General features: G+C 34.2%; 6 protein-coding genes across 7 annotated transcripts in view; 1 reads left to right on the top strand and 5 right to left on the bottom strand.

The window, feature by feature from the left end:
* LOC145591528 (ubiquitin carboxyl-terminal hydrolase 26-like) overlaps positions 1 to 8669 on the top strand; it is a 19101-nt gene extending 10432 nt beyond the window's left edge. The window contains exons 9-15 of the mRNA XM_081648008.1: positions 67 to 274; positions 560 to 631; positions 834 to 1046; positions 2852 to 3115; positions 5390 to 5531; positions 6332 to 6498; positions 8256 to 8669. Of these exons, the coding sequence (XP_081504134.1) occupies positions 67 to 274; positions 560 to 631; positions 834 to 1046; positions 2852 to 3115; positions 5390 to 5531; positions 6332 to 6426 (994 nt within the window). The 3' untranslated portion in view covers positions 6427 to 6498; positions 8256 to 8669. The remainder of the gene's footprint in view (positions 1 to 66; positions 275 to 559; positions 632 to 833; positions 1047 to 2851; positions 3116 to 5389; positions 5532 to 6331; positions 6499 to 8255) is intronic.
* A 952-nt stretch (positions 8670 to 9621) lies between these two features.
* Positions 9622 to 11022, bottom strand: LOC145593134 (guanine nucleotide-binding protein subunit gamma 1-like). The gene is made up of 4 exons (XM_081649645.1): positions 10664 to 11022; positions 10338 to 10390; positions 10196 to 10240; positions 9622 to 10062 (listed from the first exon to the last, which is right to left on the bottom strand). The coding sequence occupies exons 1-4, from the start codon at positions 10853 to 10855 to the stop codon at positions 9981 to 9983; spliced, it is 372 nt and encodes a 123-aa protein (XP_081505771.1). The 5' UTR covers positions 10856 to 11022; the 3' UTR covers positions 9622 to 9980.
* Positions 11023 to 15048: 4026 nt separating this feature from the next.
* LOC145593133 (uncharacterized) lies at positions 15049 to 22153 on the bottom strand. The gene is made up of 5 exons (XM_081649643.1): positions 21688 to 22153; positions 19408 to 19659; positions 16867 to 16935; positions 15998 to 16190; positions 15049 to 15686 (listed from the first exon to the last, which is right to left on the bottom strand). Exons 1-5 carry the CDS (start codon positions 22123 to 22125, stop codon positions 15262 to 15264), a joined length of 1377 nt encoding a protein of 458 aa, XP_081505769.1. The 5' UTR covers positions 22126 to 22153; the 3' UTR covers positions 15049 to 15261.
* Positions 22154 to 43482: 21329 nt separating this feature from the next.
* Positions 43483 to 49059, bottom strand: LOC145591527 (protein FLOWERING LOCUS D-like). The gene is made up of 4 exons (XM_081648007.1): positions 47153 to 49059; positions 44827 to 45588; positions 44683 to 44731; positions 43483 to 44603 (listed from the first exon to the last, which is right to left on the bottom strand). The coding sequence occupies exons 1-4, from the start codon at positions 48945 to 48947 to the stop codon at positions 44270 to 44272; spliced, it is 2940 nt and encodes a 979-aa protein (XP_081504133.1). The 5' UTR covers positions 48948 to 49059; the 3' UTR covers positions 43483 to 44269.
* A 1439-nt stretch (positions 49060 to 50498) lies between these two features.
* On the bottom strand, positions 50499 to 58490 carry LOC145591526 (uncharacterized). 2 transcript variants are annotated; one of them, XM_081648005.1, is made up of 8 exons: positions 58178 to 58490; positions 56812 to 57045; positions 55508 to 55616; positions 54556 to 54601; positions 54090 to 54175; positions 52853 to 52911; positions 52041 to 52149; positions 50499 to 51069 (listed from the first exon to the last, which is right to left on the bottom strand). In XM_081648005.1, the coding sequence occupies exons 1-7, from the start codon at positions 58249 to 58251 to the stop codon at positions 52047 to 52049; spliced, it is 711 nt and encodes a 236-aa protein (XP_081504131.1). In that variant the 5' UTR covers positions 58252 to 58490; the 3' UTR covers positions 50499 to 51069; positions 52041 to 52046. The 2 variants fall into 2 exon arrangements, with proteins under 2 accessions (XP_081504131.1, XP_081504132.1); XM_081648006.1 differs by having other exon boundaries at positions 56812 to 57041; positions 58178 to 58489.
* Positions 58491 to 60244: 1754 nt separating this feature from the next.
* On the bottom strand, positions 60245 to 71839 carry LOC145593132 (potassium transporter 5-like). Its single transcript, XM_081649642.1, has 8 exons — positions 71702 to 71839; positions 68649 to 68874; positions 65947 to 66201; positions 63801 to 63851; positions 62111 to 62371; positions 61725 to 61892; positions 61267 to 61521; positions 60245 to 61197 (listed from the first exon to the last, which is right to left on the bottom strand). Exons 1-8 carry the CDS (start codon positions 71837 to 71839, stop codon positions 60245 to 60247), a joined length of 2307 nt encoding a protein of 768 aa, XP_081505768.1.
* Between the last annotated feature and the right edge of the window lie 250 nt (positions 71840 to 72089).

The raw sequence follows: 72089 nt of genomic DNA, 5'->3' as shown, positions 1-72089 counted from the left end.
GCCCTATACTATTACTATTAGTTTTAAGCATATCCACAGGTTGCTGATTCATTCGTCTTGCTGCAGAGAAATCAAGTTGAAGCAGCGCCAGAACCATGAGAAATTGGCTCTTGGAAAGGCTGTTCAACTTTCTTCAAATTGCAAGTACTACTTGTTACCATCTTTTTGGCTGTCAACATGGAGAAGCTATATTAATACAAGTGGCAAAAATAGTTCTTCAACGGCGAAGCCTGAGAGGCTGGATAGCGTTATCCGTTCACTTATATGTACCACAGTGAGTTCTACCATCCCGTGCTTTTGTGAACTCTTCCTGCTGTTAGTATGCCGTTCATTTTTGTAAGGTCGGTAGGGAGGTGACTAGGAAAAGTTATGCTAACTATATCAAACATATGCAAATTTAGTAGACAAGTAGTGCTCCAAAATAGAAAAATTATGAATACTCAGTGGCAGAACTCTGTCAATTTGTTCACTATAGAAGATGACAAACTCTTGTTTATCTTTTTTTTTTTTTGTGAATAATTACTTCAATGTGCTGATTGTTCTTCCACTTTATTTTCAGCATTCTCGATTGCTGGAGAGGCCTTTGGGCTTGACATGCAAACGTGGGGTGATATTGCAGAAGTTCTCTGCGGTGAGTTTTAACAAAACCATTAACCATATCTCTTACCTGCCATGTCATAATCATGCTGATGAGTGTCATGGATGTTAAACCAGATTCATACTCCTTGTGGTGTCACACACTACTACTGTACCATGTTTATCTTTACTTTCAATTTGCCTTTTGTTTAATTCTGCTCACTGATTTAAAGTTGGTTTATCCTTTCCAATTTCAGACAGAAGGCCTATTAATGGTGAGTGAAAGTGACTGGAGACATTTTTGTGAAGAATGGGATGGAAAAGAAGAGAGAGGCATACTGGCTGAGATTGAATTTAAGAACTCGGTCGAGGGACATTGCCAGGAGATGCCAATTACTGAGGAGCCTATGAACGAAGATCAAAGTGATGAGTTTGAGTCTAGGGAGCCTGTGATAAAGACTTCTCCTGAGGTATTTCCTGAGCTTTGCTATAATATTTGTAACACTGGTTTTGATTTTTTGGGTCTGTAACAGATGAGCAGAAACTGTTGCTGAGAGGTTTCCTCTTTTTTTTTTTTTTACGATCACATTTCCTATTTTTTATCTGATGAATGCAGAAGGTCGTGAGAGACATAATATTGATATTTTTTTTTTTGGAATAGTATATTCATTCATGAAGAAAGCCACCCCCCCCGGGCGTGTCTTCATGCCCCATGTGTTTGTGTCTTGATGTGTTCTTTTATCAAGGGTGTTTAGTGATCTACTTTATTTTCTTTGTGATTCTTTTTTTTTTTTTTTTTTTTTTTTTGTGATGAGGCTTGTGTAGTTTCTTTTTTTTATTGTCGAACTATTGATACCTTTTTCTAAGCCTTTGGGGAACAATCACAGAAATGAATTAGTATGAATATTATGTGTTTCGGTGGGAATATAAAGCTGGAAACAACTAGGTAGACAAATCTCTCCAAGAGCGAGAGAGCTGCATATAAATCCCTAATTAACAAAATTTGAAGATATTTTATTTTTATTTTTTAATCATAGACTCAGGAGAAGTTATTCTCTCCATTTCCTGAATTATTCTTGGAGAGAAGTCTTGATGATTGATTTAAATTTCTATCTATGAAACTTCCAAATTCTTGGACAATAGTGAATAACTCAATGATTGAGAAATCTTTGGAAGTAGAAAAAAAGAAAAAAAAAATACAAACAATTACTATTAATAAAAGAAAGCCCATTGAAATAATTGTGGCCCACTTTCTTGTGATGTGACCTATCGGCTCCCTTGGAAACTAAAAAACTAGGGGTCTACCGGGGGGGGGGGGGGGGGGGGTTAGTAACATGTGTTGGCTTCTTTGTATGAGGCATAATATGCATATCTGTTTTTCCTTGATTCTATTTTCAGATATCAAGTGAATGGTAGGTGTTGCATTTCTTGTTTTCTGTAGCTATTGTGCTCGAGATTTGCACAAGTTAAGCTTATACTGACTCAACTTTTAAATGAAATGAAAAGTTGGCTCAGCATGACATAGTGGGTTATAGGCTTATAGCTGAGGCAATAGATGGCAGGGGAGGTGTTTGTCTGTGCATGTTGGCCTACCCTTTATTACTTGCACATGTATGTATATTGATCTATTCTTCCTTGGCATTAGGGTTTGGTTGATTTTCAAACTTGTTTTATGTTACCCCCTGTTGCAACTTGCGAGTTGAGCTGCATGATTGTGTTTGCCATAGAGATTAAGAATTGTTATTTTTATATGAATACAGGAATAGACTGTGAGGAGAGGGAGGTTGAAAAGTAAGAGAAAGTGGGTAAAGAGAAATTGTTAGAGAAAATGATTGGAGAGAGTTAAAATGAATGAGATTTTGTGTGTAGAGAAAGATAACCACATGAGAAAGTGCTAAGTATTTTGGGGTGCCCAAAATAGGAAATCATGCAACTTTGTTAAGGGCTGGAATTTCTTTTACCAATATGTTTTTGGTTTATATATCTGTAACACTTTCATCTTTGAATCTCTATGTTTGTGGGAGAAGCTCATGACTAAATTTGTTTGTTTGTTTTTTTTTTTTTTTCTTCATCTTAATACCCACCTTTTTTCAAACTCTTTCAAATGTTTATCTTGTCATGCCCCTTTCTTTATATATCGTACGGTTCCTTATGACGGTTCATGTTGGCCGATCCCAAATTATTTTGGGACTAAGGCTTTGCTGTTGTTGTTTTATATTGATTGCTAGCTTGTTTCTTGTTTACTTCTTATTGCCATTTATTGTTTTATTCTAAGGTATGTGAAGAATGCATTGGAGAAAAGGAAAGCTGTGAGTTAATGCGGAGGCTTAATTATAGTAATGAGGACATTTGTGTTTGCTTTGTACGTGGTAAGGAACCTCCAAAATCTATTTTAGAAGCTTCTGGGAACAATTGTGAGGCAGATCGTCGGACCTCCAAGCGTTCTAGAAAGACATCATTTGGAAATTCCAAGAATTTAACAGTTTCAGGTTCTACAACAATTTATCAGTTAAAGATGATGATCTGGGAATCTTTCGGGGTAGGTTGCATCTCTTCAAAATTTCCTTTTGCAGCTTTATTAGCAAGATACTTTATATTTTGTTTTCAAGTCTTTATGGTTGATTTTGAAGGTGTTCAGCCAGAGCTCTCTGTCACAATTTGATAGTGGTTAAATTTCTGTTTTATGGTTGGTTTATTTTAAAAATTATTTTATAATTTTTAATTTACACTTATTTTAAAATAGGTAAAAAAAAGAAAAAAAAAATGAATAACCATGTTTAGGGGTGCTTATGATGCGAGTCGAGCTCGAGTTTAGCTAAGCTCGACTCGAACTCGAAAACACAAAACTGAAACTTGACTCGAACTTGAAACTCGCGAGCTCAAAAAAATGGAGCTCAAATCGAACTCGAAAACCTATTACTTAAACTCGACTCGAGCTCGAACTCGAATTGAACTTTGAAATTTTTTATTTTCGCAAAGTGAAGTATTATCCCATTAATTTAAAGCATTTGGTTTGTTTTTTTTAATTTTTTTATCCAACAATTAGTTTAATCCTTTAATCCAAAATCAACTATATATACATCGAATCTACCAAGAGAAGGATTATTAAGAAACTTTTGTTAAAAAATAAAAATAAAAATAAAAAATGAAATAAATGGAAATTTACCGGCGTTAAGGAGGAGACGGAGACGCAGTGATCGGGAGTTGCGGCGGTTTGATTGAATTATGCTTCTTTGTACTTTGTTTGATTGAATTACCAAGCTTGTAGGCCTTTTAATCTACTATTTGATTGAATTTTAGTAGAGAAAATAAAAGAGGAAGGAGAACATGGAAGGAACTAAGGAAGATGAAAATGATGACTAGAAGAGCCTAGAATATTCAATAGGAAATGATAAGGCGTTTATTTTTTTTGAGGAAAATGAAAGGAAAAGGCCTTTATTAGGTATTCCTTGAAATACAATTTTTTTTTTTTTTTAGGTTTGGCCCATTATTCCTAATTGTAAATATGAATATGAGTTTGGCCCAATATTATCAATTATTTTGAATAAGAAAATTAAGTTAGATTTTTTTTTTATATATTTATATATATAAATATAATAATCCATAGTGCATTATAAAAATTGAGTATCTCACGAGCTTTTCGATTCGAGTAAGGAGTTGCTCGGCTCAAATCGTTAACATTTCGAGTCGAGCCCGAGCTCGAGTCGATCTCACTTGAGTCGAGGTTTGACCGAGTCGAGCCTGAGTAGCTCGCGAGTTGTCTCACATCATAAGCACCCGTAACCATGTTAATGTCTTGTTGTCTGCATACTTGGGAATCTTTTGGGTTAGGTTGCATCCTTTCAAACGTCCCTTTTTTAGCTTTAGCAGAAATAACTTTGTATTTTGTATTTAAGTCTTTATGGCTGATATTTAAGGTGTTCAGTCAAAGCCCTATGTCACCATTTGATAGTGATTACATTTTACAGAAATACTGTTTTGCTTCTTTTTATTTTTATTATATTTATAGTTTTGTAAGAAACCTACGGATAACTATGTTGAAGTCTTGTTGTCGTCTGCTTACTGCTCAGAGGTTCAGCAGAAAATTTTAATATTGTTTTAGGATGTAAAAATTTCTTGTTAGGGCATGGACCACCTTATTATATGAAGGAAACACTTATGAAGTGCCCATTTCATTTTCTTCCGTTCACCCCTGTAGCAGAATATTTATGGAATCCTTCTTACGCTTCTTTTTTTCTTACAAAAAGGTTTGTGTGTTTTATTAATCTTCGGAGAGGAAAATGCTGAATTTGACGCAGCTTAGTTTCCAACTGTTCCTCAAAGAAGAGAATTAGTACAATTTCTTGCAAAAAGTTACTTTTAATGCTAAAATCTCAATTGTAAAGAGAAAACTTAAAGATGGAAGATCCTTGTCTGTCTCATCCCCATCGTTATTGCTTGAGAAAATGGAGATCTGATTATTATTTTACCAGTAGGATATTGTTAGAACATAGCAGTTATAGAAAATTAGTTCTGGAGAAGAAAACTTGAACTCCATGGATATCAAGATAGCAATTTCTTTAAAAAAAAATGGAGTGTAATTTTTCTAATTGTGAAGTACCCTTTATGTTCTGCTGACAATTAATGAAGCATTAGCTGTGGCATTAGCACAATGATTGGAAGGAAACTTTCAAATGCCCAGAAAATAAGTTAAAATTCAAATTAGGCTCTGGCAATTCTTTTTCCTTTTCTATAATGTCCCTTTGCTGTCTGTGTACTTGCTGTTTGATGGATAATCTTTACACGTGTTGATAAGAAGGCATGTTATATGCAGGTGGTTAAAGAAAACCAAATACTTCATAAAGGATCCAAGGTGATTGAAGATGAAGCTGATACTCTTGCTGATCTCAACATATTCCCTGCAGACGTGCTATGGGTGACTGATTCAGAAATCCATGAGTATCGTGATATAGCTGGTAATCGCAATATATCATCCTCATGATCAGTAATTGAATATACTATCAATTCGAATGTTCTACTGTGCAATTTTTATTGTTATTTCCTTAATTATGATGATTATGGGTTGGAATCACCGTTACCAGATTCACACCTAACCCCATGAATCTCAATTGGGTTTGCACAAACCAAGTCACGGTTCGCTGGCGTCCCAATTCGCAGTGGTTCGCGAATTGAGTCGTTGGTACCTCCGTCCCGAATCTGAAACCTTAATTAAAATTGATGCTTATTAGCGGTCCTGGTTGTAACTAACCAACATCCAAGGGTAGCTTCTTGATTTTTCCTCTTCCTACAGAAAAGTAACCAGAAATTCTAGTAAAGCGTCTCTTAATTGTTTCACATTTCGCAACTGATGTTTGCCCAATACTATTGTTATTGCGGATTGCTGGCAGACATTTTTATAAGCCGTGTTTTGGATGCTTGTGTTATTGCCTGCACACATCCCGGTCTCTGATGTCGTTTTTTGTTGTTTGCCTTTTGTCTTCTTTTGCTTAGCATTATCGCAATGATATGAGTCCGTTGCTTGTTGGCGCGCTCTGCTTGTAGCTTTGAATTTATTATTTTTGGTTCTAGAAACTGTATTGACATTTTAAAAAGTAATAACATGAGATGATGCCGTAAAGTAAAATCTTTTTTAAGATTTCAATCTGATCCTATATTTCTTGAGATTCCCAGTGTGGACTATGGTTTCTATTCATTTTAATTTGGTGCCGAACACTATTGGTAGTCTGTTATATGATCTAATTCTCTTAAATCTCAGATGAACTTTCAGAGCAGAAGTTTGATGTGCGAGAAGCTGAAGAAGGGTTTCGTGGAACACTGTTGACTTCTAATTCTGCTTCACAAGTGGTCTAAAGGACTGGATTCTAAATCTTTATATTGTTTATTTATAGTACTGGAAGCATGTCCTGCTTTGACTTTTTCAAGGTGAGGAATTTACTGCTCAATCATTTTTTTTTTTTTTTTGTGTGTGTGTGTGTGTGTCCACGTATGTTTGTGTTACTTTTAGGTGTTTCCTGGTATGTCAATGTCAATGCTTTAGGTGTTTCCTGGTATCAATTGTCCTTTGGTTCCTTATACAGCTATTTGTCTGCATTTCTTATGTATCTATGAAAAAAAAAAAGGGAGATAGAATTATGAGGAAATAGTGTTATTTGAAAGGGAAATGGCTTTACATTAGGGAATTTGTTTTTGGTGATTTATGTGTTTGCATTCGTAAAGTCTCCAAATACTTCAGACTGATAAGAGTTTACTGACTGATTGAGGATGGGGGAATTCTTTTTGATTAGTTTGCTGTCATTCTATTACTATATTTATGGAGAAGCATCGTGTAAACCCTTATCACCATATAATGTGTAATGCATTGAGTATAGGGTAAGGGCATATTAGGAAATGTCATTATCTTTCACTTAGAGGTAGCTTGAGCAACTAGGGAGGAAATTCAGTTAGAGGAGGGAATCAGTTGGAAAAATATGATTGATTGATTTTAATGATAATTATACCTCTCGAAAGCTTGAATATCATTTACAATTTCTGCATTTCTATTTCATCAGTCAAATTCCCACTCTTCTTCCTTTAGCATCCTGTCTATATTTTCAGATCATTACATGATGTTGACTTCAGTCGGATGTTATGTGGTATAGATCATTAGTGTTGTTAATTAAGATGATATTAAGATTGAAGTTTGCCTGCTCCACCTTCCCTCTTCTCTGTTCCCTTCTATTTTCTCTCCATCTCCCGTATCCTCAAAATAGAAGTTGTTACATCAGAATAATGCATTTTGAAATATTCTCCAAAGCATCTTTGGGTATATCTTGCTGCGATGCAAGAACCTATTTAAGCTACTGGGGAAGATGATTAATTGCCACCTAATGAGACTGGCATCTTTAACACATTGTAATAGGGCATTCATATGGAGGAACTTTTTTACTGGTTACCGAAATACTTGTTTTGTGTAGCACACTATAGAGTTAATATATATTTTGTTGGTGCTTGGTAAAGAGTCTTTCGTGCAGAAATTCCAAACCTCAGTCAGTATTCAATTGTAAAATAAAAAAAAAAAAGTATCTGCCTGGAGTGTTAGAAGTTGTAAATTTGACCCATTAAAGAAAGGTGATTCCACTGTATTTCAATATGCTGATAAAAGAGGGCTAAGTTATATAGAGTACATTTGCTTCTAAATCAAAGATATCCAGATACTCCGTTAGTGTATGTTTTACCTTGTGGTATATAATGTATAGCAAAGTATGCATATGTGCCGATGTGACAATTTTATTTAGAATTGCAATCTGATATTTACTTGTACTATCTGCTGATTTTAATTGGGCTTTGTTTTTTTTTTTTTTTTTTTTTTTTTTTTGACAAAGGCTTGGTTCTTTGTTGCTCAAAAGATTAGTAGGTAAACTGTGTTGCAAGGTGCAGAATCTGTGAAATTTTGAGGGAAGAATTTATCATGATCATATTTTTTTTTTTTTATGAATTTTTAAATTCAGTGATTCATCCATAAATTTGCTGAAAGTTGATAGGCCAAAATGTATTTTGTGAAAATGTAGAAACTATTAATATATAGCCTTTTTAACGATGAGGCTTTAGCTGTTAAATTTCATGTAAATTTTTTCCTAAAATTTCCACCTTTTTTTAGATGTCATTGCTTATGCTGAACCCTTGTTATTGTGGTGGTGCAGGGTGGCTGTCATTTTGGTATCTCTTGGCTTTGTTTTCGTTGTATATTGGGGGATTTTTCCCCACTTCCGATAGGGGATTGAGATGTGCCTGCTGTATCGTGATGTTTGAGAAGAGAGGGCGAGGGGATCAATTTTGATGTCAAAGAATCCCCTTTGATCTAGGTTTGCAATTACCGGTGTGGATTTCATTGTATTATATTGGTTTCTCCATTTATAGTTGAATGGAGCTGTATAATAGCTATATGAACACATATACTTGGATTTTTGCTATACCGGTTGATCAATGAAGAGGCCTTTTGTTGTCTTCTCAAAACACAACCCCTTTTCCGGGTTCATCTTATAACTCGCCCCTTCTTTTTACTGTTGTGTATGGGCATGTAAATATCTCCTGGGTTGGCCCTTATACCTGGATTTCATGCATGCTTAATTGTGCAACTTTAATTTCCTTGGAAAATCGCAAGAAATACGATGGTCGAAAGCAAAAAGGTACTAATTTTACCACGGGACTTTAGATTTCGGGTGGTATAGCTATAGTAAAGCCAAGATAAATATAAGTCGAATCTTTATGCAGGCTGATACTAATATTTTGTTAGCTAGGTCTTCCTCAAACTTGTCTTTTACGATATGATTGAATGCACTATATGAATGCTTTAAAATTTAGAGCTTGGGAAGCTTAATTTGGTATGTAGCTATAAAAACCCTTTTATTTATTTATATATTTATTTTTATTAATAATATACTACTATTTCTTAATGTTCTTCATATGATGGTGATTCTCTCACAAAAAAGAATCAAAACATGAAGAGGAGGGAGCATAATTTATAAAGTCTATTGTTAAATTCAAAATTAAGTCACTTTTCTTTTTGTCTATAAAAATGCAGAATGTCACTTGTGCTTTTTAGAGACATGATTTTTACAGCACAAAACTTATTCTATTATTAAATATCATGAGTTACTCTTCTTTGTAGAAAACTCCCCTTTATTTGACAAGGAAAAAAAACAATGAAAAGAAACAAAACTCGAATAAAACCATTTGGGACATCATCTTTATTAGCACATCGTATCCTTGTTTCATAACCTCTACTTTTCTCTCTACCAATAATAAGGAAAATAAATGAAATTTATGTACATTGTACGACTTAATAATTAGCTAATATTTCCATTGTTTATCATCTCAACAACCTTTTTTAATTATCTCTTGGCGTTTGTTTTTATTCTTTTAATTTCTACTATAAGGATCTTCAAAACAATTAGAATTGCAGGTGTTCTCTATTAGAGCTTATTAAACGGGCTCTATCTAGCCTCATTCTTACTTTCTTAGTGTTGAGACTGATTATAATCTCTCGTCGTTTCGACATTGAGGAAGAGATTATCAATTGAGGTTTATGCTTTATTAACATTTGAGTAGTTAAACAACTAACATGTTTGATATCTAACACCTTAACACAATTGTCCTTTAAACTAAAGACTTGGTCCATAAATACATGAGACCTCCTAACACATTTGGGTGCGCTGTACCTATTATTTCTAGGTGCACCCAAATGTATAATAAACATTAAACGTGCAAAATAAGATAGAGCCCAAACTCGTAATTTTAGAATATAATTATTCTATTAGGTGTTAGATAACAAACATGTCGACAAGATATGATTAGTCAAACAAAATACAGTAATAATTTTGTGACATGGAGACTGCATCTGTTTGTCGTTTGTTGTAATGTGTTGTTTAGATCCAACGCCTGTGACTTCTTGAACTGCTTGATCCTCCAAACCATCTCTCCCAGTTTACATCCACTGGCCCTTTTGTCCTGTAAACATCCCAATTTTTTTATTAATACAAGTGTTATTTTAATAATATTGTAAGTAATAATACTGTAAGTAAGAAATATTTAATACTTATAATTATGATTTAAATAACAAATATAAAAAATGGGTTCTTACATTGGAAGAAGAGGGTCTGGAACTGATTCAATTACTGATATTATCCTGTTTTTATAAATTACAGAAAATAATATATTAAGTAATCTAGAATGATATATTTAGGAAATTCAACCTAAAATGATTTTGAGGAATAATAACTTACTCATTGCAAACTGTAGAAGGTCCATCAATTGTATCAAGTTCATCTAATTCACTCTAAAACCACATATATGAAAAAAAAAAAAAAAAAAAAAAGAACATAATTATTGAATTGAGCTAGAATAAAATAATGTAGAAATCCCAAATAAAAAAAATCTACTTCCCCTGTTTCGATTTAATTGTCACATTATTAGTTCAAGTTACACTTTACTATTAATTCCGGATATTCCGGATAGAGGGAGTTACACGTAACTATTAATTCCGGACAGAGAGAGTACGTACTTTTACTGTATTAGAGATCAGTTAGACAAATATGGAAGAATAATGAACCTGGATATACTGGATTTGTTGCTCAAGATGAGAAATTGCAGCTTGTAAACGATGTCTGCCTATGAAATTTGAAGGGGTTTTTATTCTTCCATTGTTTCTGCTTGCAACTGTTGCAGAACTTGCAGAAATAGCAGCAGCAACAGTAGTAGTTTTCTCTGTAGTTACAGCTTGTTCTTCATTTTGTGAGTTCATTTTTAGAGAGAGAAAGAAAAAGGGAAAAAGAAATGAAGAAAAGTAAGCAACTTTAACTTCAAGAACTAACTCAAGAAGTATAAGATTATGATTAGCTTATATTATATGGGTGTTAAAAGTGTAAAATGATTATGTTTAGCTTACTGTGTTTTACCCTTTTATCCAAGGGATGTTTTGGGTAGTCTGCCTAATTTTCTTTTCTAATTGTGGAAAACTGTTTCCATCTTTTGTTAGTTGAGATATTAGTAGGCACACAATTAATAATTAGAGGATATGGGTGAAAGTTTGGTTTTCGATTTGAATTTGACTCGACTTCAATCCAATACATGTATAGTAGTTCATAGACTTTGTTTTTACTTATCCAATTTTAATTTGTTATTGGCTTTGTTTGACAATAGGTTGTTGGGCAAGTTCATTGATTTTATTAGATTGGATGTTTGTATTGGCCTTTTTATTGGCTGTTTGACTTTTTATCTGTTTAAAACATCTTTGGTGAAATTGGGTGTTGGAGTTTATTAGTAACCTAGTTACCCAAAGCCTAAATCTTACCCCAAACAGCTTTTTCATTTTGGCTTTTGAGCTAGTTCAAAAAGTCATTTTTACCTAACAGAATTTTTGGCTATTTGACCAAACGAAAAAGTTAAAAGTCAATAGCCAACAAAAAGGCTAATGAAAAACCGTTTATTAAACGAGGCTATTGAATTTGGATTGAATTGAATTTTTTAAAACTAGATAATTTATACCTTTCAGCCAAGTAGAGAAAGTCAAAAACAAATATGTATTCTGTAAGTTATAGCTTTTGATCACATTCTCCAAAAAAAAATCAATTCTAAAATTCAATCCACACTTACACATTTATAAAAACTAAAAAATTACTACCCTTTCAAAAAAAAAAAAAAAAAAAAAAAAAAAAAAAAAAAAAACCTAAAAAATAACTAATTTTTTCAGAGTGATTTTCATAGATAATGTAAGAAGAAAATAAATCCCATAAATACGCTGCATTTTAATAAAAATTTTCAGTGTATCGTCATCCATGTCATCTTTTGTAAACTTGATTTTTTTTTTTTTTAAAAAAAAAAAATAATAAGGCTGAAACCGCTAATTGAATTAGAAATTCATTACACTAATCCGCTAATTCAATTAGCGGTTTATTTTTTCACCCTTTTACTCGAGCAAGCCAATTAATACTACAATACATAAAACTACTAATTCAATTAGTGGTTTTACATTATATGAAACTGCTAATTAATACTACAATACATAAAACCACTAATTCAATTAACGGTTTTACATTATATGAAACTGCTAATTAATACTATAATACATAAAACCACTAATTCAGGGCTTGTTTGACATCATTTTTTGTTTTCAGTTTCCTGTTTTTTTGAAAACCAAAAACAGGAAACAAGGAAAAGGTGTTTTCACTTTTCTGTTGTCAGTTTTCAAAATTATCATGATTTTAATAAGTTTATATAATTTTTGATTCACTATGGGACATATATCATATACTTTTAAAAAACAAAAAACCAAAAAACAGAAAACCACAGCAATGCCAAACGAACCCTCAATTAGTGGTTTTGTTTTAAATTTGGCAAATAAAAAAAATTAATAATTATATTTGCCGACGTGGACGGTACATCGGGAATTTTATTAAAATGTAGCGTATTTATGGAATTTTGTTCTCTTCTCACATTATTCATTCATGGATATCGCTCAATTTTTTCAACAGCAATCCAAAATCATTAGAAGATTTATCTCATCTATTGTACATTCTTAAAACAAAAATTGTAAAAGAAACCTAAATACAGTATATATGAAAAATACATACATTAAAAAAATACAATATATACTCCCTCCGTTTCTAAATAATTGCATCACTTTCTTTTTTCGGCCGTTTTTAAATATTTGCTCTATTTTCTTATTTAGAAATTTTTTTATAATATTTAATTCATTTCTTTCACCTGGTGGACCCAACATAAATCATGTTTTATTAATTTTATATTCTCTCTCCTCCAATTCTCTCAATTACCTTTACTTTTTATAATTTTTTATTCTTTCTTTTACGATTTTACCCCATAACTTCCATATTTTATTACTTTTTTCAATTTCTCCTGAAACTTCGCACAAGAAAAAATGGAGGGAGTATAAAAGTCTTGTCAACTAAAAGAAAAAAAAAATAATTAAAGATAAGATTAAAAAAGACGAAAAAAGATGCGACATTTTTTATTCCTCTGTTTTGGTCAAAATCTCAACGTACTTGGTAGAAGAAGACTACTATTGTAGTACGATTCTTTAGTTTAAATTTGAAGCACTAAATTAGGGAAAAAGTTGGTGGGAAGAAGAAAAGTAAAATAACACGGTGACACATTATGGGCAGCAATTGTGTCGGAAAAAAGTGATTGAAAATTACTTTACATCATTGTTTGTTAGCCATTATTAAGGGTTTGGAAATAGAATCTCACACACATACTCCTTCGTCTATGATTCGTAATCTGGCCCTACATCATGGGCTATTGTGTAATTTTATCTTATAAAGTTCACACTGATTAGCACACGCTAATCGAGGTAAACGTAGCTAAATTACAAGGGTTTAAAGTAACGATAGATAATTTTGATGAGGTCTTGAGTTAGTAACTAAGATCGAGAATTTATGCACAAGTTTAAATTCCTATACCATATACAGTATGGAGCATGCAATTGTATTGTGTTCCATTTTTTTTTACTAATATTATTTTATAATTAATAAGGTATTAAACATCATTATTAATATGAAGTAATTATTAAAGGACCATCTCAACCAAAAGATTAAGTTGATGGTTGAGGCCCAATAATATGTTTTTATATTCTATCACTCCCCCTCACATGAAAGGCCTTTTGAGGCCAAAGAATATGTTTTTATACTTTATTACTCCCCCTCACATGAAAGGCCCTTTGGGCTTGAATGTGGATGCACCCAGACCCACCTATACCTGGTGCGAATTAATTCCACTTTGAAGGAGGGGTAGATGAAATTCGAACCCGTAACATCTATGTCACATTAACTCTGATACCATGTTAAACGATCATCTAAACCAAACGTTTAAATTGATGATTGAGGCCTATGAATATGTTTTATACTCTATCAGTAATCGACATAGCCTTAATGGAAACATAAATGTGATGTGAAGCTTGTACTCTAAGGGGTGGTTGGGTGGGTAGTAGTTAGTAATCCTTTCATTTACAAAATATGGATACTTCATTGTATATTCTCTAATTTATACGAAGTAAGAATTAATACTCAAATGCAATATCAATTTCAATATCATTTTATAATTTTTATTCATACATAAAGTTTCAGATGCGTTTTAAAGGTTGTGAAAAGTCAAATAAGACAATTTTTAATAAAAGAGGGACTAGTAGCATTAGTGATCATAATTTGCCGGTGTTATTAATCCCTCTATTTCTATTTAGTTGACGAAATTGACTAGACACAATTGTCAATACACAAATTTGACTATCAAATTGATATATTTAATTATTGTAATTTTTAAATGTATATATATTCATATAAAACTTACAACAACTTACATACTTTTGTTTCGAAATTTAGCCAAAATAAAATAAAATAATAAAAATAATAATAAAGATGTATGTTGTGTAACCAGTGCAGAAAGTTAGTTACAAAATCAGATTACAACAAGGCATAAGTTGTGACAAAGCAAAGGATTACTAAAGCAGGCGAGAAATTCCAACGAATTTCATGTAGGAAAGCGGCATGGATAACATTGCATTCAACCCATATCGCCAAGCACCTACCCCTTAATATACTTGCGGACTAGTCAAACAATCACGCATCTTTTTAATAACAAAACAAAATAACAGCATTCATTTAAGCCGCCTTCTAGTGGCTGAGCTGAGCAAGTGTGTAGTTTGCATGCGTTGATTTGACCCTTCAACAGTTTTGCAAGTAGCCATACTTGTTACCTTGTTGATCATAAACTCTATACCTGAAGAAAAGTACACCTGGAGGCTTTCCGGGTGGCATATGCAAGAGACGCACCCCTGCGAGCACAGGACACAGACGTGGACATGGCCACGTGCACACTATGCACTTGTCCTGATGTATGTACAGCAGAGGCGGTTCTAGTTCACAAGAATACACCATCTCAGAATCAGGCAGTCTTTACATGTATTATACTAATATACACATACCCTGGCAATAAAATGAAGTAATTTCTGTTACATATTTAACTGAAGATAGAGTAACAATCAGTCGCAATCCCAAAATAGGTAAAAAATGTGATCTTATAAATAATCAGTCTTATATGAAAAGCTATGCTGTCCCTTAAGGCCTTAATACTGTTCATATAATTCTAGCAAAATTTCTCCCTCCACAGACTAAAGTTGATTAATATCTTAACTTTCTCCTACATCTTCTGAATCACTCGGAGCTTTGCACTCCTACACCTTGAGTTTAATTTCTCTTCCTCAGGAGTTGCTGTTATAGGTCTCTTAGTGAGGATTACCCCAGAAGAGCCTTTAACTACTTGTTTAATCCAAACTTCCTTTTCGCCGGGGTAATAGTTGAACTCTTTTGGTTCAGCTCCAAATCCTCCCTCTTCTATAATAGTGTCATCTTTTCTTGGAATGTTATTGATGATGTTGAGGAAAGTCTGTTTTACAATCCTGTCCTCCAAACTGTGGAAAGATATGACTGCGAGCCTGCCACCAGGACTGAGGCAATCAAAGCAAGAGTAAAGAGAATTTTCTAAGGTTTTGAGTTCATCATTAACTGCAATCCTTAGTGCTTGGAAAACCCGTGCAGCAGTCTTTATCCAACCCTGCCTACCTCCTGTTGAATCACTTCGAATTATCAGTTTTTCATGCACATGCCCATGATTAATAGTCATATTTGGTTTGCAAAATCAATCATTAAACTTAAATTCACCGACCACTTTAATTTAGTTTAACGGTAATGACATTAGGCAAAGAAGAGATTAACACAAACCTGAGAATAAATGATATAACCCCTCTAATCCCAGAAAAATTACACTTGGTCTTTAAGGATGTATTTTTCATGAGGAATTATTGTAAAAGCCATTCCTTTTTACTAGTAATATATAATAGCCTTGCAATGGACGGTCAGCTCTTTCATAATCATACCTTTCACCCTAGATGTAGAACCGCGAATAAGATCCACCAAATCACCAGTTGTATGAAATCCGCCACCTAGACGAGCCTTGACAATCTTGTTCTGGAGAGAATACCAGTTACTTTCTTCTCCATACTCCTGAAGGATTTTCCCAACTTCAGTTGGTGGCCAAGAATTAAGTATATCCTCTGCTTTTAAACTACCCTGTTACATTCCTGTTCCATTCAGTTAATCACATAATTAATACCAAAATTTTAACAAGATTTACACAAGAGATAGGAGGCTATGTACTTCCTGCATTCCAGCAAAACATGGCAATTAATGACGATATGGATTTTATCTGTTTGCTTAATTTTAATCAGATCTAGCCCCTTATCCACCTTTGCTTCCCCCCTTAACAAACAACCCCCCTGCTCCCCCCCTAACAAACAACCGCCCCCCCCCCCCCCCCCCCCCTCTCCCCAACCCACACCCACACACAAACAAGCCAAGTATAAAATAAAGGTATTGAGCACACCATATGACAGGAAAATTCTAAACTTGCGGAGAACCAACCAAAATCTAAAACCGTATGTATTAGAATAAAACAAGAGACTACCCTAAATATTCCTCTCCACTAAACTTCAAAATAGATTAATGGCATACATTTTCACTTGTCCGTACCTCTGCAAATCTTGCTAATAAATAATGATGCTGGGTGGTGGTTTTTGTTTTATAGCTCTTATAAACTCATATGTATCAGATATATAGAAACTGAAACTGATTCTTATCTCAACTAGTAAAAAAAAATTTGGTAGTACAATCCCTTAAATAAAGACACAGCAATATAGCACTTACAACTAACAGAGAGAGAAAGGGTGATATGAAGTCTTGCTCATACCTTAGGATCCATTCGCATGTCAAGTGGCCCATTGTTAAGCATGCTGAATCCTCTTCTAGGATCATCAACCTGCAAATTGCAAATTTGTGGTGGTTACTACAAGCTTATGAGGATGGTAATCTCAATGAGGACAAATAAATATACAAACATATATTGCAACAAGACAAAAATGGATTGAATGCCTCAAGATAACACGAAATTTCAGACTAAATGTTGAAGCTTCAATTTTGTTATCTGAGTAATAAACATTGAATTCCAAATATGATTCTCTCCTGCTAAAGATAAATGAGTTAATGCAATTCATCAATCACAATTTCTTTAAAGATAAATGAGTTGATGCAATTCATCAATCACAATTTCAGACAATAGTTTTTTTTATTAACAAATTAGACCAGCAGATAGTAGATAAAAAAGAAAAATAAGAATATTATATTTTACGAGTACACAGTAACATAAGGCAATTATGATATAGTTTTTAAAAAAATGAGTATATTAATTTCAAGGAGGTAAATCTATTAATAAAATGCTCCTTTATTCAGCAATTAAAAAAATTGTAGATTCATTTCAATTCGCTCTTTATCGAAAAATATTGAATAGTACATTGACCAGTTCAATCCACTAATTGGAATCGGGTCACTCATTTTGCCCAAATCTACTCTCTACCAAACAGATACATGACCATAATTCAATCAGCTAACATAGAAGGGTGGGAAGAACTATGCAAAAGAGCAGCAGGTTGAGATGATGGAGATGTGAAGATAAACCAACATTTTATAAAGCAGAAGGATATGGGAAATCTGTAAAAGAAAATATAAGGACTCAGAAAACTAGAGGTACTTCATTGAGTTAATTCTAGGCTACGACTCTCAAGCTCCAATCCTATTAAAGTTAGATTGCAGTGGACAGGTCATGCAGCCCCATAGAAGATAAAAGTTACTGTTAGGTGTGGAAGTGTTTGTGCAAGGGATGACAATTTAGTTTGAACCAATTTGAGTCCGACTTCATCAGAAGAAAAAAGTCCGAGAGAACCCAGTTAGATTTTGATTTGTAATGAAAATGAATCCGTGAATCATAATTACCGAGAGTTTTTTTTTATTTATATTTCCAAACCTTATTGCTGTTCAATTATGTTACTTACTCTTCATTTCACCTCAAATACTCGTGTCGGACCCTCGACACTTGTACATGGGTAAGACACTTCATTCTAGTTTTAATTCATACAAGATTTTCACAAAATAACTGATCTAGACACTAGGACACGTACCCGTATGGGTACTCAAGTCCGAGTAACATAGGTTCATTTGCACTCTTCTATTCAAAATTTAAATCTCTTATAATTTCTCTCTCACACTCTTATCTCTTCTTCAATAAACAGTTAAGAGATTTAAATCCATAAGCCAAAACCTTCTCATCAATTTGCAAATTTAAATCATGAAGCCAAGAAATTAACTTAGTAATATAAATTATAATGGAGATAAAATCAATTCTACTGTCCCTCCTCTTTTCCTCTCAATGAAACGATGATTGCTTATACTTGTTTTAGATATGAAAAGTAATAGATTAGCTTATAAATGCTTCTATGTTTACACAACCAGTATAAATTTGTTTCTTCAAAAAAATATATAAATTGATTGTGTAAAATGAAGTCTACTTTTTGTATTTAATTGTTACCTAGGTGTATACAATTGAAAATCACAAGAATATGGATTTAGAAGTTATGAAGTATTAACTGCATCAAGAAAGATACTCCCTCCGTTTTTAAATACTTGTTCCATTTCTTTTGAGCACGTATGCCGATGCTAATCTTTGATCAATGATATCTTTAATTATCAATAAGTATAAATTCTAACAATTTAAAAATAATAATCTATTCATTGAGATGATTCCAACAAGTACCCACAAGACTATATTTTTTCTTAGGTATAAATCACAAACATTAGTCAAAGTAGGACAAATGAAAAGTGCAAAAAATAGAAATGGAGCAAGTATTTAAAAACGGAGAGAGTATTTTTTATAGTCTCAAGATCCAATATTCATGCTGCCATTTCTAGACAAGATTTTGATTGCAGTTGATTTCTAAATTATACATTTAGGAATAAGAATATGCATTTTTTCAACTATGGGTATGTAAAAAATGGCTTTACTTGTTTGGGTTATATTTCGTCTTTATTAGGTCAGATCTAAGTCAGGGTCAGAGGCAGTGAAGTCTGATTGACTAGGAGGCGGATTGGGAGCTTTTGGAGTCGGACTCGGATTTAAGGTCCGATTGTTTATTGGGCCAGAGTAAGATCCTATGTGGTCTGACCCATTGTCATTCTTAGTTTGCACCAAGCGAGAGTTGAAATGAAGAGATAAAGAATTGCATGATAGACAGGACAAAGAAAATGGGTATATGGAGTTTATAGTCTGGTATTAGGAAATGAGAAGGCTACCAGCTAAAAGAAGATCAATTTGAAAATCATAGAAGAATATATGTATCTATAGAATACTAAAAATTTCAATTGTACTACTGCAGTCTACAGAGTGTGTTTACAAGCTTACCTGCATGGAAGACATCCCTAAGTCCATCAAAATCCCATCAACTCCAGAGAGTAAAAGCTTTTCATCAACCTGGCCAATTGCTTGTTTGATTTCTTTGAAGTTCCTCAAAAGCATATGAGCTTTCAGATTGGTATTTGAACAAGCAGGCGTGCTGTTCAGCATATTATTGATTCGAGATTGAGCCTTCTCATGGGCCACAGGATCAACATCTAATCCAATATATGTTTGCAGTTTAGGATGAGCTTGAATTATCTGCGGGTTGTATTTAAAATTATCAGCATCAGAAATAATGAACTTTTATTAGTACTCTCCATGTCAACTGAGGGTTTATGATTAAATTAGTATTCATGATATAAAGGGGGAAACATATGGATACTCGTATCTAACATGAGACATGTAAACCATACAAGATATATACTACTCTACCCGGAAGAAAACCCTCCAATCAATGACATAAAGTTACGCAATAGCATTACCACTATAGATAACTTCAATTCTTCAATGCAGAAAAAACATAGACTTAAAGAAGTAATAAAGCATCAGCAAAAAACTTCTAAAAGGGCTGGACCGCTGGAATATCATGATAGGTTCTAATCCCAAAAGCTCACCAAAATGTATTACATTATATTGGTCAGACTCATTTTGGGACTAAGGCTTTGTTGTTGCATATTGGTCAGACTAACCATAAATGACTCTCAAAATGTATTACATCTGAGGTGAAATAGGTAGCCATGTGTTAGAATCCAATCTCCAATAGTCCAATGTTTTAAAGCTTCTAGGACCTCTCATTATGTTTTCCAATTTGCTTTTCTTGAACTTGAAGTGATGAGCTTGATTAGCCAGAACCTCAATTAAGCCTCAAATAAAAATAAAATTAAAATTATAAAAAACCGAATAGTTCTCTCTCTCTCTCTCCAATCCATGAAGTTTCTTGAGCAAATATTATGTTTTTTTCCGGAGGAATTTTACATGGCACCTTACACAACAAAATGTAATATCTAGTTTCTATTTAAGAATATATATGCTAGATATATAAGGTTGGTAGAAAGGGTGAAACTTATCTGATTGCCATACGATAATTGGAGCACATGATCTTTGTTTATATGGTGTACAATCATATAAATAATCAAATTTCAATAATCCTAAGAGTGCTAAGATAATTTGTTGGCTGGTTGAGGTCTATCAACAAGAAGTTGAGGAATCATGCATAGGTCGATTTGATAATTAATCTGAGGTGCATGGTGTCACGGAACATGGTCTAAGTGTTTTGACACTGGATTGTATGGAGTGGCATGCTCTTGCCTCTTTGGTGGCAAAGGCACAAGCCTTGTGTCGGGAAGGGTCTTTAAAGCACAAGCAAACTTTTGATCTAGAAAGGACTTGCTTATTGGCAACAAGACAAGGAACAGAGCACATGTATGTGGGTAGCAAACACAAACAATGTTGACGAGAATGTACTTGTGCTAAGTGTCTTTTGACCCAAGGGAGCTTTAATCAAGTGAGCGGCACAATATTTAGCTTAACAACACAACTATTAAAGCAAGGCAATTATGTGTATAAAGCTTTATTCTCATTCATTGTCATCACTTCCTAGAGTGCTTTATTTTGTGTTATAATGGATAAAGGAGACAAGAAGCCTACTAACATAACCCAAAGTGAGGTTCCATCTTAAAATCAATTGGCAATTACGTATTTTCATTTATAAATATTCTTATATTTGACTTAGGGTTTTTCATTTTGTTGCTCCTTCTATGAACACAATGGTAACTGCAACAGACAACAAACAATTCGATAGTGGCCCTTTTTTTTTGTTAAATAACAGCACTATTTACGACGGTTCTCCACCATTCCACAATTTCGTACATACACCTAAATGCACCTAGAACTGAAACACATTATTACTCATTTGCCAACCTTCCTTCAGGCTGCTCAATTGACTTCAGAATACCATTAGTGACTACCAAAGATTCAAATGCCAAATGACAAGATTAAAACTAGTACTCGAGAGCAGTACCATAACCCTAATCCTTCCATAAGGCAGGTAAGGAGCCGGAGCAATCAACATACAACACTAATAGTTTCAATAACAAATTCGCACACAGAACCAACACCATCAACATTTTAATCAAATAAGTTGAATTTATCCAATAAAACATACACTAATCAAATAAACAGAACCAACAACATCAATTTAAAACCAAACAATTTCAATATCCTAAATTTCTAACACCAAATTGCAATTAAATTAAATAAAATTCAGAAGGGAGAAAGAAAACTAACAGCGCAAGAATGACCAGCAGCACCAAGGGTACAATCGACGAAAGACCGAAGGCGAAACGAAGACGAAGAAGAATCAAACACATCCATAACCTCACCTAGCATAACAGGAATATGACTATCTTCATCCCCATATTTCTTAATATACTCCTCATCAAATTCCTTCTCAGACCTCGTCCTCCTCTTCACGACTGCCAAAGCCGCTTTCGACTTCGATTTCGATGAGCTTGAAGCAACAACAATGGCGGAAGAAGAAGACGGCGAAGAAGTTGCCGTCTTCTTCTTGTTCTCAATCTCTCTCCTCTTTTCCTGCTTCTTCTTGGAGGAAGAAGGAGCATGGAAAGTGGCGAAGGAGAGGGAAGTGGGAATGGAGGAGAGAGATTGAGAAGATGATTTGAGGGAGAAGAGTTTTAGGGATGCTGAGACTGCTGTTCTTGCCATTGTTAGGCACTGTTTTTTCACTCCAAGATTTCAGAAGAATCAGAACATAATAATAATAATAATAATACAAGTATATATTCGGGTCTGAATGAACTCGGGTTTATCCAAAATTTATATGGGCCGAACAAGATTCAGAATGGTCCAATCTAGTACTCTAATAATAATAATAATGTCGGGGGCGGCTTAACGGAAGCGGGACAACTATGGGTGCGTTGCAAGGTTATTGACTATGTTTTTCTTCCTTTCTCTTTTTATTCGTTGGGGGAATTAGAGAAGGATGGTATTGCGTTACTGAAGCGGTTCAGACGTTCGCTAAAACTCAGGATATTGGTGCTTGTGCAGCTGCTCACATTTTTAGTAGGATCGGGTTCGTTATAGCTTGAGGGGTGGGGACCCAGATTATATCTCGGCTCCCCACCAATTTCTTGTAAATTGATTGACTTTGTAGACGTTTTGATATTTTTAATAATAATAATGTAGATTTCAGAGATTTCTTGTTTGTTGTAACAGGTTCGGTTAAAGCTCTCTGTTTCTTGAAATCGAAACCTATAGGGTACTCTATAACTTGATGAGAGATTTCACTTAAGTTACCGTCATGATGATGAACAAAATTTGCCCATTTTCCCTTTTCCATTGGGAATATAAGGTTATTGGAGGACAAAGGTTTTAGTCATGGGTGAAGTGGAAGAGAGAGATACATATTGATAAAAATAAAATAAAAAAAAATTGATGACCAAAGTGGATGGTAGATTCATCAAAAGTTACTTTATGCTACATTAGGCTATGTAGGAGTTTTTGGGGATTTTTTTTTTTATATTGAATTATGTTGATTTAAACTATTACTTATTTACTTTATATTGGATGGTAAATAAAAAAATCGTTATTAGTATGAAAAAGTGATGACACCTCATCAAAAAGTGTAAAATATTTTCAAATATACAACCTTAAAATAGAAATAGGTCTTTAATTTTTATTTGCCAAAAAAGAAATACGAGTCTTTAATAAAAGGACGGAGGGGTATGAGTCAAGGGTGTAGTTGTATACTTGTATATATTTTTTTTTTTGGTGTTCCACTTGTAGACACCCAAATGTGTCTCCCCAAAACCAAATGTGTCTCCCCAAAACCAAACCCAGTGATGAATACTTTTCACGTCATTTGATTATCGAACGAAATGAAAGTGTGAAAAGTCTAGTGATGTGGATGTTTTTATTAAAATATCTCTCTTGTTGTTTTTTGAAAATATTTCTTCTTATACTCTATTTATGAAAATAGCCAGTCCAATTTAGGTTGGTCCATGATAAGGGTCCAATAATAGTGTAGTTGGATTGGGTTCGAAAAGAGCTTTCCAATGATATATTATAAGCCCAATTCCGATGAATAATGAGGAAGTTATGGATTAAATTAAATTTGGCCCGAAATGAATTTTATATGCGCCCCAATGATCTAGAGGAGGGCCTACTAATTATCATTCCTAAAGTTATTATGATTGATTTTAATCTTCTAGAATAATCTAGAAGGTTTTTTTAAATTCTAATGAGATTAGGATTGATAATTATATTTTAAGAGTTTTATTTGGAATAAAATAGGTGTTTTATGATAAATCCGATTTTAATTTGATAAACGCGAAATTTGCTGCTTAATCATATTAAGAAAAGGATTCCGTACAAAGCGCGTTTTATCTTTTAATTAGCGCCAAACATCTGTCGCATGGCGCTTATCCTGTCAAGTTCTAGACACACCTAGCCAAGTTCGAAGTTGCCTTTGCCCTACACGTGAAAGGTTGATAATTTCTGAGGGTTTGGTCCCAAATCCTATTTCAATTATTTAATTTAATTGTTTGTTTATTATTTTCCTTGAAGTTACTAACGCGTGTATTTTGTTATTAAAAAGAGATACGAGGCATCGAAATAAGTAATTTAATTACTTTATTGATCTTTTGATATAAAAATCATGCTTAGATTATTTTGTTAATTCCTAGTATCATGTTAGGTAGTTTTATTGCTTCCTAGTATCATGTTTAGGGTTAACTAATATTTCTGATATTATGTATGTTTATGATGCTTCCTATTTCTTTCCTAATATCACGTTAGTATCATGTTAGGGATAAAGCTTTGATCTTTAATGTTTAGTGACATGCTAGGATTTATTATTAATGTTGTTAGTATCATGCCTAGGATCTTGCTAATATTATTATGCTTTCTTGAGAATATTATTATTATGATGATGATTGTTATTGTGTTGTTTGATATTATTATTGTTATTGCTTCACGCCCTCTCTTGCAGGATTAAAGGGAATCTGTACTTGTAATCACGCTTAATAAGATAATTAATAATCTTGTTTAGGCTAATATGATTATAATTCAAGTGATCGCCAATAATAATTTTGTTTGTGCATTAATATTCAACCAACATAGATTAAACAGGTTTAGGGTTAACTTATTGATTGTATGTTAGTCAGAAAGCGCACATGAATATGAAAAGAATAAAGTAGAGGCCTATTTAGGGCAGGTTCAATCTCTTTTAGGTTGAATTTGTACCTTCATCCCCGAATATCCAGTCATGGTTCCAGACTTATGGAGTTAGCGATCTCATGGATCGTGAAGGGGTGTAACCTTCACCCTGTGAACGGTTTACAAGTTCCTAAAACTTGTTGGCGACTCTTTTACTCTAGCTTCCTTCCCTTTGGACGCCACCATGCTTAAGTGTATGATCACAGTGAGACTCAAGTGTGGGATGCTTGAAATATTCCCTACATCGCTCGGTTCACCCTTTGGGCTAATTGTATACTTTTATATAATTAAATGACTAACGATTACCAATAATTTAGGTTGTAGTTAAATATTGCATTTATTTGTACATTGAATGTATGATACCGACGCCTATAAATGAATAACGATTATCAACAATTTAGTTCAATGGAGCAAGTAATAGAATAATATTTTTAATATTCCTCCTAAAATACCACGTCCAGAAAAATGGAGCAAATTATAAAATACGGTGCTTGTTCTGGCTGACCATATTGTGTGGCCTGAGTTACATATTTAGGGGTTACTAAGTCGGTCAAAGGTTACTTAGTCTGGGGTTACTCGTCATGTAACACCCCAATAATTCTCTCTTTAAACCTTTAAATACCTTTAATAAAACCTAAGAGAATTACTGATGTGTCACCGCCACGTGTTCAAACTTTAAGGCTAATTCAGAATTTAGCAGCGGAAAAATTAACTCAGTTCAAAATAAGTTTCAAAACCAACGATCAAAACCAAATTAAGTCTTACAACTTGGAACCATTAAGGCCCTTATTCAAAACCCAAAATAATAAAAGTGATAGGTAAATGAAACCGAGTCTAAATAAATTCAAAAGTAAGAAATAAAGTAAACCGTAAATGGTAACCAACACTCCACTCAAAATCCCACCACCTTGATGCAAGTTCTGAACATGTAAAAACCTGTGGTTAATCTGCTTCCCAATATTATAAGTGTAAAAGTTGGATCGTCACAAGGTCATTGAAAGGCGAAGGCCATGAAAAAAGAAAGACACACAAAAATACGCAATCAGCAAAGCTGAGTACATACAAGCTACGAAATATAATAAGAATTCCCTAGCATGCTACTAATATTCAATCATCAAATACAACTTAATTATAGACTCAAACACATGACTCAACTGTTTACATTACTAAGTCCTCACTAATTAATAATATATAAATCATTTCATTTTATTCATCGGATTAAGCAAAAGACAAGGTTGTCCATCAATAAAGAAAAACCCCATGTCTCCTTTCGGAAACATCAATAAAACATCCAACGACCATGGGCGCGACTCCGTGACCGTAGCTAGTATGAGATCTCATATAACTCCTAGTTTTTGAAAAGTATTTGAAATAAGAGACTCGTAGATCAGACGACCTCTAGAAAAGTGCACGGCTAATACCCCGTGTACCCCAACCCCTGATTGTCAATACTCTAGATGTGCACAAATCCAGAGTTTTAGGGCTCATCCATCTTGTACGTTACGTGATTTACAAGTTTAGAATTGGTGATGACTCATATGCAAAACAATATAATCAATCAAGTATCACATCATTCCAAGCAATCCAAATTTCCAATTGACAGGGTAAAGTCGTATCACCTAATCAAAAGTATTACCTAAATCCTCTAACTAAAGTAGAGAGGGAAGTAGGGTCGAATCCACAGGGAAACTGGTCTTTCTACTCCTAATTAATTAATATATTCTAAATTATTAAAGTAACCAATTTGTTGTATATAATGTGAAACTATTCTACGGAGATCAAGTTTAGGGAGAAAATCAATAATAAGAAGGCCTAGGGTCATAGGTTCACCAATAATTAATATTCCGGGATAAAACATAACAATCAATCAATCAACATTACATAAATAACATGATTAACAGGCTCTCGCAATTTATTAACCAACATAGATCTAACAGGCTCTCGCAATTTACTAGATCTAAGTTCCTATTGAAAATAGCCTTTAATATCAAATTAACATCTGCTCGATTCATCAACTTAATATTGCTAGACATTCACAATCAAATTACATCTGCTCGATTCATAATTCAATTGCAAAGAATTAAAACAATTCAATAAGAAATTATCATGAAATATCAATAATCAACAATAACAAATTATCCCTTCATATTAATTACGGATCCCCCTTAAACCCTAGAATTAAACTACTCAGACATAATTAAAACTAAAACATGCATAATAATTAAACAAGACATGAAGGAATAAAATGAATAAAATACTGAGATTAATTAAGAGAGAAATCGTACCAAGACGGCGGAATTACAATAGAGTCGAGATGAGAAGTAAAGTAGAGAGAAAAGTCTAGAGAGAGAAAAATTGAGTAGAGAGAGAAAGTGAAAAGGAAAGAGTATCTAAAAATAATTATCCTAAAACGTACTTAAACGAAATTCTAAACAACTCCTAATTAGAAACTAAGTGCCTCGACAAACAAGCACTTCTAGAAACACGCGCCCGATCGGGCTAAGGGTCGCCCGATCAGGCGCGCCTTTTCTCGCAATGCCTTGTAAGCCGCTGCGCCTGATCGAGCTAACATTACACCCGATCGGGCGCGCCTATAGCTTGCACCAGCCCCTTTGTTGCACGCCTTGCCCGATCGAGCGTAGCTTGCCCGATCGGGCCCTTGTGGCTCCTCGAGGCTTGGACTTCCGATTGGGCTCGACTCCTCGGCCCAATCCAAATCTCCTCTTCGGGTCTTGAATGCTTGGTCCAAACCTCGGTATTCCAAATACCGAGCCCTTAATCACCGGCTCGATGGCTCTAGCCGGCCTTGGGCTTCAACGACGGTCATACTCCTCCAATGCTCGTAGTAGCTTCATAAAATCCCGGGAAAGTGATCCAAAGGTGCAATTTCCTACAAAACTCAACTAACACTACGAAAACACTAGAAAATGCATATTAGTAACAAAAGTGGCTCTAAGGAGCCATAAACACTACTAATTATGACCAAGGGACAGGGGTAAAATACTATATAAAATGGACATATCAAACTCCCCCAAGCCAAACCTTTGCTTGTCCCTAAGCAAAGAGCTCCTCAATGAACAATAAAACATGCCTCACCCCAATATAAAAATCAAGCACAAACGATTCAAGGCAAATCAAGAGAACATACTTCAAAATCAACCAATCTTATTCATCTAATCACCCTTCCTCCCCAACAATTGTCAAGTAAAGCAAACCACAAGAGCATATAGAATTCAAGACTAGTACTCACACACTCTACTCTCATTTATGTGGCGAGTAAAAGATGTACTCGATCGCTCTCCGTCCCAACCCCTTTATGTGAACAATGCCCTCCCAAACTCACAACACTCGTGTGTTTGAAAAGACATACACTCAACCTAATAGTCGACTCGGAATATGTCAAGTCATAACTTGCATTGATAAACAACACTTTCACATTTACACAACTCTATGCACAAGGTCAAAAGGTCTTTAAAGCTTGTAATGTAAGGCTAGGGAAAAGGGTAGGATGAATTTGGGGAAATGTGAGAGAAAAGCTATGCTAAAAGGGAGCCATATCCTAATAAACCCATGATCAAATATAATGATCATACACATCTCCAACATAACCAACTCCAATAGCAATCCACCAAATATACTCCAAACAATATAAACAATCCCAACACTTACAAATTCACTCGTAAAAATATAACAATGTAGAACTTGAGTGAATAAACAAACTTTACTATTATACTTGAATTTTTTTTTCATTGAAACTCAACCTCTTTTTTTTCTTTCTTTTCTTTTGATCAACCTTCGTTTAGACAATTTGAACATCAAACATTTTTTTTCTTTTCTTTTGCCCTTTTTTCATTTTTTTTCTTTTTTTTCTAGAAGTTCACTTTCTTTTTTTTTTTCAACAAATTTCTCACTTTTTTTTTCTTGAACTTCTCTTTTTTTTCATCACACTTTTATTTTTCTCAAATATATACACTTTTAAACTCATCAAAACAAAAATATGCTCAAGAACAAATAACTTCTCAAACCCACCCAAATTGTGCAAATAATGTGCACACTACAAACTCCCTCACCTCACTCACTAATAGCTCCCCCAAGCCAAGCTTGAGACTAGTAACCAATGGGGCAAATATGGCTTGTAGTGTGGCTAAAAACAATAAAAAGTCAAGGCAACAACATGGGTAGCAAGAAGGGAACAAATGTATCTAAAATCATCTGAAGGCTACCTAAAGAACAAATGCCTTTGTCCTCCACATGTGCATAATATTGAGTCATGAAACAATACTCATAGTTGCAAACCAATACTCAAATTCATTGACATACCAGGAACTAATCACACATTCCTAACCAAGTCAACTAGTCAAGCACTATATTCACATGTAGTTGGACAAAATTGACGTAAGTTTAGGAATCCAAGTAATTAAACTTCAAATCATGATCAACAAATTCACAATGCTCAAAATCAAATACCAAGAATCAAAACAATTTTCTCAAGTATGGGGCACAGGGAAGCATGATTTACAGTTCATTGGTTCGTATTTTTTTTATTTTTTTGTTTTTTTCAATTTTTTTGTATTTTTCAAACGAGGAAAGCAATAAAACTAATCTAGAAAGCAAATAAAACTACACTAAAAAAAAGTAAAAAGAGAGAAAGGAAAAAGAGTTACCAAGCGAAAGAATCAAGCAATGCCCTCATTGACTTGGGAGTGTAACCTACTCCTCATCCTCATCCATCCTCGAATAGCCGCTCCCACCATGGCTAGGACCGACCCCTCTATAGCTCGAACCACCACCATAACCCGAACCACCTGCAAAATAGTTAGGTTCCACATTCCCCCCAAGCCCACCAAAAGGAGCATCGGTCCCATATCCATGGACCGATGAATAGTCCACATAGGTACCATAGGCACTTGGGTCCGTGTACCCCCCTTGGGGAGGTTGGAACCAATCGGGAACTAGTGATTCGGGGGGAATAGCCCCCCGACGGGCATAATCATCATACATGGGGTATAAACCCCGCCCTAGGTTCCTCTCCACCACCCCAACTCTAGAATCTAGGGATTCTACCCTAGTGTCCAAGTTCCTAACCATACCCTCTATCCTCCCTTGCCCACTCTCTATCCGGTCTAATTGGCTTCTAAAAGCCGAGAAGTCATACGGGGCGTTAGGGTCGATGTTGTAGTTGGTTGAGGAAGTGGGAATGTTATGTGTGTGGTGGTGAGGGAGGTGCTTGGTGGTGAGGTTGGGCTTCTCCTAGGTCTCCTAATTCGAAGGTGTAGGAGGGAAGACCCTTCTCAAATTTAGTTATGGTCGGGTTAGGCAAAGTGAAGGCATTCTCCCGTCTACCCGACTCCCTATGAATAACCCACCAAGTCTCACCCCCTATCACATTTATCCAGTTAAGCCCTCCTAAATAAGGTCCGTCCATAAGGGTTGAGCCGGCCACCTTACCATCGCCGCTAGGGGTCCAACCTAGGTGTTTGACCGCTATGTGGGTTACTAACCCTCCAAAGTAAATCGGGACCCTAGACCTACCCGACTCGGCCGCATTGGCCACCCGTTGGAAATGTTGGGCCATCCTATGAACTATGTTCAACTTGTCACTCCTAGGGATCATATAAGACCCTAACAATTCAAGTTCATCTCTCCTAACATTCGCGGGTTCATGCCTCCCAAAAATGGTGAGGCCAACAAACCGTTGCCAAAGTTTTGGCACGGGATGTTGAATCCAAGTGCCCTTGGCATGTTGGAGGTTTAGATTAGGGTTCCCCGTTAAAGCATGATAAACAAAGGTGATGTTATCTTGGGGTGGTTCAATTGGTCTATCCGATTTTAAATCAAACAATTTTCCAAATTCTTTCAAAGACAATCTAATATCATTATTGAACAAACGAAATTGAACATGAGAGATTAAAGCATCTGATTTAATGACATTGAAACTAGAAATAAATTCTAAGGTCAAATAATCATATGTATCATAATGTAATTTGAACAAACCACTCATGCCTATTCCTTTAAACAATTTTTCAACATATTTATCAATTCCTAGTCTAGATAATGTAGGGTGGTGAATGAAACGGGTAGGAATTACCTGCCTCGCGATGAGGTTGAGCATCCGTAGCCTTTGCTCTTGGGTGGTGATGACCACCCTCTCCCACCCCGGAATTTGAAGCTCCGGGTCAACACTTGGTGCTTGTTGCCTTGAGCTTTCACCCCTTTGCATTCTAGACCTCTTTGATGCCATTTTCTTTGATGATTGGTAGGAATTGAAGCTTTCTCTCTCTTAGGGTTTGAGTGAAAATTGAGAGAAAGTGTTGAAAATTTAGTGTAGATTGTAGGGGAAGATGAGAGGAGTTGGAAAATGTAAGAATTTTTGAGTTTTGATGGAGGAATTTGGGAAGATCTAAGATTGAAGTAGGAGTTGAAGGTTTGAAAATGGAGGTTTTAGAGAGAGAAAGTAAGATGAAGAAGATGAAATAAGGAGAAAGTAAGGAAAGAAAGAAGAGGAAAGGAAAATAAGGGGGGACGGCCTGGAGGCGCGCCCGATCGGGCGAGGTTGCGCATTTTTTGGATGATAGATGCGCGCCCGATCGGGCGAACTCCGCCCGATCGGGCGCGAACTCGAAGGTGAATTTCGCCCGATCGGGCAAGCTTCGCCCGACATTTCTTTTCCTTCACTCGATTTTCCACAAAAATGCGCCCGATCGGGCAAGCTTCGCCCGATCGGGCAAAATTGTCCCCGAAATTAGCTCTTCTTGCTCGCCCGATCGGGTTTATTCGCCCGTTCGGGCGAATTTTTGCCCCGATTTTCGCCTCACTTGCGCGCCCGATCGGGCGAGCCTCGCCCGATCGGGCCCGTACCTGGCCCTAGGCACTCCGAATTCTTTTCTTCTTCAAATTTTTCTAAGTCCTTTACCTGTCAAATTCATACCTGTACAACAACACTTGTAAATGGTAAAATTATCACTCTTCTCACCTCTCTAAAATAAAAATAAAAAGAGAAAAGGAAACTAGTCTAGAAAGCAAGAAATACGGGTTGCCTCCCGCAAAGCGCTGGTTTATCTAGGTCCCGCACGACCTTCTTACCACCCTTGAGCTCATTTAGGAAGTGGAGTTAGGAGAGTCTCCTCCACATCTCTAATAGTAGCACCTTCATGATACACTTTCAACCTTTGGCCATTTACCTTGAACTCTTCACCCTTGTCATTCACCAACTCCACCGAACCAAACTTATTCACCTTTGTGACAGTGAAGGGACCGGACCACCTAGATTTCAACTTTCCTGGAAAAATCTTTAATCTAGAGTTAAAGAGAAGAACCTTATCGCCCGGTGCAAACTCTTTCGGTAAGATCCTCTTGTCATGCCACTTCTTGGTCTTCTCCTTGTAGATGCGTGCACTGTCATATGCCGACAATCTAAACTCATCCAACTCATTGAGTTGGAGAAGTCTCTTCTTACCCGCGGCCTTAGAATCCATATTAAGCTCCTTGATTGCCCAAAAAGCTTTGTACTCCAACTCTACGGGAAGATGACATGCCTTACCATAAACTAGTCTATAAGGTGAGGTACCAATCGGTGTCTTAAATGCTATTCGGTATGCCCAAAGTGTGTCATCTAGCTTCATACTCCAATCCTTCCTAGACTTGGCTACTACCTTCTCTAAGATCGCCTTGATTTCCCTATTAGAGACCTCAACTTGACCGCTATTTTGGGGATGGTAACTAAGCCCGGTTCTATGATACACACCATACTTCCTAAGTAAGTTGTCCAGTTGTCTCTCGTGAAAGTGGGTACCCCCATCACTAATAATGGCTCGTGGAACACCAAACCTGGGAAATATGATCTTCTTGAATAGCTTGATGACTACCTTAGAGTCATTTGTTGGTGAGGCTATGGTTTCAACCCATTTGGACACATAGTCTACGGCTACAAGTATGTAACAATTCCCATTGGAAGATGGGAACGGCCCCATATAATCGATACCCCAAACGTCAAATATTTCAACTTCAAGAATCCCAGTTTGGGGCATCTCATGCCTCCGCGAAATGTTGCCAGTCCTCTGGCAAGAGTCACATGCCTGCACAAAAGTGTTAGCGTCTTTAAACATGGTAGGCCAAAAGAAGCCTGACTCGTTAATTTTAGCCACCGTTTTGGTGGGGCCATGATGTCCACCATAGGGCGAAGTGTGGCAACTTGTAAGAACGCCGTGAACCTCCCTTTCGGGAACACACCTGCGAAATAATCCATCTGCACGCTCACGAAACAAAAAAGGATCATCCCAAAAATAATGTTTAACATCAGAAAGGAATTTCTTTTTCTGTTGGTAGGACAAGTTAGGAGGTAGAGTACCACCCACTAAATAATTAGCAAAGTCCGCATACCAAGGGTGATTCTCTACTACTGCATACAGGTTGTCATCAGGGAACGAATCATCTATAGGAAGAGAATCCTTACCCTCATCATACCTGATACGTGACAAGTGATCTGCCACTACGTTCTCTGCTCCCTTTTTATCCTTTATCTCGATATTGAAATCTTGGAGCAAAAGAACCCACCGGGGTAGCCTTGGCTTGGATTCCGCCTTAGCTATTAGATATTTCAGAGCTGCATGGTCAGTAAAAACAATGACTTTAGAACCAACAAGATATGATCTAAATTTTTCTAAAGCATATATAACAGCAAGTAACTCCTTTTCCGTGGTGGCATAGTTGACTTGGGCCTCATCTAAAGTTTTGCTTGCATAATAAATAGCGTGCAAAACTTTATCCTTCCTTTGTCCAAGCACGGCTCCTAGAGCAAAGTCACTTGCATCACACATAATCTCGAATGGAAGGTTCCAATCGGGTGCACATATGATGGGTGCCGATATCAAAGCCTGCTTAATCCTGTCAAAAGCCTCAAGACACTCGTCAGTAAAAACAAAAGGGGCATCCTTAAGCAAAAGCTGAGTTAGTGGTTTAGATATTTTAGAAAAATCTTTGATAAAACGGCGATAAAACCCCGCATGACCCAAGAAACTCCTAACTCCCTTAACATTAACTGGGGGAGGTAATTGCTCAATCACTGAAATCTTAGCTTTGTCTACCTGTATGCCCTTATCAGATACAATGTGACCCAGGACTACTCCCTCTGTCACCATAAAGTGACACTTCTCCCAATTTAAAACCAAATTGCATTCTTCACATCTTTTCAAGATTTTAGCAAGGTTAGATAAGCATGCATCAAATGAAGAACCATAAACACTAAAATCATCCATAAAGACTTCCATGATAGACTCTATGAACTCAGAAAAGATACTCATCATGCAACGTTGAAATGTAGCAGGTGCATTACATAAACCAAAAGACATTCTACGATATGCAAAAGTGCCATAAGGGCATGTAAATGTAGTCTTTTCCTGATCGTCAGGGTGGATCGGGATTTGGAAAAATCCCGAATACCCATCCAAATAGCAAAAGAACTTATGATTTGCTAACCTCTCAAGCATTTGATCAATAAAGGGGAGAGGGAAATAGTCCTTTTTAGTGGCGATATTTAATCTACGATAGTCAATGCACATACGCCACCCTGTAACAGTTCTAGTGGGAATTAATTCGTTTTTATCATTTTTAACAACAGTCATCCCACCCTTCTTAGGAACCACCTGTACAGGACTTACCCATTTAGAGTCAGAAATAGGATAGATAATACCGGCATCAAGTAATTTCATAACCTCTTTCTTGACTACCTCTTGCATATTAGGATTCAACCTCCTCTGAGGTTGAATACAGGGTTTGTAGTTGTCCTCTAAGTGTATCCTGTGCATACAAAAATCAGGGCTTATACCCTTGAGATCATCAATATTGTACCCTATTGCCCTTTTGTGGGTTCTTAGAACCTCTAGAAGTTGGGAAGTTTGTGGGTCATCCAGTGCAGTACTAATGATCACAGGGTACAATTCCTGCTCATCAAGGAAAACATATTTTAAATGAGAAGGGAGAGGTTTTAGTTCAGGTTTCTTCACCTCTGCAGGTTTTGATTCCTGAACCAAATTTACTACCTTCACACAATCATTAGGATCAAATTCCTCGGTGGCAAGAGCTCTTTCTATGTCATCCACCTCCTTGCTCCATACGCTCATGTCACCTGCAGACAAATTTCCACAAAAAATTTCCTCCAAGGGGTCTCTTGCAAGAACCTGTGGTAAGCTCTCCTCACAAATATCATCCATTACATCAAGCACATCAATTAAATAACAATTTTCTTCAAGCATTGGACCTTTCAAAACTTTCCCTAAATTAAAAGTGATATTATCATCGCCAACAGAAAGGGTTAGTTTACCATTTTTTACATCAATAATGGCTCCTGCAGTATGGAGAAAAGGTCTACCTAATATAATGGGAATTTGTGTGTCCTCAGCCATGTCTAAAACAACAATCAACAGGGATAAAAAATTTACCAACTCTAACAGGTACATCCTCTAAAATACCTAAGGGGTATTTAACAGAATGGTCTGCCATTTGCAATGTTATATTAGTAACTTTTAAATCACCCATATTTAATTTAGCACAAACAGACGATGGCATCACACTAACAGAAGCACCTAGATCACATAATGCTTTATCAATGAAAACACTTCCAATATGACAGGGGATAGAAAAACTACCGGGATCCTTTAATTTAGGAGGGGATTTATTTTGTAAAAGTGCACTACATTCCTCAGTGAATGCTACAGTTTCTACTTCATTAAAGGCCCTTTTCCTAGTCAATATGTCTTTCATGAATTTAGCATATGCAGGAACCTGAGTAATAAGTTCTGTGAAAGGAACTGTTACCTGCAAATTTTTTACTACCTCCAAAAACTTACCAAACTGCTTATCCAACTTAGTCTTCAAGTGACGGTTGGGGAAAGGTAGCTTGATAACTGGTGGTGCTTCCCTACTCTTCTCCTGGGGTGCATCCTTCCCTGAGGTTGTACCCTGCAATGAAACATCAGAAATATTAGTATCAGGAATTTTACCCTGCAGCCCTGCAGGGGAAATTGGTACAACGGAATCAGGATTAGCAATATTAATTAAATCAGGTTCATCCTCTTTGGGCATTTGGGGCCCATCGTAGTGTGAACCACTCCTTAGGGTGATTGCATTAGCATGATCCGTAGGTTGAATTCCCTGTGCTGGTAAAGCTCCCTGCTGACGAGATTGAAGGGTAGAGGACAATTGGGCTATTTGGGTGTCCATGACTTTATTATGGGCTATAATAGAGTCAATCTGTTGATCTCTACTCTCCATATGTTTTTGCATACTGGTCAGCATTGCCCTAATTTCTGATAAAGCAGGGTCAGAAGATGTAGTAGGGGCTTGTGATGGGGGGTTCTGGTTAGCATGAGGGTGATAATATTTCTGCTGTGGAGGGGGTGCTTGTTGTGGTTGTTGTGGAGGTGGAGGATTTTGAACATTAGTGCTACGGTAAGATAGGTAGGGATGGTTCCGGTAGCCAGGATTGTAGGAATTGGAGTATGGGTTATTTTGCTTGTAGGTTTGAAAAGCATTAACTTGCTCCATTGAACTCCTGCAATCTTGTTCATAATGACCTACACTTCCACAATTTTCACAAAAAGCATCATTAGCATTATTAGAAACAGCAGAAACATTAGCAACAGAATTAGGATTGTTAGTAGTAAGGTTATCTAGTTTCTGGCAAATAGAAGTAAGCTGGGCTTGCAATAGGGTTACTGAATCAACATGATGCTTGCCCTTGTTAGCATAACCTCTAGCATTCCCATATTGGGAATTATGGATCGCCATATCTTCAATAACCTGACCTGCATCATCAACATTTAAATTCATAAATCTACTGCTAGCTGCGGAGTCTAAAATTGTCCTAGATGCATTTCCTAATCCATTGTAAAAAGCTTGAATTAGCTGCCACTTTGCCAAGTTGTGGTGGGGACACTCCCTCTGCAGATCCTTGAATCTTTCCCAAGCTTCATATAGTGCTTCATCTGTCTCTTGGGCAAAATTCTGGATGGCACTTCTCAATAAAGCTGTTTTCTCTGCAGGGTAATATTTATTATAAAAATTCAAAGCAAGTGTCTCCTAGTTAGTAATACCAAGTGCAGCTCTATTCAAACCATTAAACCACAATTTAGCTTTTCCACATAAAGAAAAGGGAAAAAGAATCTCCCTGATTTGGTCCTGCGTTACCCCATTCTGCCTAATAGTATTGCAGTATTGACAGAAATCTGCAATGTGAAGATTAGGATCTTCACCCTTAGCTCCACTGAACTGCTTTCTTTCTATCATCGTTATGAAATGGGGCTTGATCTCGAACTGGACTCCCTCGAGATCGGGTGTAGGAGAAAGATGCGGAAAATCCGTCAGAGATGGCTGCGAATAATTGCTAAGCTTGCGAGGTGGAGGTGGTGGTGGTGTACCCATCTCTAGTTCTGAATCAGAAGAGTGCTCCGAATCACTAGAAGTAGGTAATGGATTTCTAGGAATATTATTACTCCCAGAACCTGCTAGGATCTGCCTATAAAAATTCTTCTGTCTATGAAACGAGCGTTCGATCTCAGGATCGAATGGAATGTAACCTGATCTGGAACACCTGGGCATAAACAAAGAACTAAAAAGACAGATATTAGAACTACCTCAAAGAACTAATGTCCTTTGAGGCAAAAGGAAAAATAATCTAAAACTACAAAAACAATTAGAAATAAAAATAAAACCGTTTCCCCGGCAACGGCGCCAAATTTTGACAGGGTAAAGTCGTATCACCTAATCAAAAGTATTACCTAAATCCTCTAACTAAAGTAGATAGGGAAGTAGGGTCGAATCCACAGGGAAACTGGTCTTTCTACTCCTAATTAATTAATATAGTCTAAATTATTAAAGTAACCAATTTGTTGTATATAATGTGAAACTATTCTACGGAGATCAAGTTCAGGGAGAAAATCAATAATAAGAAGGCCTAGGGTCATAGGTTCACCAATAATTAATATTCCGGGATAAAACATAACAATCAATCAATCAACATTACATAAATAACATGATTAACAGGCTCTCGCAATTTATTAACCAACATAGATCTAACAGGCTCTCGCAATTTACTAGATCTAAGTTCCTATTGAAAATAGCCTTTAATATCAAATTAACATCTGCTCGATTCATCAACTTAATATTGCTAGACATTCACAATCAAATTACATCTGCTCGATTCATAATTCAATTGCAAAGAATTAAAACAATTCAATAAGAAATTATCATGAAATATCAATAATCAACAATAACAAATTATCCCTTCATATTAATTACGGATCCCCCTAAACCCTAGAATTAAACTACTCAGACATAATTAAAACTAAAACATGCATAATAATTAAACAAGACATGAAGGAATATAATGAATAAAATACTGAGATTAATTAAGAGAGAAATCGTACCAAGACGGCGGAATTACAATAGAGTCGAGATGAGAAGTAAAGTAGAGAGAAAAGTCTAGAGAGAGAAAAATTGAGTAGAGAGAGAAAGTGAAAAGGAAAGAGTATCTAAAAATAATTATCCTAAAACGTACTTAAACGAAATTCTAAACAACTCCTAATTAGAAGCTAAGTGCCTCGACAAACAAGCACTTCCAGAAACACGCGCCCGATCGGGCTAAGGGTCGCCCGATCGGGCGCGCCTTTTTCTCGCAATGCCTTGTAAGCCGCTGCGCCCGATCGAGCTAACATTACACCCGATCGGGCGCGCCTATAGCTTGCACCAGCCCCTTTGTTGCACGCCTTGCCCGATCGAGCGTAGCTTGCCCGATCGGGCCCTTGTGGCTCCTCGAGGCTTGGACTTCCGATTGGGCTCGACTCCTCGGCCCAATCCAAATCTCCTCTTCGGGTCTTGAATGCTTGGTCCAAACCTCGGTATTCCAAATACCGAGCCCTTAATCACCGGCTCGATGGCTCTAGCCGGCCTTGGGCTTCAACGACGGTCATACTCCTCCAATGCTCGTAGTAGCTTCATAAAATCCCGGGAAAGTGCTCCAAAGGTGCAATTTCCTACAAAACTCAACTAACACTACGAAAACACTAGAAAATGCATATTAGTAACAAAAGTGGCTCTAAGGAGCCAAAAACACTACTAATTATGACCAAGGGACGGGGGTAAAATACTATATAAAATGGACATATCACCAATTCAATTCTTGATTTATTGGTGGCAAACAATATTTAGTATTAAATCCTTTAACTATCTCGGTGTATAAACACCTTAAGTGCATAGGGCACTTCAAATCCTAAACCTCATCTTAAAAGACTTTAATAAACTCCCTCTACTCAAATCATAATTAATTCATGAAAGAATATTAAAAATTAACCTCATAGAACCATTATCAAAATTAATTCCACTTATAGACAACCAAGAATCCATAACCTTTAGTTCATCTTAACATATCCAATTGATAAGACAATCACTTATACATCACCCACAACCGTAGTCATATACTTATATTTGAAACATGCCTCATACACAATATACGGAAATCACAATGTATAAACAAACAATTTAGCCCAGTCTTCTCTATACATGATACTAGGTTTTCGATACATCCCTAAACATGCATCTAAAGACAAGGTTTCGTAACTCGTACGTACCTTGTATAAACGAGTTGGTTGGCCACTTAACCAACTAGAAATCACCTTCTATAAAGTCCTCTCCTAAACCAAACAATAACATCTCAATCAATACCCAATCAATCAAATTTACAGCAATACTAACTTACTTTAAAACCTTCAAAATCCAAATCAAACAACACTTTAAAACCTTCCCTTTAATTAAAATCAAAAGCTTATATATAGTTCTTTAAATTTTCTTCAAAATATCTTAAAATGCACTCTTATACATGAAATTACAGCAAGTTTAAAGTTTAATAAAAATCTAAAAATTTATTTTATTCATGAAACCTCAAAATTATAGTAATCTTTGAAACTACTTACATTATATGTTAAGTTAGTAGGCTTTAAATCCAAAAATTCACCAATTCAATGCATTTAGAGGCTTCAAAAACAATATCCTAAAATCCGAAAATTTGATTAAGTAATAGAATGTATAAATACAATAATTTAAACTTGAAATACATGATTGGAATTCAATTAGTTTCATAAGAACTTAATCAAACCTTCAAACTTCACAATTTAAACCCTAAAATATACACAATTTAAATCTGAAAATTTATAACATAAATAAAATCTGAAATTATAAGTTTAAGCTATTAAAAACATGAATTTGATACTAAAAATATAATCTTTATACCATAAAATCAAAACCCAAAACTAATACATTAAAATTCATACAAGGTAAATAAAACAAAGGGGGAAGGAGAAGAGATAGCCACGGTGGCTAGGCTGGTGGTCCGCCGGCGACCAGGGGGAAGCAGCGTCGGAATCCGGTGGGCAGGGGTGGCAGTCCGAGCAGGGAAGCAGTGAGTGAAAACTCACGTAAAGAGAAAAAAGAAAGAAAGAAAAAGAAAAGAAAGAAAAAGGAAAAAGAAAAGAAAAATAAAGGAAAAAGAAAGAAATAAAATAAAGAGAAGAGAATTTACTAACCTTTTTGTGTGGGGAAAATTTTGGGAATGTATGGGGTATTTATAGGAGAGAGAGAGTTGTAGGGTAAATAAGAATATTGGACCTCATAAAAATAATGGGCCAATTAAGAAATAAAAATGAACTAGGCTTTGTTTGTTTGGACATATATTGTAAAATTGACAATTAAAAATCCTTTTATAACAAAATCGTTTATCAACCTAAAATAATTTGAAACCTATAGAATAAATTCCGGAAAAAATACAAATAAATATTATAAATAAAATAAAATTTCATTTATAAAATATTTTAAAATATGGGGGATTACATGTCAGTTAGCGTGTTTCGCAGGGGTTACTTATTCAAGGTCGGGAGTATTTATTTAAGGGTTACTTAGTCAGTCAAGAGTTACTTATTCAGGGGTTATTCAATCAGTTAGCGCGTTTTCGACGGAGTTACTTGTTTAGGGGTTACTTAGTCGGTGAAGGGTTACTTATTTTGGGGTTACTCAATCAGTTAGCACGTTGTCTGTGTGTAAGTAACCCATCTATCTTGAATAAATAACTCATGACTGACCAATAAATTCATACATAAATAACCCTATAATAACTAACCTCGGTCACACGGTGTGACCAGTTATATATAAAAACTTGTGGTTAAAATAAGCGAAAGTATAAAAGGGACCCTCTCAATTCAAACCACGCGTGACAATTTATAAACGTGATATAAGTAGAATACCACAAAAACATAATCCTCTCAATCTTATATTTTGTTACATGGCATCACCATTATCAGAACCCAAAAACTCAAACACTAAAAGTTAAATGAGGAAATCGAAGATCTTCAAGTATCTCTTCCTAATGAGAGATGGTTTGGGTCTCCAATGCATCTTTATCATGGTTATTGGTGTTTAAGTGCATATTTTGAGGGCATAATCGCATTTAAAACCCACTTTCAAGCTCATTATACCGATATCATATTAGCTAGCTCATGATACGACATTGTGGCATTTTATTAATCTTCAGTTCGACGCAATCAAGGGTACTAACCCGGATAAGGAAATGGTGGAAGGACATATAAGTAAGTATTGCGCCCGTTCGGGCCTTACGAAGATCATGTGTTAGGGTATTGGAAGGAGAGCAAAAGGAATCCACAACATGTGTTGTTCATAGAATATGAAGGGCTAAAAAAGGAACCAAAAGTTCATTTGAAAAAATTGGCCGCCCGTTTTCTGAAAAGGAGGAGAAAGAAAGTGTTATAGATGATATTATTGAGCTTTGTAGCCTTAAAAGTATGAAAGAAATGGAGGTTAATAAAAATGGAAAATTTTATGTGGATTGGGTTGAAAACAAAGCTTTATTTAGGAAAGGAGAGGTTGGAGATTGGAGCAATCTTTTAACTAGTTCAATGGCTAAGCAATTTGATCAAATTCTTGACAAATGGTTTTTCTTTCACTTTTTACCCAACCAAAATTTGAAAGGCCTTGTTTGGAAATCTGTCCGTTGGCGGTTACTCCCTCCATTCCTTTATTTTTGCCCCATTGTTATTTTTTGGGTCAAGCTTTGTAAATTGTGATTGTAAATAACCGTTAATCTATAAGAGATAATATAGTCATGAGTGTTCTTGTTAGATTCGACTCATTGCATATTTTATTAATATCACGTTTTTATAATTTTTACGTGTATGAAAAAGAAAATATGTACGTTTTAAGATGTGTCTTAGAGACCATGAAAAGTTAAATGGAGCAGAAAAATAGAGACAAAAGGAGTAGTTCTTTTATGTTTTTGTAAACTTATATATAAAAGTATCTATGTTCATTTAAAAAAAGTATACTGGTTTATTCTTCAATAATAATGATTAATTTTTAATTAATAATACAATTAGAGTTTTTTTTTTTTTTTTTTTTTTTGGCCAATGTTAGTAAGTTAATGGTTTTTAAAGTTACATAATTACGTGGCGGTAATTCGCTCAAACATCTCTCTACAATATTTTGTATGTATTATTCTACTGTATTCATATAAAGAAATTCGGAGGTGTTACATGAGTGAACGGTAAATTCATATAAAAAAAAAAAAAAAAAAAAAGAAAAAAAAAATCTGCTTTGTACTACATTAGGCTATGCATGAGTTTTTGGGAATATTCTATATTGAAGTAGGCTGATTTACATTATTACTTCATATGAAGTACTCATTTTGTCCCTATTTATTTATCCCATTTTTCATATATGGATGTCCCTTAAAGATTGATCCATACCTTAAATGTTTATGAGGGCTACCACTTTTACTCTTATATATATAAAAACCCACTTTATGTCTCACTACTTTTCTCTCTCATCAATTCACTCAACCAAAACTTAATAAAGTAAAAAATTGAACATGGGTCAAACAATTAGGAACGGAAGGAGTATATAATTAAGGTTTGTTTACTGAAAAAATAATGCATGGGCTGGACTCTGAAGTGAGGAGTGGAAGGGAAACAAGGAGAAATGAAAGGAAAGATATCAAAACCCATTCAAGTATTCAACTATCAAATATATTTGGTTTGACATGAAAGATAGTTGAATCCATTTCAAATTAACATGACAATCACAAAGAAGCGATAAAAAAATCAGGTTAGACCTTAATATCAAATGTCATGCTAAAACTCGCAAACATGTGATATATTTGTTGGGTTAAGTGGGTTTTTGGGCTTTTTTTAGACAAGGTTTGAGTTTTTAACTTAAAATTGCTTTTTTGCTTGTCCAAATCCACCCTATTTTCGGGTCGGATTGGGCCATGGTTATGACCTCTACAATCAGTCAATCACCCTCATTTTCACAACACCACCTCGTGCCACCATGAGTCCATGACCAAGTACTTAACAAAAATTCACCCTCTAACTAGTACATCCTTCTCCATCTTTGCTCAATTGCAACTAACTTTCGCTCAATCACCACTACTCAATTGAATCTCGGATTTTCGTGGCCATATTTGATAATATGGAAACTCTACAGTGTGTGGTGTGGGTTATTAGAATAGAGATACTAATATCTATTAACAAGAAACTATTGTATGGCCAGGAATTCAGGAAATGACTCAGGGTGGTACTCTAAAAATATTTTGGTGTTTAACTACATAAGCGAGTTCGACCTTTTCTTTTATATTTTAGAAAATTATCTAGAACATCTCTTTTATAAAAAATGATTTATTTGGTAAATTTTTTGAGCAAGTTTGTCTCTAATTGTTTTTGGGTTGTTTGTATACAAAGAGCCATGTTAAAATTCAAAAAGGTACAATAATCAATCACTATTTAACAAAAAAAAAAAAAAACGATAATCATTCAATGATATTACCAATAATTAGAAATACTATACAACAACAATAGCTTACAGTGAATTAACATACAATGACTGTCTTTACTCACTTCCAAGTAACACAACAAGGACACTGTTAAGCGGGCTGCTACTGAATGCTGATGATCTAGAGGTGAATCTAAATAGAAGCGTGATTCTACAATCTACATGGTCACTTTTAAGAGAGCAAACTCCTATAATTGCCCTCCCAAGTTGCTGAAGGGGGTGGTAACAGATGCGACTCCCGAGGAATAATTTTGCCATCTCGTTCTGGAGTCTAGCTTCAGTACTCTCAAGAAGTTACGACATATTCAAGCTCCAAATCCAGCTCAATTAGATAGTCTAGACTCTAGAGTCAAGTAACGCCACAAATAAGGATGAATGATGAATTATACACTTCCCAAATGTATGTCACATTCCTGGCTGAGGATGGAAGGCAGCATTCGTACCTCTTCAATAACAAGATTGTAGATGTTTCCAGTTTTCAAAGCAGGAGGTCTGGGTCACATGTCAATCCACATTTACCAAATACACTTCCAAACCCGACCAGCAAAATGACCCAAGGTATAAACTTGTACAAGCAACAATAAAATATGAGAATCCACAGGTGATTGGTTTTACCAGAGTACGCAGCAACCTAACTTCGTGAAAGAGATTTACACTACAACGTCTACAAGTCAATCTTCATGTGGAACCTAGTAGCATCAGAAGCAACCAATTAAGTAATTAACAGATGGTTCTCCTTATACCATGATCACGACAATTCAGAAGACCCAATTTTGTCTTCTGGAATTTTGTCAAAGGACACATTTAAACACCTTGGAGCAGTGATATTAGTCTCAACATCCATGATTGCATTATTAGAAGGCAACAACCCATTGTCACAGCCTACAGCTTCAGAAGAATTTGGCACATCAGCACGACCAATTGCCTCAGATGACATCGGGGAGCTTTCACTAGACGCTAATTTCAGAGGAGTGCTTAATCCATTGCTGCCTTCCCCTTTAGAATGTGGCGCGAGGCCATTATAATTTCCCCCAGAATTAGATGGCACTGGAACACTACCGTTTCTGATTACTTTAGCTTTTCTGCAATGGACAGTTACTTTTAGTAAAAGTGTTGGAAGGAGCTACATGGAAGAAAATTAGAAAATCTTTCAACTCATACCTGATCATTTTCCGCTTTTCAGCAGATCCTTTGGGTCTTAACATTTCCTCTAAAGCAAAACAATATATGTTAATGAATTCCAACAAATAACAAAAAAGTATAATAGAAAGCAATTTAAAATTGAAACTAGGCTATAAAAAACACCTGATTTCACAGCTACAGAAGGTGAAGCAGTTTTGCGACTGCCCCTTTCTGCTTTAATGGAAGCAATAACAGCATCAGCTGTGGGACCGAGACCCTTTCTTCCCACCAACTTAATCCCGAGTTTTTCAGAGAGGTAATGCAACCTCATATCATCACCACCTCTGACTTCTCTCAACTCAAGTGCTTGTTGTCTAGTTAGCAATGTGTAAACATGAATTTGTTGCTTATCATTGAAATGTGATTGAAGCTGCTGGAAAAGCAATTTTTTCGAATGCATAGTATCAGCTTTTGAACTATCTTGGCTCTTCTTTCGAGGTTCAGTAAAAGTAACCCTTAGAATAACACTTGACTTGGGGTCAGCATTATCCTTCTCAAAAATAACAGAAAAGCTCCCGAATTCTAGATCAGGTTCTCTAAAAAGATCGGCAAGAAGTGAAGCACATGTATGGGCATTTTTGGAGGGACACCTCTCAATTTTAAATTTCAAAGATCGTGAACTAGCATAATGTGCCATGTTGGCGGCTTCTCGAAGACCACTGAGAAAGGCTCCATGCATGGTTGCAGGATATCTTCTTGTTGTTGCCTCTCCGGCAAAAAATAGTCTACCTTCTCCCACAGTTTCTGCTAGTATATCATAGTCATCTCCCGAAGCACCTACAGCTACATTAGAATAAGAACCCAGACAGAAGGGGTCGCTGCCCCATCTGGTACAGACTGTTTGGATAGGTTCTGGGACGGTGATTCCTTGTGGTTCATAGATTCCTATATGGATATTTAGAAGAAAGGACTCAATCAGTGATGAAATGCAAATTTGAGAACACTGCGAAAATCAATCATGATGCAACCACAGCACAAGAATCCACTACCTAATGAAGACACAATGATGAAGTCCAAGGAAAGAATCAAGCACACATTGATATAGCTTCTGTTTCCCTAGTCTACCAAGTTAATTTTAAATGACACAATTTCTTCAATTTCAGCCACAGAAAACAATCCAGCAGTATCAATCCATTAGCATGGTGATAGCCATTATGCCAATAGCTGTTACAACATGTTCTATTTCTTTGCTTTAAGAAATGGTAATCATTACTAATAAAAATTCGATTAACAATTTAACAGCACATGACATGCTGTATTGCTGTGGGGTTCTCAGTCACACACTCGTACTCCTGCATTTTTATTCTTCACATTTCAGATTTTTAGACCTAACAGTGCAAAATCTAGTTGTTTTTTCATGAGCCTATTCCTTTCTTGTAATACGAGCTCCTTTGAGTTCAAGCGATTATCCATTTGTGTCATCCACTGTTTGTCTATAAGTGTTTGGTATATAGTTGATAGCTACTATGATGGTTTGAAATAACCAATAAGGACATGGATACAATTTATTGTTGGCATTGGAATTTTTGATAGAAAATACAAAATATATCATTTTATAATATGGTGAGTTCAAAATGAATATAGGATATACGAAGTACATTTTACTAATAATGAATAATTGAAACAAATTCCACTATAGCATTGAAAGACCATTGAAATTTTGTAGATGTGACCATTAAATTTAATTTTGAATATAATAATCCATATTCAATTATCTGACAAATCTAAGCCTCCAAGAATTGCTTTACATGCATGAAGACTCCAACAACCAACTAGGATTCCATACTATAAGGACCAATCAAGCATATCTATTAGATCTAAACAAAATATTTTTACAGGGTCTACTCGCCAAAACATTTTATTAGAAATATCAATCAAGGTTAAATTTTCATGCTTCACTCTCATTTGGTTGAATTTATTAAAATTTCAACATACATTATATATAATATATGTTGAGTAGAAGGATGGAGAAGCTAAACAGCAAAGAATGGAAGCTAATGTAGTTTTAAATGAGATTCCAAACTGCTAATTACAGACCACTGCTATATTGAGCAATTTGAGAATCAGCAGTTTGGTACCAATCTGTTTTCCTAATCTGCTCATCAACAACCAATAGGAGTATCTGGTTTGACCATTCAATCCGCTAAAGTAGGTCCAAAAGGCTAATTTGAAGGCAACACACTGTTTACCAAACAGGCTTTAAGTCTTTTTTCTAAAATTATAACGATTAGCAACAGCTGTTTCACAGGACAAAAAATTATATTTTTGGACAAGCAGAAAGAAAAGTGAGGAATTTTGTTCATAAACAAGAAATACAGAATATAACTGATATCAGATACAGTAATGTGGAAGCCGATGATTATGAACGCACACCAAGCGAGAGCTTGAAGCAGAACCGCTTGCTTCAAGTCATGAATAATGTGGTAAGATACTGAGAAGGATTTCATACCCCTAAGAATTTGAAGAACATGCGTCACAGCATCGGTAGGAGGCATTGACTCAAACTTGTGTGCAGCTTCTCCAGCAACTAAAGCTATTAAAAGAGGTCCACCAGCAACAGTTGCATAGCTGTAGAAAAGAAAAAATTCTCCTCGGCGAAGAGGATCATCAGATAGATGACCAAATGTATCAAGATCTGTGCCCCAAAAGACATGGGGGAAGAGCATGGCAACTTTGTTTAAACACCCAAAACCCAACCTCTTTATTCCGTCAAGTTTCCTCTGAGGTAGCTCAGGTACAAACTTAATGGAGCCAGATTTCAACACCCCTAATGGGACGGTGCACAAAACCATTTCACCTTCAAAAACTTGGTTTCCAGCAGTGACCTGAACCCCATCACTACCATAGCGAATTGAAGTAACAGTTTTTTCATACATGATTGGTACATTTTCTGTCAAAGCGTGCACCAATCTTCCATTTCCTCCAGACAAAAAACAATGATCCCCACCCATATCATAAGGGTCATCTTGGTCCCAAAATGCAAGAGAAAGCTTCGAAAGCAAACCAGCATTTGCATATTCTAAATTAGCAAAGTGCCAATTAAACAAGTTCTTCTCCTCATCGGTAACTGATTCTCCACACAGTTGACTAAAGGTATCCAATGCAGCCCCTAAAGAAACATCCTGCGAAACCTCCCCCATCAACTGCCGCAGGCGGCTAGCTTTATCTAGAAGCTTATTAAAAGCATTCTCCACCTTAGAATCCAAAATAGGGTCAACTGGTGATCCATCAACACGATATATAGGGCACTTATCCCTTATCTTATGAAGGGAATACGCCAATTGCCGGGCCAAAATCCCGAGTGGATTGCCAAGGGTACCTGTCAAAACACTACCCCCTAAATCTGCAGCAGCAACCTTATTTGATCCCTCCATCTTCTTTGTATAAACCCTACCTCCAGCACGCTTCCTTCCCTCCAAAACAGTCACCTTAAACCCAAAACGCATCAACTGCCGGGCAGCTGCCAATCCAGCCAACCCCGCCCCAATAACAATAACACTCCCCTTACTAGGCTCAATCGGAAACCTTTCCTTAATCGCGGATGCAACCCCGAAATTAACATACCCATGAGACACCAAGAAATCATACGCGGTATCTAAAAGCCAATGACAATGCTTCGGAATTACATTAAGAAACATCTCCTTCGAAACCCAATTCGACACATTCTCCCTCCATTTCGTAATAATATGATTCCTAATCAAAATATAATTAACCTGTTCAATCCCCCCAACTACTGGCAACACACCAGCATCAATTTCCTCATCAGTAACAGAATCAGCAGGAAACCCGGCCGTAAGCGCGGTCAGCGCCTCGGCCGTAGCTTCCCGATTAATCACAATAATATCCTCAGACAAATCTACTGAACTAGGGTTCAATTGCAAATTGGGTTTCGAAAATTGGGCATTAACAGAGCTACCATTACTAACATCAACAGAATTACCATAAATTTGAGGAATCGAAAATACCTGCTTGTAAGAAGGAAGCGTAATTCGAGGCCTCCCACGACGTCGTTTTCGAGGGATAGTGAGAGTGAGAAGATTGCTGGATGTACTAGGCTCGGAACAGCTGACATTGAAGCTCGAAAACGATTGAGAAATTATATTCGAATGTTCATTTGGATTATTATTATCATTGTTAGGGTTTAAATCATCGGAATTAGGGTTAGGGTTAGGGTTGACAAAACGGTCGAATTCGAGAAGGTTATCGTTGAGTGAAGAGAAGGAAGATTGGTTGTTTTCGGGCATTTTGGAAGTGATGATGAGGAAGAAATGGTTGAAATTTCTTGGAGTTTTTCAAGAAAGACAACAATGGCGGAGGAGAGAGAAAAAGATGGTTAAAGGAGATGATCCTTTTGGTATTTTTGCGCGCCACTTGCTGCAATTTTTCTGGGTTTATTACATGGTAAAAATTTTCAAAGAAATTTAGGTTCACTTTCTACCATTGACAAAATTAATCATAGATGATTAATTGGGGGTGTTAGGACCTGTTTTGATTTACAGAACTGATTGGAGCTGAACTGAATTGAACTGAATAGAGTTGAAATAAATATTTTATGAGAGAAGGAAATTAGGAACTGAACTGAAATGAACAGAAATTAAGCTGAAGAGAACAGACCCTCATTACGCCTTGTTTAGTTTACCTTAAAAACTTAATATACCTAATACTTAATTCGAAAAAAAAAATTAATATAATGTTATTATGGTGATAAAGAGCAAAATAGGGGTAATAAATTAAGTGTCTGGGACTTCAATAAAAAAAATATTAAGTGTTCGAGGTAAATCTCATAACCAAAGGGCTAGCTATCAGGGGTTTGATAACCAATGGCAAAAGACAATAATCTAAGTTTAGTTTATTTTGTGGTGTTTGGCATAGCTTTTTGCTTGGCCTTTAGCTTTTGACTTTTTAGTTTGATCAAATTGCCAAAAAATAAGTTTGGTTGTTGGTTTTTTTTGTTGGTTTTTAAACTAGTTTTTCAGCCAAAAGCTAAAAGCCAATAAAAGTAGTTTTTTCTATTGACCCAACTTTTCACTAAGAAACAACTAACACGCACAATTAATTTTGCCACACACTTTTGTAAGCAGCTAGCTTATACAACCAATTTATAAAGCCAATCCATATAGCTAATATTTCTAGCTGGTTAAACAAGCCAAACAAATCAACCAACAACCGATTGGCAAATAACCCCTTCATCACTTTGTCCTGAATACAATGAGTTAGTCAATGCAACTAGCCAACTATCGACAAATGAAATACTTATGTAGTATGCCACTTCATACCCTTTTTATTTAAAAGCATGCGAGGTTCATTTTTTTGTCTTTTGTGGTGCACAAGAGATGTAAAATTGTAAAGTTGTGTGAATAAATTAAACTAAAAATTGAATGAGACAAATTAATTGGAGCATCCATTTTATTATATGAGGCAATCTTAATAGATGGAGGGTCCAATTTTGTTCATGGTATGTCTAGTCCTCTAATGCATAGAACCTTAAAAGTAGTTGGTCGCAGTTATGGATTATGCACTAGAATTTGTCCCGGATTGTTTGGCTAGGAAGCTCAAGACTTTTATAATCAGTAGGCTAATAAGATCAGGGGAACAAAGACAGTTTCAAATTGCTAGAGTACATTCAACATAACACAATTGTTCTAAAGCAGTTTTGCATTGATATGCATCATTGTTATGGTCACGGATGAAAGAAAAACTGCCATGAAAGGTGAGAGGAGCTTTGCATTACCTTGTTCAAGCATCTAAGCAGCTCATTTGCTTGCATAATTGTGTTTTCAGGTGGGATACCAATGTAAACTATAAATTAAAACTTCAAATACCTTACAATTATATGTCAACTGAACTTTGGTTGATTGCTCATCAATTACATGAGCTGCAAGTATTGACTACTCAACACCCTTCCGGATTTGAAAGTTTTTCTCACATAAAGCTTTGCTTACAAAAATCATTGGATGTATCCATGATATTTGTAAGTTAGTTCGTTCACATAATCACATGTATTTTTGTTTATTTTGCTACTTCGTTCAAGTTCAGTAACTCTTTCTCGGCATTTTACAGAAATGCAATGTTAGTGTGAAGTGTGAATCCAATTCACTCTTCAGGTTCCACTGTTTCAGAAGCTCGGATTTCATCAGCCAAATACATAATCACTCATGCAGCTTCTGCTTCTGAGAATTCCAACATTTATTTACCTCCTATGTGATCTATAGGTTTCAGCACTGTAATTCTAACTGGCAACTCGAGTACATTCTTATCCATCTTTGAAGTTTCCAACTTGATCAATTTCCACCAGGATCCACAATTGATGCCGGTGTTAGCAAACTTGCATTGCAGTAGACAAATAAACTGAGCTGACAAGTTTACCTGCAAATATTCCACAAATAAAGCACTGTGATTAACAAGAGTCTGGTAGATAAGGTCTCTATAAAGAATGATGCTGAGATCACTAAAACTTGCACTATTAAACCCAAAATAATGCATTGGTTGCAAAATATATGTCAAACTTTTCACTGATAAATGATCATTCTAAACCAAAAGAGAGAGAACACAAAACAGAATTTATAAGCGTCCAACAGTCATTTTAATGGAAAAATGAAACAAACAATAAGGAAAATTTGCAAATTACAGCCATTTAAAGTTCGTATTTTGCAAATTGCAGCCATTTAAAAAAAAATTGCAAATTGCAGCCCAAAAGTTTGTATAAATTGTAAATTGCAGCCCGATTCAACTTTTTCATCAGTTTACATGTCGAAAAATCTTCGGTAAAGGTTTTAAGGGTCATTTTAGCCCTTAAGGGTCCCAATTGAGCTCGGAATCAGCAAAAAAAAAATAATGTTAGTGTCTTGTTTTGCGTAACAAAAATGAATCGATTTATGAAGAACTGTAATAATGAAACACTTAGGTTAATTTTTTGCTAATTCCGAGCTCAATTCGGTCCCTTAAGAACTAAAATGACCCCTAAAATATTTACTGAAAATTTTTCGACATGTAAAACCAATGAAAAAATTGAATCGGGCTGCAATTTACAATTTATACGAACTTTTGGGCTGCAATTTGCAATTTCTTATTTAAATGGCTGCAATTTGCAAAATACAAACTTTAAATGGCTGCAATTTGCAAATTTTCCAAACAATAAATCCAATAATTACAAGGTTTTTATGCAAATTCTTTCATAATACTCATGACCGATAACAAATTAATGTTCTAAAATGTTCCATTTATGTGAACAAATAGTTAGACCCATTGTTCGCCGAAGTTGTCAAGAAAGCACCACCAGAAGCACACTTGGTTATAGTATACCATCTATATGACTATACATACACCAAACTACCAACCTGGAGTTATGGAAGATTTCTACGTTGTTGTGTAATCCAAGCATCATAGTCTTGTAACAATTGCTGCAAGAGAAGAGGAACAAACCTGTCCAAGAGTGCTTGCAAAACTCTGCATGTGAAGAGCACTGAATAAGCATCCACAAAAAAGTTTAAAAACAAGATAGATGTAAAGCTTTTCTTGATGACGAAAGTAATAATAGTATTAGGTATTACTACTAATAATAACTACTTTGTTCTAATTATCCACATGTAAAATTTACAAAAATATGATTTTTTTTTTTTTTTTTTGACAGGATACAAAAATATGATATTATGAAAGTATAAATCAAAATGTTTCTAATAATATCCCACATGACTATTTTTTTCTCCAACATAAATTATCAAAGCTAGTCACAGTGACGTATGTGAATACTGTATAAGTCAAAATATTGCAACTATATAAAAAAAAGGAGGAAGTACGAACACATTATTCCCCTCTCCCAAAAGAAAAAAAAAAAAAAAAAAAAAAAAGAAAAAAAGTCCACTTAAAAGTTAAAACATATATAGCCGATACCCATGGATTAAGGCTTTGGAATTGTTGTTTATAAACAGTCTAGGCAGCCTATATCCACTCAAAGCAAGTCAAACACAAATCAAGCTGAAAGATAAAAAGGATGCAGTGAAAAGACCTTTTTGTCCACTAATCTACTTGTTACATGTAATACCATGCATTCGGCTCATGTTGCACACTATATAGAATATAACTGCTAAAGGAGAAGCTATATCACAAAATGGAAGTGTATAAAATGAAAAGATAAGATTAATTGGCTTACAAATTTCCAGGGCGTTCAACAGTAGATACAGGCAACAGGGTAAAGGGCCTATTGTAAATCTGCATGCAAAAATATATAGCTTGATCAGCCACTGCCAAAGAGTAAAAGATGGGATAAATCACTGTCGCAGAACTCGATGGGAAGTTATAAAGTTCATTGAACGAAAGTCGTTCAAACAAATATAAGTTAAAAAAACAGAATCATGAATAAGTAATTTTACAAAAAAATGACAATGCAAATTGATACTAAGAAAAAAATCCAAATTAAAATCAAACAAATAGCAACTTTGTATAATGGTCTATGATAACATTAGCAATTTAGCATCATAAGATTTAAGATTTTTTTTGGGTTGACACTTGAGATTGATAGACAAGTGAGCGAGAAGCCAGGAAGGCAGCTCTTAAATCAACACAGTAGGTGAATTGGATAATGAGCTATTGATCAGTGTTCATCTAAGACATGAATGTCACGATAATAATGAGTAGTAGATAAAATAAAGTATTTTCATACAGTTTAATTTGAAAGAATTTTAGTACATAGTTACTTACTATGGTGCTAAAACAAATGGATTGGTTTTATGTTCAGTATTACTTGGGGTTTGGAACGATAAACCAAGACAAAGAGGGTACTTGGAAGGACAAATAGCAATATAGCACCTAAAATTAAAGGGGCTCAACAAGTCAACAGAAACTATTATTATAGATCTATAGTTGAAATCACACAACTATAGATTAAATTGGCTTTCTTTTAAGACTGGTCTTGCTTCTCATACGCACGAGTCATGATCAAATTGGTTTGCAATGCATTAACAAAAATGTATAATTTTCACACACATTCCTACTCCCAGGAGTCCTATACCATACATCATATTATTGTAGATGCAATGAGTTTGTTTTCAGGAAGAGCATCTACAGAACAGAAAAGTTCATTTTTAAGTAGAATCATACTAAAACAAGGTTCAATCTTCCTGTCAAAAAAAAAAAAAGGTTCAATCTTGAGCATTCTCATAGCATTTATTGAGCTCTTTGACAAAAGAATGTCCCTAACCACCAAGTACATGACCATCAAAGTGTAGCACTCGAAAGATACAACACTTTCTAATCATAAAGCTATTGATGAATATACATCAGATCAAGACCTCCAGAAGCTAGAAAATAACCTTCCCATTTGAAATTTCTTAACAGAAATGTCATAGGAACATTTTTCATTAAATGTATTGAAAGGAAAGGATTAAGACCTCAAGAGTGATATTCAACTTCACATCAACCTCCAGAAATGATTCTGAACCAGTTATGTTCCAACTTATGAAATTTTTCATGGTTGCTGCAATCAAAAGCAGACATTAGAGATAGCAGATCAGTCAATTGAAATCCAGGGTGCTAACAATTTTTGCATCTACCATCTTGACATTCTAGAGGGAGATTGTAGTTGCAGTAAGCAACGAAAACAATATCTATTCCAGAAAAATAAATATAAATATATATAAACAAAATTTAAGGAAAAACATTCACAGGTAAAACCAGCAGATATTAATCCACCTTTGCGCGTGTGTGCATGTGTGTAGCAAGTCATAATTCTAATATTTTACTTCCAAATACATATGTTTAGTTCAGTAAGAGATATCCTCTGAAAGTCTGAAGGGTACAGCAGCAAATGTTAATAGATACATTTAGCACAGTGAATAGATTTGGATTCAAGCCAACCTGAGAAATATTGGTTCTGGTTCTCCACTATTTCTGAGCCCTCAAACTGCAATGCACAAAAATGAAATAAGTGGCTTTTAAATAGATAAGTTTTCTCTTTGCTCATGAACAGGCATAAAGCAAGAATTGAGTACTCTAACTGAATGTAGAAGTTGGCAATTGAGCTTCCTTTACAAAATATGGCAGCCAAATTGAGAATGAAGCCTAAAGTGTCATGGAATTCATCATAGCCTAGCCATATTTACACAATTATTTCCTATTCTCCTCTTTAATATGTGTTCCTTCACAGCCACATTTATTGTTCAGTTACACCAAATTGCAATTCCTATGCTCTTCCCGTTCATTAGACATCAGTCAAAAGAACAAGGAAATACCAGTATGGTTGTTACTGTGTGGTCGATGTCGCTCTTGGAGAGGTCATATATTCTATTGATGAGAGAAGAAAGACCTTCAAAAGAGAAAGACAAGAAAGAGGAAAAACCTCAAGGATGTTCTAAAAAAAAAAATATAAAGCAAAGCACCTTTATAATTTATTAGAAGCAAGCATAAGCAGAAAAAGGAACATGGAAAATGGAATATTGGTCATGCTATAAAACCAAGAAAAATTCAAGTAGAAAAGCATGACACTACAGTATACCGAAACAAACACAATGCAGAAAGCACCTAAATAGTGAATCTTCCTTTCCATCCAAAGCCCCAATACATTTACACTTATACAATTCATGTGCTTCGGTATATCTTTTCTCTTATTCACAAATCACTATAGGCACAGGAACGCAACACAAATAACAATTTACTTCTTCATGTCCAAACCAACATTCTTTTTCATTAACTTTTTAGCCACTAGTTTGCAAGTGGCAAACAATTGTGTCCCTCCCTCCCCAGTCCCCCACCCCCGGAAAAAAATAATAATAAATGAACCTTACGCAATTAGCTCAAGATTACAACTAACCTTACAAGACAGCAGCTCAACAATGCAACATTCACTGGCTGGAGTCACTTCCAAGTCCAGGACAGGGGCCACCTCAAAGTTCAGAAGTTGGATTGGTGGAAGCTTGCACCTACAAAGATAAAACATAGGAATGTCATGTCCACAAATTTCCAGCATAAGGACATTAATGAAGGCATCAACATTCCAGCGATCTTTTTGAATGATACGGTGGGTGGTTGCAATGAAAACTTTTTCTGTTTTCGTGGTCAAAATGTGGATGGTTTCTCTAATAATCAAATTGATTGTGATCAGAAATTCAGAAGTAATTTGAATCAACCCAAGGATAAGGCCCAAAGCCTCTCCCTGTTAATTACAATGCCATGGTTCTTTTGTTATAATTAGTGCTTTAAGCCGGTCTGCTAAGATAAACCCACTAACTCACCAAAGAATTTTCAGAGTTTAGAATGAACAAAATTCTAACAAGGTACCATACCAGTATACCACTAAATGTCTCATAGTTCAAAACAGGCCCAATCTTAGTGATTGTTCCATTTGGCCTCCACAAACCCTGCTAAAAATGGTTGTCAATGTATAGTTGCAAACCATAATCAGTCACTTTAATCCAGGTCCAGAAACTTCAAATGTGCTTGATGTAACATTTCTTCGTTAGAATAGGGCTGTTAGTAAGAGTTAAGTGAGATGGTCTATTTCTTTCTTTATTCTTCTAATCCTACGTACGTTTGAAATTGTTTTCATGGTACTAGGCAAGAAAGGAAAGCGGTGCACCATTTCTTACCATTGTTCAATAATTTATCATCAAGCGGAGGGAAGCAGGGTATAGGAGGGCATAGTGATCCCTTTACATTATCAATAGATCAGAATGTGCATGATAAATTTCCTTCCTCTCCAGTCCTAAATACTGAATCAAAGAGCTCAAGGAACTCTGATCATGTCCCCTCCTACCAAGCTATCACAAATAAGTGGCACAAAGATCGAACAAACTGGCTGATGACATCAAATAAAATTTATAAATTCCCCAATTTAAGAAGATAGTCTAAAAACTAAGTCATATTAAGCAGTTACATGGTGAAAAGCACGGCAGCATGATTACAATTTCCAAATAGACAAGAACGGTGTTTTTAATATTAGTATACTGACAGTCCAAGATGATTAATTTATCGAACAAATTTCACAACATGATCTAAAAAATCATAATTTTGAGAAACATAACAATAAAAATCCCCAAGAATGATAGGTTAACCAAGAAAACGCAACGATAAAATAAACATGATTGAAGAAGATAAGAACCAAGAAACAAACAGTACCTATATGTGTTGGTATCAATCAGAACATAACTTTCAAGAGCATTTACATTCAGCATTGCTTCGACTCCAATCGGGTGCTTCAAAAATTGACTAATGTGATACATTTCGCCAACACAAGCATTCTTGTAAGAAGGCAACTTGATTCTTTCCTTCTTTTTGGCTCCTAAAAGAGCCCTTTTTACTTTTGAATTGGTAGAATCGTCTTTAATAACTTGGATGACATCAACCACCTTCCTGAAAAACAAGATTGTCAAACTCAATAACATATGTCTGCATAAATTATGATCATCACAAGTAATGAATATAAACACAAAGGACTAGACATCAAAAATGTGAAGTAATTTTAAATGCAACAAATATAAGGTCATCAAAGCTCAGAAGTACATATTTTCACCCATGAATTCAAAGGATAATAACATCCATTACATATTCATAATCTTATTAAACTATGCAGCGCAGAAATAGAAACGTTTCCGAAACGAGAAAGCCTCAAGTCACAGCCAAATCCAGACTTCATTAGCATGGAAACAATTGGGGTTTCGAAATGAGGAAATCTCAAATCCCAGAATTTTCGTGCTTTGAAGGACATACCAATTGATGAGAATAAGGGTTGTTCACATTTACTTAATTTCAGTTCAGTTCAGCTCCAATCAGTTCAGTTCAGTTCAGTTCATTTTAGCTCCAATCAGTTCAGTTCAGCTCCTAATTTTCCTCTCTCATAAAATATTCATTTCATTTCAGCTCAGTTCATTTCTCATTTCCGCTCCAATCAGTTCAGTTCAGCTCCAATTAGTTCAGTTTAGTTCAGCTCAGTAAATTTGAACAGGCCCTAAATCTCACAAGGTTTCACCAATTATATTGTCATTCCAAATACTTTGTAAAAAATATTTACCATGATAAATCACAAATAACACATCAAATACAATTTTCCTTCCCAAACAATTAGAAATTAAAGCTAAAGTACAATCAATTAAGAACAATCAGAATTGGTGAATGGCTGATAAAGTAAAGTACTCAAAACTGAAAATATAGGACAATAAAAGTACACTTATCCATTACATTTACACAGCAGCTCTCTGCTACAAGTACCTACTACTCTACCTATCAGTGGATCCGTCCGACTTCAGTTGTCACATTACTAATTTACATTACACTATGAACATGACTATTAATTTCAACATTTGGTATTTAAACTCTCAATGTATTCTATTATAGCTAGAAATTTTAAAATAACAACTTTTACATGAAATTAATTTAAACGGATAAATCATGAAAATAGCAGTTAAAATAAGAGGAAATTAACTTGTAAATCCCATAAATATAAAAAGGGGCCATTTATTTGAAGATAAAATTGCAGAAAAATAACCTGGTAGAAGGGAAATTATAGAGATTGGTAGGTAATTTGAAAATTTCATGGCTTCCACAATATCGCATTTGCATTTCCTCCAAAATTCACAATTACAGAACAATTGGGAATATGGGAAATTACAGAAATCTTCAATTTGACGGAAATTTTATTAAAACACAAAGAAGTAAATTGAATTGCGAAAAATTACTTTCTGATATTCCGCCAGAAAAGGAATAAAAGAAAGATTTTTAATAGAAAAGAAAGTTTTTTTTTTTTTTTTTTTTCTTTTTTTTTTTTTTTTTTTTTTTTTTTTTTTTTTTTGAGAAAGAAAGAAAGGATTAAGTAGGATCACCATTTTTGTGTGGAAGACTGGAAGTGATCTCATGATGATGGATAAGGATTGCGACCGATTTTTTTAGTACAAAATTTCAGGTATAACAGACCGTAACAAGTCTAAAAACTTGTATTTTTTTTTTTAAATGTGAATTCAGTAATATAGAGAGCAGAGACTGTTAGACTTTTATTACTTTTATTAGTTCGGATTTGAGTAGGGTCAATCCTTAATTGGAGAGAAAGTTCTCTCAACAAGTATTGTTGTATTCTCAAGAATCGAATCCAAATCCTTAAGTTATGCTTTTGTTGTTCTACTTTAACATTTTGTATTTACTTTGTTCTTTCAAAATTGCTACTGAATCCTCTTATGTTCATTTTGTTTTTCCCATTTGAAAGTTTAATTACTCTCTTTGTATTTTATTAATTGCTTCATTTTTATAAATACAAAATTTTAAGAAAAATAGTAGAAAGTAGCATTTTATGATGGAAGCAAGGTTAGTTGAAGAATACAAAATCTGACAAAGTTTCCAAACACAAAAATGTGAAAAAGAAAAGTGAGTATAACTATATAAGTGGAGAGGAGAGAAAATATAAAAAAAAAAAAAAAAAAAAAAAAAAATTTTTTTTTTTTTTTTTTTTGAGAAAATGTTAAAATATAATATAAGGGGACTAGTAGTAGAGAGAAAAAATAATAAAATATTATTAAAAGTTTCTAAGAAGAAAATGAAGCAAGTAATAAAATAAAAGCGGAGGAAGGAGTATGAAAGTAGACACTTCGGTAATACAATAATGGCTCGTCACCTCTTCTTCTTCTTCACAGCTTTCTTTTTCTTCCTTTGCAACTGATTCTGCTAATACAACTATTGTTAATTTTATCAAAAAGACTTGTAACTAAGCCACAAATGCCCCCCTATGCATAAACAACCGCATCAACATCCATCCCAAAAAGACCACCAGTTTTGCCATCGTGACAACCATAACAAAGGTTCAAACCGTATCTAGCAAACTTGCCCAAGCCATACCAGGCTAGACAACCTAAACTTTAAACAAATGACACCAATTTCTAATAGTTTTATTACTTAGATTATTTTGTTAGTTTTCAATTTGTTATTTAGGACCCTCAATAACTTCAAAGCAATTATATTTAGCACAATAAATTGAATGAACACGATATAATCTTATTCGTTGTTTGAATTGATCATGAAATTTTACAAAATTAAATAAATTAAAGGTAATCTCCACTTTGATATTTTAATCATTTATCTGTCTTGATCGTATTTATTGTTACATTCTTTATTATTTTCCTCATCATATATCCTAATATTTAATTCTAAAAAGTCCTACAAAACTTTACGTGCAAGTTAGTGTGTTAATTATAAGAACGGAATGAATAAGAGAGAATGATATATAAGTTTAGTATAATATTCATTCATCAACTTATAACGTTGATTCTTAATATGTAAACATGGCATTCTTCATAACCATTTAACACAATATATAGTGTAATAGGTTTTTTTTTTTTTACACAAGTCAATAGGTATAAGTACTAATACTTGTCACAACTCACAATTGCTTTTTATATATATATATGAAAAGTTAAAATCAAAATATTAATTTTCAAATTAAAATCAAAATATATTTTCACACTGATAAATATATGTAGTTAAGTGTAATACACCACAATGTCATCAATCCGATTGAATTAGAAGTTGTTGCCTAGAAGATGTAGTTGATTATCAACCTTCACCATCTCTACAGCTCATATGTCATCCCAACTTTAAGCAATCGCTTACGAGGAATATCGAACATCTTATCACTTTGTCTTAAATTCTTCTTCATAAAATTGAAAGCAAAATCAATGACAATCCTCTTTCCAATACCAGATGATTTGTTAGCAGTTACTTCACTTTCACCCATCATGTGTACAACCCCTGCATTCCATGCCTTGTCGATCACCTCGATATCTTTCTCTAACACTTCCTCTTGAGCCCTTGTTAACACATGTTGGTTACCATCACCATGGTGAATTTGGTCACTTTCGTCGTGTTCTTGGACTTGTATGCTTTCGGGATGATCCATTTGTACATAAACCCAAAACTCGTCCTTCATAAATTCCTTCAATCTGTCAATTAACAGCCTCTCAAAAGGTTCTTCCTCATTACGAGCATCAGTGTATCCATATCTTACCACACAACGGAACACATAGAGGTCCCTTGGGTGCACTCTACGAAAGAGAAATCGTTCCTCTGGTGGAACTGTACTAATAGGCAACGACTTGACTGATGCAAAGACTAGTACAGAGTGCAAAACAGAGATGTTCTCCACATAATGGCCGAAAATAGGAGGGATTCCATCGACAAGTTCGGAGTAGAAGATTGCTAGCCCTGGGATACGACTACAATTGCTTTGATTAGCAAGATCCCTAAAAGTATTAGGTGAGATTTTGTGGTCCATCTCGTAGTGGTACTTCTTTCGATATACATAGTTCCATATGACCATAAGGCCAAGAAAGACACTAGCTAATGCTATTGGAAAATATCCACCATGAGGAAACTTGTAGAGCACCGAACTCAAGTAAACCAACTCGACTGACCAAATGCAGCACGCGTATATGATGGCTACTGCTATGTGTTTTTTCCAAATAACGAGTATAACAAGTATCATGAAACCTGATGTGATCGTCTCAGCAAGTGCAACAGCAATGCCTGTCACATAGTTGATATTAGAAAAATAACACAAGAAAGTAAAATGAAGAAAGATTTAAGGTAACTTACCATAGGCATGACCAATATTTTCGGTTGTTCTAAAAGCAAGTGTGACACCTACACAAGCCAACATAAGGAAGTAATTAATCTCCGGGATGTAAACTTGGCCTTCGTATTTGGCTGATGTATGAACGACTTGAACACGAGGGAAGCATCCTAGAGCAAGGGATTGTTGGATGATAGAGAATGTTCCCGAAATCATGGCTTGACTTGCTACGATTGTAGCTAGAACAGCTATGACAAACATTGGCCAGTACAATGGACCTGATAAAACAAATTAAACCAAATTAAGATATGTAAGATATACTGTTTATGTTAGATGAAAACACCATTCATAAAAGCATATTACTATATTGTGTTATATCCTTATATGTCACAATTGTATACAAAGTGCATTGTTATTTACGATAAAATACATAAACGATAAGATCAGTAGAAGAAAAAATAGAGTAACCATAATCATTCACCTGGTATGCATTCATAGAAGGTATCTTTAACTAGATTTTGGTTCACGCGAAGGAATGAAGCTTGCCCCGAGTATGTTAGCATAAGCGCGGGATATGTAACAAAAGACATACTTATTTGGATTGATTTAACTGAAAAATGTCCAACATCAGCAAATAATGCTTCAGTCCCTGCACATACAAAGACAATGTGAATTATGTAAGCAACAAACTTATCAATATTGCGATTTTAGCAATTCATCATATAGTTAGAAATGCTTATAAGATCCTATATATATTATACATGTATGTTTATTTAACGCAAGACATAAATAATGCATCATGCAATTATTAAAAGAACATTATTGTACATTTGTACAAAATCATGAGTAAGTAGTGATATGACAAACCTGTGATACAAAGGAAGACACCACCAAGGGAGATCCAAGCATCTCTACCATTCCTTTGAAAATACTGAATAATGTACCATGGATTTACTGCCTTAATAACAGTAGGATCATATTTTATGAAATTGTAGACACCAATTCCAGCATTAAATGCAAACCATACAGTTACAATTGGAGCAAAACTATATCCTACTTTATCAGTCCCAAATCTTTGAGCTGAAAATAGTAGAACTAATATGCCTATTGATATCCAAACAACTCTTCCTGCAAAACAAAATAAATTAAATTAAATTTTAAATAATATTGTTCACATGCAATGTATATAATTACAGAAATCTAGCACATTTTCATATATATGCATCCCAAAATTCCTAATTTATCAAAAATTCAAAATGGGTTATCCAACATTCCAACATCCAAGCCTAAACGGACACTTTTTACACACTTTCACTTTGGCTATTAATTATTATAATCTATACTTAACTATACTATATATTAAAAGACATTTATAAAATTGTATATGTGCCAAAGACATCTGCCACGTGTATCTCTTTTTACACCAGTATTACGATATACAATACATGATCATTTAACAACCTTTAGCATTATGTCACATCATTATTGAATGGAAACCACATGTATTACCATCTTAGCTAGAATTAAATTATGCACCATTAATCCACATTTATAAAGACATATTACCTCCGTTATTTATGTTTAAATAGTTGCAACAATTTGACTTTTATACTATTCATTTGTTTCACTTTAACTAGGTTAGACAGTTTATACTTAAATAAAAATATAGTCATGTAGGATCTTGTTAGATTCTTCTCAATTTATTCAATTTTAATTAAAATGTTTATAATTTTTACATGCTGATAATTAAAAATATTAATGATTGAAAACATGCATCGGCAAGGGTGAAAAGAGAAGTGTTGCAACTAAAAAAAAAAGTACATGTAGGGATGTCACTATGTCAGTAGGGTGGGTCAATTAGGAGATCTGCCCCAGTGGGGCGAGAATGGGTCTCGGTCTGGCGAGTGGTGGGGCGGGGATGGAGCTGAAAACCATACTCACCATGGGTGATGGGGTGGGGCTGGATTTTGTACCCGTCTCATCCTTACCTCATACCCCTCCCCCCCCCCCCCCCCCCCCCACACACACACACACACACATGTTTATATTATAAACAAAAAAGTGTGTAATATTAAGAATGAATTCTTTTTTTTTTTATTGTAATCTATATTAATTATGTAGGATTGTGTATTTGAGAGACGAAAATTAGGCGGGTCTTGGGTAGGAATTAGGTGGGGATGGATATCCAAGTGGGGGTGAGGCAAGGATGGTTTTGGAATTGTACCTGCCGGGGCGGGAATGGGTATGAATTTTGGACCCGCCGCGAGGATGGGGATGGAAATGAAAATGTTAGGTGGGGATGGGGATGGGGATGGGAAGGCCAACATCCGTCCCGCCCCAATGACATCCCTAAGTACATGTATTAGATTGTAGAATAAAATCCAAAAATAAGTTATCGTTGTCATTATATTCTTAATTACCCACGTTAAAAAATTAATAAGTCTTTTAAAACATCTAATAATAAAAAAAATAAAAAATAAAATCACTCGAAGTAACACTAGAGTAAAGCCCGGATCACACACCAGTGAATAATGAAAATAAAGACTAGAGACTATACCTTCAGTAAAAACAGGCGAAGCTCCTTTTAGCCCACTTATAGCTGATAAAACTGGAGATTAAAAAATAGATTATCATTAGAGTGATGCTAATGAAGGTCACAAGTTGTCATAAACAAATACGGAGTATTATTGTCACAAATAAACACATCACTTTTACGTCCATATTGTCATCATTTGAGATTATTTTAGCTTTTTTTGAAAATTCTTAGCTTCAATTATTATAATTAGAAACGTTTTAAATTATTGAAGATGTAAAAACAAAAGGACAAGTAAAGAAGAGGGACAAAAGAAATTAAATCATACATTATTACATTAAATAGATATATTTTTGTTTATAGTCTTCCCTACCTTATAAAAAGTAGAAAGTAACTCTTAGGAATAGTGTGCTACCAATTATACCCTCACTATTGTGTATAAAATTGTGTGCAAAATGTGTATTTACTTTTTTACCCTCAATAATATGTTTACTATCATTAATACATTTAATGTTTTTTTTTCATTAAACATATATCATCAATTAATTCGGTTTTTTTTTAATAAAATATATGTAATGCTTTTTTTTTACTAATTAAAAAAAATTAATGCTTTACACTTCATATGATATTATTTTTATTTCCCTACCTTATAAAAAGTAGAAAGTAACTCTTAGGAATAGTGTGCTACCAATTATACCCTCACTATTGTGTACAAAATTGTGTGCAAAATGTGTATTTACTTTTTTATCCTCAATAATATGTTTACTATCATTAATACATTTAATGTTTTTTTTTCATTAAACATATATCATCAATTAATTCGGTTTTTTTTTAATAAAATATATGTAATGCTTTTTTTTTACTAATTAAAAAAAATTAATGCTTTACACTTCATATGATATTATTTTTATTTAAAATGAAAAAAAAAATTGTATGTACGAATAGATGATTTATTACCAACTACCAAGGGATTATTTTATCTAATTGTTGCCTGAATGTTAATGTTTATGCGAGTTGTAGGGTGTAATTGTTTCTCTTTTTTAGTTTCATATAGTTAATCTCATACTTCCTCCGTTTTCTTTTACTTGCAACACACCTTTTAGGCACGCAGTTTTAGGAGATGATTAGTGAGGGTAAACGAGCGATTTTATCAATATAATTTTTACACGAAAATTAGAATAGGGTTAAGTATCATTTGTAAAAATTATAATGAATAATTTATCCGTTTACATTACATTAAACCGACCTCAAAACACGTGCCACAAGGCTGTGTTGCAAGTAAAAAGAAACGGAGGAAGTATAATTTATGTAGAGTAATTACTAGGTTGGGTAAGAGTATAGACTTTCAAATAGTAATGATCCGAAAAATTGTTCTACTATTGCATATGTAATGTTAAATTACTTCTTTTAGTATATAATATGTGCTCTATGATTTTTGAATTGTATTTAATCCATTTCTAATTAAGTTTGTATATGTTTTTGTAATATTACACTGTTGAATAATTGCATAGATGTTTCTTGAAGAAAGGTTGTGCAGGAAATTAAAAAACGAAAACTTTAAATACACATTCCATTAATTTATCAAACTATTTTCCCTAAAATCCCAATGTTGCGAAAAGTTTAACACAACCCAATATAAACATCAAGAAAGGGCAAATCACTTCGCGCGCATCGCGCGCGTCAACTGCCCTAGTTAGAAATAAATTAGTTTCTTATAATCCAAACTATGTCAAATTAATAGTCATTGTCACAAGTGAAGCATTTTTCTAACAAGATACACCTAGCAAAAAGAAAATTGTCCAAATTTGACTTTTATTAAGGTTGAGTATTCTAATTAAGACAATTAAAAAAATCATTTCTCATAGATGATAGCTAAAATATTTAATATAATAATATTCATGACATATACATATTTGAGTTTAGTGAAGAATTCTACTACTTCAAAGTATGTGAAATATCTCTTAAAAATAATTAGTTGTTTCTTCAACCTTCACTAGTTAAGATTTTTAAAATATAAAAATCAAATCATTAATTAAAAGTCAGATGACATCATAACTTACCCCTAAAATTATTACAAATAAGGGTGGGAGATAAGTTTAGTTTGAATAACTAAATAGATCACAATTTGTAACGTAATTGACTCCGTACTTTATAAGGAAAGATATAAAACCTGAGATGGATGGAGTGAGGACACCATCACCGATGACCAAGGAAGTAGAAAGCATTGTAACAATCAAAAGAATGTACTTGGAAAGCTTGTTGTTTTCCAAGAAGGTTTTGAGCTTCAATGATACACCTAATTGATTGCATTTGGTTGGCAATTCAAGTTGGTAGTTCGATACTTCTTGATCTTCAATTTGTTGACTAGGTAGTAAACCAACTTTTGCATTTCGACATAGAAGGGAATACAAGGCAAATGTTCCACCTATAAGTAAAAACAAAGAAACCTAACATAAATTAATTAACGAGACCTCTAAAATCTTACAATTAATCCCTTTTTGATAGAATCGAATTTACATTATTACAATATTATACATCCGAGTGCATCATACAAAATTTATACTAATATTTATTTTTTCACATTATATTTCTTCAAATAGCAAAGAGCGATGTATACCACGGAGAATGTTTAGACGATATATACACTACTAGAGAACATGATGCATATACTTAGCTTAATAGAATATATTTGTACTCCATATGTATCATTTTAATTCTTGAAAACACAATTCATAATACAAGAATATACAGTGAAAGAATATAATACATTTCAAAACAATAAAGAACACAAAGTTATTGTAAAAGAACATTGAACAATTCAAGAAATAGGATACGTTCTTTTATAATTATCATTTTTTTTTTAATTACAATACATCCGTTTACATTAAATTGTATATGTGGAGAATATAATATAAACGACCTTGATGTAACTCTGTAACCTAAACCAATATGGTGTTTTTATTCCAAATACTGATAGGAATCAATGTAAACTAATTGATGATTACATTAATTAACTCCATAAGCTAAAGTATCTCAATCAATTAAAAAGAAAAACAAAAAAAATATAGAGTATTATTACAATTCTACCGTTAAGATTAAGGGTATATTTGTTTCATCTTATTTTAACTTATTTACGGAGTATCTTATTTCAAAAGAAAAATTATTCATATAAATTCAAACAAAAAAAATTAATTTCAAAAAAAATATGTTCAGATAATATGAAATGAGTTTAGAAAAAATATTTTCAAAATTGTTAAATAAAGTAAATTCAATAAAATAAATCAGAAAAAATAAATGCAAAAAAATTTCAAATGAAATAAAATCAATTAAAATATTACAAGTTTAGAATAAACAAAATATAATATAAGTTCATTGAAAGTTCATATAAAATAAAATAAGTTCATTTAACTTCAAAAAAAAAAAAATCTGACATAATCAAATAGAGCTCTAATTACTCCATATCAAACAAATTTAAGCTGTCAAAGAAAGAATTAAAAAAAATCCTCTCTTTTTAATTGCAATGTTTGAGATTTTACACAATTTATGTACTCTCTTTTGAATGTCTTGCGTGTTTTATAAGTCAAGAAAAACATTATTATATCAGAAACTAATTAAATTTGTCTCAAAGATGCTTTTACAATATAAACTTTAATAATTCAAACTATAAAATAATTAAGATATCAATAGTCTAAAATGTAAAATGACAAGTGTTATAACTTTTTACATTGTAATTCTAAAAATAAAATAAGTTATACTATTAGAAGAGTTATATGTACTATAACTTATAATTTATTGTGAAGTAACGTAATATATTAAATGAGATTCTTATATACACTTAGGTATTTGGGTGTAAATAATAACCTTTGGTTGGTGAGATGGCATGGTCAAGGAGTGCTTAAGATGAACTCGGTCTTATTGATTATAATAATGATTGATTAATGATTAGATTAGAATTAATTTCAGGTAGATACTAGTACAACGTTATACAAATAAAAGGACACGATTGCTTACGCATTTCTGTAATGCCGTACTAGCTTAGCTTACTACTGTAGTATTATAATCAATAATGCCACTTATGATCATTTATTTAATAATGCCAAGTGTACTTTAAATACTTAAAATTGCTTTTGGAATATTCTTAAGCAATACCACTACCCTAATCATTATATTTACTCCCTTTATTTCTAAATAATTACTCAATTTTTAACTTTAAAACTCATTATCCGATTAACCAAATTTTGTAAGAAGATGGCCATTTCACCCCGTCTGTTATTTTGGAGCAAAATATTATTAGTAGAAAAAAAAAAGGATTTTTTTTTTCCTTTTTTTGCTAAGGTACTTAAGATTTGAGAGAAAATCCATCAACTATTTTACAGAAAAGATAAAATGGAAAAAGGTGTTTTTTTCGTTTAATTGCAATCGCTTTTAAAATATTCTAATTTCATAATAAAACCAAAAATAAAACAACTCTTATATATAATCAACATTGTGATGAGATTTAGTATCATAATTGTTGTGCATAGAAATTAAGAAAATAGACAAAATTTAAGAAAAGTTGTAAAATGAACTATATATTAGATAGCTAGGCCTATTCATATATATTACGTAGTATATAAACTTCTTACTTTTCTTGAATTTTTTTCTAGGTATTAAAATTCAATTTTGTTTATATATACCAATAATTTATTTTGTGAAAGAAAAATATATGTACATAATAATTCTCACTTTTTTCCTGTTATATACTTATATATGCGATGAGAGACAGATATAAATAGATCAAGCAACAAACAGTATAAGGTAATGTTGTAATAATAATCTTGAAACTATCTAAAAAAAATGTAGCAATAGGTCAAAGAAAGGTTGAATTATTACCCTTTCCATTGTCATTGGCCCGTAACACGATAAAGACATACTTGATAACGGGTAGTAAAGTAATGGTGTAATATATGAGAGAAAGAACTCCCAAAATATCATCTTTATGCTTAATTCCGCTAGTGAAGGTGCTTGCATAAACATAAAGAGGCGAAGTACCAATATCTCCATATATAACACCAAGACTTTGAAAGGCCAAACTTAGCACCACTGCCCAACTTGCATTCTGTTCAACCCAAAATCACAAACATACAAACAAAATAAGAAAAACAAAAGAAGAAATAGTAGATCAATATTAAACTATTTACCCATTTATTTATTATGAAAAAAATAAAATAAAATAATAAGAGAATTAACTATTTATGAAAATTTTAATCCCCCCCCCCCCCCCCTTTTTTGCAATAGCATATACTGGGAGATTTTAAGATTTGTTTATGATAAAGTTTTTTTTTGTACTTAATCAATAATTAAATATGATATTAAGCTTTATTATTACAAGTTTGCTACATAAATAATTCAAATGCATTGATTTTTTTTATTTTATTTTTTATGTTTTTATTTTTTGTGGTGAAGAAATGCATTGAATCTTGATTTGCCGTGAGTATCATATGGTTAACAGTAGTTAGTACGATATTACAATATGATACTCCCTACGGAGTACTTTATAAATTTCCTAAAAAGACTCGCAGGGAGTATAAATTAATTTATATGCTTTGTCTATCAATCCATGGGCACATGCTTTATACTTCCTCTGTTTTTTTTAGTTGACATCGTTTGACTTTTACACTATTTACACAATATGCTTTGACTCGCTTTTGTAGTTTATGGATACGATAAAACATATTCATGTTGGATCTTGTTTGAATCGTTGCAATGTATATTTTATTAATATCTATTTTTTATAATTTTACAATGTTGATAATTAGATATATTAATCGTTAAAAACATGCGTTGACAAGCGTGAAATAGAAAGGTGTAGCTATAAAAAACAAAGGAAGTAAGGCCTTGTTCTGTTCACCTTATTTCCACTTATTTCAGGATTAATAAGTTATGTTTTTTCAACAAAAAAAAAACATAAAATCTTGCTAACGAACGCTTCCGGGACATTGGATAAGCATTTAAAATATTACTTAAAATGTTATTAATTTGGGAAAGCATGACAAAATCACGCGTCATCAGTGTAATTAATGTTAATTTTTAATTTAATCCTTCTACTTTAGCTCACTACTAGAAAAGGCCTGTTTCCGACGGACCTCATTTTCCGTCACAAAATTTAAATTAAACGACAGAATTAAGGTTGTCATAAAAATCAGTCGGAAATATTAGTTTGCGACGGAAATTCCCTCGCAGAATTTCCGACGGAATACATTTCTGTCGGAAAATGTATTTTCTGACAGAATATTTCGTAGCAAATTTATTTACGACGGAAATTTCCGTCGGAACTACATTTTCCGACAGAATTACTTTCCATCGCAAAAATTTGAAAAACAAAACCTCCCACCCTTGCTTTTCATGACAGAAACAGCAAAAAAAAAGGGGAAGAGAGAGAAAGAAAGAAAGGGAGAAAGAGAGAGAAAGATCTCGCCGACACCGAAGCATGTGAAAAGTACAATTATAGATAAAAGTTAGAGAGAAAAAATGGAGAAAAGTACAAAGCATGTGCAAAATTATTTAAGGGTAACATAGGAAGTAGAATAAAGTTAAAAAAGTGAGGGTATAATGATCTTTACATATTAGCTAAAAATAGAAATAGGAACAATGTTTTGACACTCTAAAATAGGAAAACATGAATTATATTATGGGACAGAGGGAGTAGCTTACTTGGTTAAAAAAACACAACTTTTATGTCTTTCTTTGCACCATAAAAAACAAAATAAATAAAAAAATAAAATAAAATAAAAATAATACATATATCATTAATTATGTTAAATTTTTAAAAATATTTTAATTTAATTATGGAAAGAATCTCATATTTGTTAGAATACTTTTATAGATAAGAGATATTTATGTCTTATGGACAGTTAAAAATATCTAGCAAAAACAAATATTTTCTTCATTTGGGACATTTAAATCAGCCAAAATTTAAATCTTTTTTTTTTTTTAAATCATATTTTATCGATTTGTGAATGACCTCGCTCATTTTGGAAGACAAAACATTTGTAAATGTTGTGTATGGTATACTATTATAAACATAAAGTTAACTTGTAAATAGCCAAATAGGTGATGTTTATATGATTATCTAGCATGATTAAACTCTATATATCTAACATAGTTTTGGTTACGCTGAATAATCTAATTAGTAATATAATCGTTTTTTAATAAATAAAATTTAAACTATCAAATTAAATGCTAAATCTTATAATTTAATTATTGAATCAAAATTTGAATAGAGTTTTATTATTATATTTTATACGAAGTATTTATTTACCTTTTTTCTTTTCTTTTTTTTTTTTTTTTTTTTGCTATTTCATTCTAAGAACTTTGCATTTAAAAAAAAAAATACTCAGAAATAACAAATATTAAAATTCTAAAGATGCATGCATCATGAAGCTAAGCTAGCTTCTCCAATCTCCAAGACTCCAACAAATTTATAATTGTTACATTATCTGTAGACACCAACTCACCTATTCCTAGGTTTCCTAGCTAAGTCATATTCTTAATTTCCTCGAACAGAATAATACCGAATCTTTATTATTCAATACTAATTTACTTTTAAAGAATGATTAAGGTACTAATTAAATATATTAGTCCATACTTTCGAAATTAGATCTTCTCCCTAAACTTTCTTCAATATTCCTATTACAACCCTTGACTTTTACAATAACTCACCTTAATTTTTAGACAACACAATAGCTCAATGGTAAACACTAAATCAGAACGGACATTTTGATTTACAAACTTTACAATTATAACACTACAATTTTAGTACGTGCTCATATAAACCCTATAAATTAAACTTGTTCAATGACACATTAATACAATATAAAATTAAAGTTAAGGCGAGATGACAACTAATTTTAAAAAAACTCTGTAGAGATAAAAATGATGCATACCGCTGTGGAATGCCCTCCGGCATGGTGGCCTTTGACATTAGAGGATTCAAGATCAAGGGAATCATGACGACGCAACCTTGTCGTCTTCCCTTGACCCTCATCAGAATCAGGATTGCTGCTTATGTTACTCTTTGGCATTTACAATAATTTTTAGTTTGTAATTTTTTTGTGTTTTGGCGTTAAACACTAAAACATGGGAAGCTACTTACAAACTAGGAAGAAGTAAAGGAAGAAGGCTGATGAAAGGGTTTATAAAGAGAAGAAATGTGGGACCTAAACATGTAATTAATTAATTGTTAATGATTCCATTAGATGCGGAGTTGTTCTTGGCCTTTGGGCAGATTTCATGAGCCGTAGGAGTTTTTAAGGGTTTTTTTATACAATTATT

The sequence above is a fragment of the Chenopodium album genome, chromosome 18 (genome assembly GCF_948465745.1).
Source record: "Chenopodium album chromosome 18, dcCheAlbu1.1, whole genome shotgun sequence".
Lineage (NCBI taxonomy): Eukaryota > Viridiplantae > Streptophyta > Magnoliopsida > Caryophyllales > Amaranthaceae > Chenopodium > Chenopodium album.
The sequence above is the reverse complement of the archived record's forward strand: the minus strand, read 5'-3'. Positions and strand labels throughout refer to the sequence as shown.

Coding starts and splice junctions, on each gene's coding strand:
- LOC145593134 (XM_081649645.1), bottom strand. CDS start 10,855: ATGAACTCACAAAATGAAGAACAAGCTGTAACTACAGAGAAAACTACT. Junction 10,391..10,663: donor AACAAATCCAGTATATCCAG/GTTCATTATTCT, acceptor ATGTGGTTTTAG/AGTGAATTAGATGAACTTGA. Junction 10,241..10,337: donor CCTTCTACAGTTTGCAATGA/GTAAGTTATTAT, acceptor TTATAAAAACAG/GATAATATCAGTAATTGAAT.
- LOC145593133 (XM_081649643.1), bottom strand. CDS start 22,125: ATGGCAAGAACAGCAGTCTCAGCATCCCTAAAACTCTTCTCCCTCAAA. Junction 19,660..21,687: donor CTGCTGGTCATTCTTGCGCT/GTTAGTTTTCTT, acceptor TACAACCCGCAG/ATAATTCAAGCTCATCCTAA. Junction 16,936..19,407: donor TAGGGATGTCTTCCATGCAG/GTAAGCTTGTAA, acceptor TGCAATTTGCAG/GTTGATGATCCTAGAAGAGG.
- LOC145591527 (XM_081648007.1), bottom strand. CDS start 48,947: ATGCCCGAAAACAACCAATCTTCCTTCTCTTCACTCAACGATAACCTT. Junction 45,589..47,152: donor TGTTCTTCAAATTCTTAGGG/GTATGAAATCCT, acceptor ATATCCATATAG/GAATCTATGAACCACAAGGA. Junction 44,604..44,682: donor GAAAAGCGGAAAATGATCAG/GTATGAGTTGAA, acceptor TGTCCATTGCAG/AAAAGCTAAAGTAATCAGAA.
- LOC145591526 (XM_081648005.1), bottom strand. CDS start 58,251: ATGCAAATGCGATATTGTGGAAGCCATGAAATTTTCAAATTACCTACC. Junction 57,046..58,177: donor TATAATTTCCCTTCTACCAG/GTTATTTTTCTG, acceptor CTTGTTTTTCAG/GAAGGTGGTTGATGTCATCC. Junction 52,150..52,852: donor GTTGAACGCCCTGGAAATTT/GTAAGCCAATTA, acceptor CTTCACATGCAG/AGTTTTGCAAGCACTCTTGG.
- LOC145593132 (XM_081649642.1), bottom strand. CDS start 71,839: ATGCCAAAGAGTAACATAAGCAGCAATCCTGATTCTGATGAGGGTCAA. Junction 66,202..68,648: donor GGCCAATGACAATGGAAAGG/GTAATAATTCAA, acceptor TTTTACTTATAG/GTGGAACATTTGCCTTGTAT. Junction 63,852..65,946: donor CCTCACTCCATCCATCTCAG/GTTTTATATCTT, acceptor TTTAATCTCCAG/TTTTATCAGCTATAAGTGGG.